Source organism: Capra hircus, chromosome 11 (genome assembly GCF_001704415.2).
Source record: "Capra hircus breed San Clemente chromosome 11, ASM170441v1, whole genome shotgun sequence".
Taxonomy (NCBI): Eukaryota; Metazoa; Chordata; class Mammalia; order Artiodactyla; family Bovidae; genus Capra; species Capra hircus.
In genome coordinates, this window is record NC_030818.1 from 98,232,097 (window position 1) to 98,301,782 (window position 69,686).

At 50.1% G+C, this 69,686-nt stretch overlaps 2 protein-coding genes and 1 non-coding gene across 10 annotated transcripts; 1 reads left to right on the top strand and 2 right to left on the bottom strand.

The window, feature by feature from the left end:
* NAIF1 (nuclear apoptosis inducing factor 1) lies at positions 20,496-25,487 on the bottom strand. Of its 3 annotated transcripts, none has more exons than XR_310402.3 (3): positions 24,740-25,487; positions 22,287-22,812; positions 20,496-21,359 (listed from the first exon to the last, which is right to left on the bottom strand). XR_310402.3 is itself a non-coding variant. In XM_005687180.2 (2 exons), the coding sequence occupies exons 1-2, from the start codon at positions 25,248-25,250 to the stop codon at positions 22,340-22,342; spliced, it is 984 nt and encodes a 327-aa protein (XP_005687237.1). In that variant the 5' UTR covers positions 25,251-25,487; the 3' UTR covers positions 20,496-22,339. The 3 variants fall into 3 exon arrangements, 1 of the variants encoding a protein (XP_005687237.1); XR_310401.3 differs by having other exon boundaries at positions 20,496-21,044; positions 21,129-22,812; XM_005687180.2 differs by having other exon boundaries at positions 20,496-22,812.
* SLC25A25 (solute carrier family 25 member 25) lies at positions 26,353-59,898 on the top strand. 6 transcript variants are annotated; one of them, XM_013967932.2, is made up of 11 exons: positions 26,353-26,702; positions 52,067-52,193; positions 52,284-52,371; positions 53,033-53,068; positions 53,344-53,455; positions 54,731-54,889; positions 56,139-56,291; positions 56,636-56,743; positions 56,843-57,010; positions 57,595-57,745; positions 57,848-59,898. In XM_013967932.2, exons 1-11 carry the CDS (start codon positions 26,448-26,450, stop codon positions 58,030-58,032), a joined length of 1,542 nt encoding a protein of 513 aa, XP_013823386.2. In that variant the 5' UTR covers positions 26,353-26,447; the 3' UTR covers positions 58,033-59,898. The 6 variants fall into 6 exon arrangements, with proteins under 6 accessions (XP_013823386.2, XP_013823387.2, XP_017911330.1 ...); XM_018055841.1 differs by lacking the exon at positions 26,353-26,702 and adding an exon at positions 42,315-42,957; XM_018055844.1 differs by lacking the exon at positions 26,353-26,702 and adding an exon at positions 48,653-49,741.
* Positions 66,313-66,385, bottom strand: TRNAG-CCC. The gene has a single exon. It is a non-coding gene; the product is annotated as a tRNA-Gly (tRNA).

A 69,686-nucleotide genomic window follows, 5' to 3' on the forward strand; every position in this document is an offset into this window, starting at 1 on the left:
TGTCTGGCTTCTGTCACTCAGCATCGTTATTTTGAGATTCATCCATATTGTTGCTATGAATGTCAGTGAGTCACTCTTTTTTTATTTGGCCGAGCAGACTCTTCATTCGTGGGTTCAGTTGCCCCATGGTATGTGGGATCTTAGTTCTCTGACCAGGGAGCCAACTTGTGAGCCCTGCATTGGAAGGAAGATTCTTAACCCCTGGATCACCAGGGAAGTCCCTGATTCACTCCTTTTTATTGCCAAGTATTGTGGTATGGATGACCACACGGTCATTTGAGCCATTTTTGCCTATTGTGAGTAAGGCTGCTGTGAACATCCCGGAAAAGACTTTGCTTGCTAAGTCACTGCGGTCGTGTCCGACTCTTTGAGACCCCATGGTCTGCAGCCTGCCAGGCTCCTCTGCCCATGAGATTCTCCAGGCAAGAATACTGGAGTGGGTTACCATCTCCTTCTCCAGGGGATCTTCTCAACCCAGGGATCAAACCCGGGTCTCTTACGTCTCTTACATCAGCAGGCAGGTTCTTTACCACTAGTGTCACCTGGGAAGCCCAAGACTTTAGGAGGACATGAGTTTGATGCTTTTGAACTGTGGAGTTGGAGAAGACTCTTGAGAGTCCCTTGGACTGCAAGGAAATCCAACCAGTCCATCCTAAAGGAAATCAGTCCTAAATATTCACTGGAAGGACTGATGCTGAAGCTGAAGCTCCAATACTATGGCCACCTGATGTGAAGAACAGACTAACTGGAAAAGACTCTGATTCTGGGAAAGATTGAAGGCGGGAGGAGAAGGGGACGACAGAGGGTGAGATGGTTGGATGGCATCACCGACTCAATGGACATGCTGCTGCTGCTGCTGCTGCTAAGTAAACTCCGGGAGTTGGTGATGGACAGGGAGGCTTGGCATGCTGCAGTCCATAGTGTCACAAAGAGTCGGACACAACTGAGTGACTGAACTGAACTGAAGTTTTCATTCCTTTGGGGTAAATACCTAAGAGTGGATTTGCGGGTTCTGCTGTCTATGGGGTCGCACAGAGTCGGACACGACTGAACCGATTTAGCAGCAGCAGCAGCAGTAAATATAGGTTTAATTTTATAATGGCTGAAAAATTGTTTTCTAAAGTGGTTTTTCCATTTTACAATCTACCAGCAGGATAGGAGAGTTCCAGTCATTCCCTCACCAACCCTTGGGATTATTGGCCTTTTTAAAATTTAGCCATTCCAGTGGGCAGGCAAGGGTATCTCACTGTGATTTTAATTTGTACTTCCCTTACAAACAGGGCTTCCCTGGTGGCTCAGAGGTTAAAGAGTCTGCCTTCAACGCAGGTAAACCTGGGTTCGATCCCTTGGTCGGGAAGATCCCCTGGAGAAGAAAATGGCAACCCACTCCAGTACTCTTGCCTGGAGAATCCCATGGACGGAGGAGCCTGGAGGGCTACAGTCCACGGGGTCACAAAGAGTCGGACTCCACCGAGCGACTTCACTTTCACTTTCCCTTACAAATAATGATGTTGAGTATCTTTTTATATGTTTATTGGCTATGCACGTATCTTCTTTAGTGAAGTAATTTTTCAAATATTTTGCCCACTTTTAAGTTGAGCTGATAGTCTTATTATTGAGTTGTAGACATTGTTTTCGGAGAAGGCAATGGCACCCCACTCCAGCACTCCTGCCTGGGAAATCCCATGGGCGGAGGAGCCTGGTGGGCTGCAGTCCATGGGGTCTCAAAGAGTTGGACACGACTGAGCGACTTCACGTTCACTTTTCTCTTTCATGCATTGGAGAAGGCAATGGCAACCCACTCCAGTGTTCTTACCTGGAGAATCCCAGGGATGGGGGAGCCTGGTGGGCTGCCGTCTATGGGGTCGCACAGAGTCGGACACGACTGAAGGGACTTAGCAGCAGCAGCAGACATTGTTTGTACATTCTGGATACAAGTCCTTTTCAGGGGTTTGTATTACAAACATTTTTATCCTAATCTGTGGCTTGCTTCTTGATTCTCTTAGCGACAACTTTTGAAGGGCAAAGATTTAAACATCTGAGTCTAATTCATCAAGTTTTTCTTATATAATTTGTGCCCTTTGTGTCTTTTCCAAAAAAGAAAAAATAAATCAATGGCTTAGAAAGTTTCTTTAGTTTGGGGAGGGAGATAAATTAGGCTTTTTTCTTCTTCTTCTTCACTGCGCGGCATGTGGGATCTTAGTTCCCCAACCAGGGACAGAACACACCCCCCCTGCACTGGAAGGCAGAATCTTGACCACCAGACTGCGAGGGAAACCCCAGGCGTGTATGGCTAATCCATCTTCTTACCAAGGATGGGTTAGCTCCTTTTCTTCAATGGGAAATTCCCTCCCATCCTGCTCTGCATCCCCTTCCGCCACAAGAGGTCAGACAGGTATGGTGGATGGGGCAAACAGAGTTCCTTTTCACACACGCCTGGCTCCAACCACTCACAGATCTGCAGCCTTGGGCCCCTCTTTCCCAACCGGGGAAGTCAGGGCAACACCTTGACCTCAGGGACAGGGGGCAAGGTCAGACAAGCAGAGGGCTGTCACCAGTCTCGGGGCTCTGCAGGTGAGCCCGTGAGTGGCCCACTGGGCAGCTGGTGGCAGACTTTTGGCCACCTCTGGCCTTTTGTCAGGGGTCAGATGAGGCTCTCACACCCTCACTGCAGTGGGAAGATTGGGGCCAGAAAAGGAAGGGGAGCCAGAATCACACAGCCGGCCCAGGTGGGTAGCGAAGCCGGCTTTGGTTCCTAAGCTCGGTCCACACCCCGAGCTGCCTCTGGGATAGCCACGCTGGTAGAACTGGCCACGGCTTCTCCCTGGGGTGGTGGAAGAGACTGCTCCCCTCCAGGACAGGACACTCCTGAGGCCTTGCTCCTATCTCACCATTCCCACCCCTCCAGCCTGGGACTCCCAGGGCTACGCCTGACTGTGGCTTTATAGCGCCACCTACAGGACACACAGAGAACGACATGCCACAAGCCTCCCAGCCCCGATTCCCGAAACTCTGGGCTGGGAAGGCGCAGGTGGACAGCGCGCCCCCCTGTGGCCTCCTAGAGCTCTGCCCCCTACACGGGTCTCCAGCACTATCAAGTGAAACAGGACACACACACTTCCTTAACACTTAGAAATTTTATTATCTTTATGCTTATTGAACGCACTATTTTAAACAGACATTTTAATCATATACCACTATGTGCACACATAAAAAGGAGACTAGGATCAAAATAATTTCGTGAAGATATTCCTGAAACGTTTGCACATGCAGAATCTATTTTTTTTTTTTTTTGAGTTCATGTTATTTCTTTCTTTTTCTTTGAAGTATGGGCTTCCCAGGTGGCACTAGTGAGAATCCGCCTGCTGATGCAGGACACATGAGACATGGGTTCAATCCCTGGGTCAGAAAGATCCCCTGGAGGAGTATAGTTGATTTAGACTCTGATTCTTGGTTTTTAAAATTTTTTTAAAATATATTTGGCTCTGGTAGGTCTTAGTTGCAGCACGTGGGATCTTTAGTTGCAGTATGTGGGATTTAGTTCCCTGACCAGGGATAGAACCCAGGTGCCCTGCATCAGGAGTGCAAAGTTTTAACCACTGGATCCCTAGGAAAGTCTTGGAATCTGACTTTTCTAGGTCACTTTTTCATTGGGAGCCACTGAAGTCTGTGCTGTCCCAGGAAATATTGTCCTATATCATCAAGAGCTTGGGTAAAGCAGCTTTTCTTCAGAGTATGCCGCTCTTGAGGCTTCTCTGCTGGCTCAGTGGTAAAGAATCCGCCTGCCAATGCAGAAGGCGTGGGTTCAGTCCCTGGGTCAGGTGGATCTCCTGGAGAAGGAAAGGGCATCCCACTCCAATATTCTTGCCTGGGGAATCCCATGGACACAGGAGCCTGGCAGGCTGCAGTCCATTAGGTTGCAAAGAGCCAGACACCACATAGTGGCTAGACAACAACAACACCACTGTTGTCTTGGGGGTGTCCTTCCAAGCTGCAAGTTTTCACACAAACCAGCAGGTACTGGAGAATATGTCACAGCTGCTATCCAGTCACTGCAGTTAAAATATATGTCCTGACTTCAGAGATGTTAAAATGTGAGGTGAAAACACGTCTTAGAATGGATGGCATAGGGTGTTAACACTACTTTTTCAACAAAGCTGCTGGGGTGCTACTCTCTGCCAAGCCTGTGTAAAGGGCAGGAGACACAGTCCCCAACAAGACTGTCTTGTCCCTGCTCTCAGGGAGAGACACCAAACAAGTGGAGACAGACATCAAACAAATAATCACAGATAGCATTGTTTAATGACCACGGCTGTGTGACGACAGGGGTCAGTAGCAGGAGTGGTTGTGCCTGGGATCAGGGCAGGCTGACCCTGAAAAAATGGCATCTGAGCCCTGATGAATGAGTAGGACTGAGCCGGGGAGACAGGCACAGACTTACAAGGTAAGAGCATCTGTAAAGGCCCTGGGCTGGGGCGGAAGCGTGCAGGGGCTACAGAGTAACTGCAGTGTGATGATGAGGAGGGAGAGGCAGGACATGGAGCTGGAGAGGAGGGAAGGGGCAGATCCTGAGGGCCCTGTTCCAAAGCAAACTGAGGAGCCACTGCAGGGTTCTACTTGGAAACAGAGTCGACCTAGAGATGATCATTCCAAGCAAAGGAAGCCAGACAAAGGCAAACACCATAGGGTTTCCCTGATATGCGGGACCTTAAGAAATGTTACAGGTGAACTCATTTCCAAATAGAAGGAGACTCACAGATGCAGGAAACAAACTTATGGAACCAAAGGAGAAGAGGGGAAATTAGGGAGTTTGGAATCAAAATATACACACTGCTATATACAAAATATATGACCAACAAAGACCGACTATATAGCACAGGGAAGTCTACTCAATATCTTGTAATGACCTACATGGGAAAATAATAATAATTATTATAATATATATAGATGTGTGTGTGTGTGTGTGTGTGAATCACTTTGCTATACACCTGAAACACAACACTGTAAATCAACTATATGTCAATAGAAATTTTAAAAAAGAAATTGAGGTACAGAGAGGCTAAATAACATGCCAAGTCACAGAAAGTGGTGGAGACAGATGGAACTCAAGTTTGGAAGATTCCAATACCCATGCTTTCAGTCCTCTCTGGTGGGGCCAGAAGGGGACTGAGTACCTGATCCATGCGTTCACTGCCCAACTCAGGAGACTGGGGCCTCAGTAGGGGAACAGGCTTGGGCCAAGTGACACAGAACAATGGGGGCTGATCTACCGCCCAGGTCTTCAGACTCCCATCTCCCTTCTTCTGCCCGGCTCCAGCAGTGCCGGCTGGCCGTGGCCAAGGCCCCACCTCACTGTATCCCGGGGAAACTACTGGTATTTGGAGCAAAGGGTTGCCCTTCCTTAAGTCCCAGGTAGCTGTGTCAGCCAAGTGTCCCTTGTTCCCGGTTGGAACTGGTGGTGGCTTGTTCGAACCTGGCCAGGCCAGACTCCTGACGCAGTCGGGTGAGACCTGCATAGGACTTTCCTCCAGCCTCCCTGCTGGGGGGCGGTCAAATCAGCCTCACTGACCTACCGGCCCCTCTGAGCCTTTCACTTGGGGCTCTGAGCACACAGCAGAGTACCAAGATCCCAGGTCAGCCAGCCAGGCATGTCTGCAACTCACTCCCGTCAGCACAACCCCAGGACCAAAGATCCCAGGACAGACAACTTACTGCTGCTGCTGCTAAGTCACTTCAGTTGTGTCCGACTCTGTGTGACCCCATAGACAGCAGCCCACCAGGCTCCCCCATCCCTGGGATTCTCCAGGCAAAAACACTGGAATGGGTTGCCATTTCCTTCTCCACTGCATGAAAGTGAAAAGTGAAAGTGAAGTTGCTCAGTCATGTCCGACTATTCGCGACCCTATGGACTGCCTACCAGGCTCCCCCGTCCAAGGGATTTTCCATGGGATTTTGCCATTGCCTTCTCCGAGACAACTTACTGCTATTGCTTATTCCTTTTTCAGGAAAAAAATCCTAGAAGAGAACTTACTGAGTCAAAGGAATCTGCCTTTAAAGATTTTGATGAACGATCAGCAAAATCGTCCTCCTAGGATTTCGCCCCATTTTCCCCTCCATCTAAGAGTATCTGGAATGTCCCCCTGACTCCCCATCACCAATGACACCCGAGGACCCTCTTTTTTATTTTTGCCGGTCAGATGGGCCAGCATTGCTTGCTGCTGTTTGAATTTGCACTGCTGGTCATTAAGGAGAGGTTCGCAGACTCCAAGTGTATGAAAGTCATCCAAGGCATTTGTTACAAAAGTGGAATGGCATGCGCAGACTTGGAGAAAATAATTACAAAAATACAGCTGAGGGCTTCGCTGATGGCTCGGTGGTAAAGAATCTGCCTGCCGATGCAGGAAACACAGGTTTGATCCCTGGTCCAGGAAGATCCCACATGCCTCAGAGCAACTAAACCCATGTACCACAGCTATTGAGCCTGTGCTCCAGGGTCTGGGAACCATAACTACTGAAGCCTGTGCACCCTAGAGAACTGTGCTCTGCAAGAAGAGAAGCCACTGCAATGAGAAGCCCATGCTTGCCACAGCCAGAGATAAAACCACACAGCAACAAAGACTCAGCACAGCCAAAAATAAGTGAATAAATTTATTCTTTAAAAATATAGCTGACAAAGGACTTGTATTTAGATATATGTAGCATTTATTGATGAGAAGACAATTTAAATAGAATAGACACCTCATCAAAGAAAATCTACAGATGACAAATAACCTCACCATTAGTCTTAGGGAAATGCAAATTAAAACCACAGTGAGGTCCTACTTCCCACCTATTAGAATGGTTAAAATGAAAATCCCACCAAATATTGATAAGACTGTGGAGCCACCAGAGATCTCATGCACCGTTGGTGGTCATGTAAAATGGTGCAATCACTTTGAAAAACAGTTTGGCAGGTTCTTAAAATGTTGAGCATACACCAGCCGTATAATCCAGTCGTCCACTCCTAGGTATTTATTGAATGTAAGCTTCCCTGGTAGCTCAGCTGGTAAAGAATCCTCCTGCAATGCAGGAGACCCTGGTTCGACTCCTGGGTCGGGAAGATCCCCTGGAGAAGGGATAGGCTACCCATTCCAGTATTCTTGGGCTTCCCCTGTAGCTCAGATGGTAAGGAATCCACCCTCAGTGAGGGAGACCTGAGTTTGATCCCTGGTTTGGGAAGATCCCCTGGAACAGGGCATTGCAATCCACTCCAATATTATTGCCTGGAGAATCCCCAAGGACAGAGGTGCCTGGCGGGCTACAGTCCACAAGGTCGCAAAGAGTCAGATATGACTGAGCGACAAAGCACAGCACAAACTTTGATAACCACCAAGACTGGGACACCAGGACAACACAAGGTTCACAGCAGCTAGACCTGTCAAAGCTGGATATTGAAACAACAGAAGTATCCATCATCCTGTGATTAAATAAACAGGGACTTCCCTGGTGGTCCAGTGGTTAAGATTCTGCACTTCCAGTGCAGCGGGCTCAGACTCGATCCCTGATCGGGAAACTAAGATCCTGCATGCTGCGCAGCATGGCCGAAAAAGAACAAATAGATAAACAAATTAGAACGTATCCTACTTAGCAATAAAAAGTGAACCCATTGATAAACACATCAACATGGGTGCATCTCAAAATAATTGGGCTGAGTGAAAAAAAAAAAAAAAAAAGCCAGACCAAGGAAGCATACACGCTGTATGATTTCATTCCGATTAAATTCTGGAAAATGCAAACTCATCTGTAGTGAGAAAGAAGAGACCTGTGATTGCCTGGGGAGAGGGAGGGAGGGATGATTATAAAGAGGCACCAAGAAACTAAGTGGAGATTTTCAAGACAATCTTCCCCATCTTAATTGTGGTGATGGTTTCACAGATATCCATGAGTACTCATCAAATTGTTAAATATATGGAGTTATTATAGTTGACTATACATCAATAAAGCTGTAATACAGATAGCTATATAGACAATTGGGCCCCCCGACACCCACCTAATGATCATAGTTTTACCGTGTAGGGTCCAGGAACCTGCATTTTAAACAGATCTCAGGCAATTTCAGGGCTTCCTGGGTACCTCAGCTGGTAAAGAATCTGCCTGCAACGCAGGAGACCGTGGTTTGATTTCTGGGTCTGGAAGTTTCCCTGGAGAAAGGATAGGCTACCCACTCCGATATTCTTGGGCTTCCCTGGTGGCTCAGATGGTAAAGAATGCACCTGGAATGTGGAAGACCTGGGTTTGATCCCTGGGTTGGGCAGGTCTCTTGGAGGAGAGCATGGCAACCAACTCCAGTATTCTTGCCTGGAGGATCCCCAAAGACAGTGGAGCCAGTCCATGGGGTTGCAAAGAGTTGGACACAACTGATTGACTAAGCACAGCACAGGCAATTTCGATGCCCATCAGACTTTGAGAAGCACTGTTGCAGTAAAATCCTTCAGCCCCCGATACCCCATGTCACCAAGACCTCTCCTGATAGGAGTGGTTTAAGCAGGGGCTCCTATCTGAGGACTTGTGGCATACTGGGGAGGGCATCACGAATCGCTGCACTGGCCATTTTACAGATAAGGAGACTGAGACCTTGAGAAATAAATGACATCTTAGATAAAGGCCTCCTGGTTACAAGCAGCAGAAATCACCTAAGTTAGTCATGTCAGAAAGTGGAGGGGCTGTGAAACAACAGGGTTCTATAGGTAGCGGGGAAGGGAAACTGGGCTGGGTTGTCAGGCTGGGAAACTTACGGAAACGTGTTCATTTCCACTGGACTCTCTCAGCCCTGCCTCCTCTCCCGTGTTCCCTCCTTCCTCTTTTGAGCTATCTTTTTTCATTTGCTTGTTTGTTTTTCCTTCAATTTTTATGGCTATACCACGAAGCATGCGGGATCTTACTTCCCTGCCCAGGAATTAAACCCATGGCCCCTGCAACGGAAGCTTGGAGCCCTAACCCCTGGCCAGCCAGGGAAGTCTCTGAACAAACTTTCCTACTTCCTGGAGTGTAAGGTGGAAGAAGGTTCACACAGCCACAAAGACAGAGCAGGTCCCTGGATCCCAATTCCATATTTCAGGGAAAGAGAACCAATGACTCAGTTTGGACCAGGTTTCCCCTCCTGGCAAATCAGCTGTGGCCAGATGGGCAGACTCACGTGGTTGAAATGTACAGGGAGGAGGGTGGGAAGTGGCGAGGGGCAGAGGCCACCAGTGTTCTCTGTCTTGAGCTTTAGTCAGAATCACGTGGGAGCTTGTAGAAAACCCACACCCATAACCCAACATCGCCAGTATCTGTTTCAGTTGCTCTGAGGCAGGGCTCAAAAATGTACATTAACCGCTAAAGCTAAATCTTCTCAGAGTACAGTATGAGAAACAGCTAGTCTAGACCAGCACACTGAAGATGTTTTGACGTGGAATCTGAACAGTAGACCCTTAGGGTTGGTTGGAAACAGTATTTGGACTCTTCCAGCTGCTAATGGAGAAGGCAATGGCACCCCACTCCAGTACTCTTGCCTGGAAAATCCCATGGACGGAGGAGCCTGGTAGGCTGCAGTCCATGGGGTCACTGAGTCAGGCACGACTGAGCGACTTCACTTTCGCTTTTCACTTTCATGCATTGGAGAAGGAAATGGCAACCCACTCCAGTGTTCTTGCCTGGAGAATCCCAGAGACAGTGGGCCCCCGTCTATGGGGTCGCACAGAGTCGGACACGACTGAGTGACTTCACTTTCGCTTTTCTCTTTCATGCATTGGAGAAGGAAATGGCAACCCGCTCCAGTGTTCTTGCCTGGAGAATCCCAGGGACGGGGGAGCCTGGTGGGCTGCCGTCTCTGGGGTCACACAGAGTCGGACACGACTGAAGTGACTTAGCAGCAGCAGCAGCTAATGGAAAAGTGAAAGTGGAAGTATTAGTCGCTCAGTCGTGTCTGACTCTGCGAACCCGTGGACTGTCCATGGGATTCTCCAGGCAAGAATACTTTGAGTGGGTTGCCAGTCCCTTCTCCAGGGGACCTTCCCGACCCAGGGATTGAACCTGGGTCTCCCACCTTGCAGGCAGATTCTTTACCAACTGAGCCACCGGGAAAGTCACACTGATAGCAAGCACCTGCTTAAAATGACAGACGCAGAACTGCAGGTTTGCAGATGTTGCCCCTGGCGCACCCAGGAGGGTGGATCTAGCTTCAGAAATTGCTGGATTTAACTTCCCTGTTGGTTCAGAAGTTAAGAATCTGCTCTGTAAAGCAGGGGATGCAGTTCATTCAATCCCTGCTCAGCCCACCTACCGCAACTAAGACCCGATGCAGCCAAATGAATAAATAAATAGTTTTTAAAAAACCATTCAAAAGAAGGAAATTGCTAGATTCAGGTACTCAAAGTGTTAGTCACCCAGTCGTGTCCAACTCTTTGGGACCCCACGGATTGTAGCCTGCCGGGCTCCTCTGTCCATGGATTCTCCAGGAAAGAAAACTGGAGTGGGTAGCCATTCCCTTCTCCAGGGGATCTTCCCAACCCAGGGATCGAACCCGAGTCTCTTCCACTGCAGGTAGATTCTTTACTGTCTGAGCCACCAGGGGAGTCCAGACCATGGCTGAAATCTTTCTCCACCCTCTGCTTAGACTTTCCTGCATTGGTTTCATTATTAGGAAGACTTAGGTGACCTTCTCAGAGCCTCAGGTAAGTTTTCATCCCTCCAGCTTAGACATATCAATGGCAAGAGCAAAAGTCCTAGGGCAGACTCTCATTGGTCCAGTTGAGTCACATGCTCCCACTTAACCAGTCACTGTGGAGAGAGGAATGTTGCACCTCTCATGGACCAGCCCTGGGCCACATCCTTCCCACTACAGCCAGAATTGGGATCTCTGCCTCAAACTGCAAGGACTGAGAGTGGAGGAGGAATGGTTCCTCAAAGGAAAACCAGAGTGCCACAGCCAAGAGGAGCCCTGGGTGCTGAGCAGACCCTAAAAACAGCCAGAGGTGGGACTTCCCTGGTGATCCAGGGGTTAAGAATCCGCCCTGCTATACAGGGGGTGTGAGTTCGATCCCTGGTTGGGGAACTAAGACCTCACGTGTCATGGAGCAACTAAGTCTGCGTGCAGGAACTACTGATAGCCCACAACTAGATAGCCCACACGCCACAAATAGACAGTCCATGCCCCGCTACCAAAGATGCTGCGTGCTGCAACTGTGGCCCAACGCAGCCAAGTAAATAAATAGCCATCCAGAGGAGATCATGGAGGGCTTTTGGCCCAACTTCCCACCTGGACAGGACTGTGTTGGAGGGTTGCCTGGAAACCGTGGCGTTGCCAGCCTCAGCCCCGGTGGGCATCTGCTTCGGTGGCCAGTCCCTGTTTGTGCTAGGTTCCTAACAGGCAGGGGGCACGTGAGTACCATTTACCACATATGTCCAGACTGACTCATCTTGAAGCCAAACGAAGAGCCCAGCCCAGATCCTCCCAGTGAGTCAGGCCCAGCCTGGGCAAAGGAAGGGTGTCCAGGAGGGGCCCCTTCCTAGGAACCATTCCAGTTAGGCTGGCCAACACCCATCATATGGATGTCGAGACAGAGGCACAAGAGAATGAGGGATCTGGGGCCCAGGCCTCCTACCTACCAACATCTGCCTTCCTCTGGCTCCTCCTGAGGGGTACAGACTGGCCCCCAGAGGGTGACATACAGCTTGCAAGCTGACTTCCATGACTGTAGGCAATGGGTGCGTTTGGTTTGCCTTGCACAGAGTTTACAAATATTTAGTACTCAAAATATTTCAACTAGGAAATTTTTCATAAAAGCCCCAGATTTCTGGCTGCTTTTGTGAAAAAAAGGACTATTGGGCAGGTGGGCCCACATTCCTGCCTTTCAGGATTGCCTGAAGCCTACAGTTAAACCTCTATCTGACCTCCTGCAGATGCAGGCAGGAACTTGTTATCTGACCCAAGGGCTTCTTAGCTGAGTGGCTGTAGACCTCAGCATCAGCAGAATCCTTGGAGAATGTGCTGTCAGGGGGTGGGGGTCTCAGGTGGGCCCCCTCCTCTCTTCATAGCCCTTACCTTTTACAGGCCAGGTCCTGTGCAGAGCCCCGGCGCCCAGACAGCCCTCCCATCACTCACCTACTCTACGTATCTTTCATCAGCTCTCAGCAAGAGGGGTGGCATAGCAGGGGAAACCCTGCAGCCCAGTGGGGAGTGTGACCTGCCCTGAGGTCATAGCACTCAGGTGGGGCAGGGCCACTCCAGGTGGGATTCCTGACACATCTGTCACAGGTCCAGGGTCCAGGCCACAGGTCCAGAAGGTGACTCATGCTCAGCCTCTCATGGGAGGCTGACTCATAAGGAGGAGACTGTGTAGCCAGACACGCCTGAGATGGACTCCAGCTCCGCCACTTACAAACGATGTGCCATCAGGAGAGTCCTGCCGTTAATGCTTTCATCTACTGATGGGGGAGACGCCAAACATCTGACAGGAATGCTGTTGACGGTCAGGCAACCAAGACCGCAATGAAAAGTGGATTAAATAGACAGCCAGGCATTGTGCTATGCTCTGGATAAGGAAGTGTAAGACAGATAGCATTGCTGGAGGTCCGTTGTTCTTCTTTATTTTTATTCTTTGACCACGCCCAGTAGCTTGCGGGATCTTAGTTCCCAGAACAGGGAGTGAACTCGGGCCACAGCAGTGAAAGTGTCAAGTCCTGACTCTTGCAGAAAGGGGAACCCCTTGAGGGCCCAAGAGGGGGCTCTTGTCTAACACTCGAAAATGAATTATCGGAGGAGACACGCATGCTGACAAAGGAGGAGACTGTTGGGAGAGCGCCTGGGCGGAGAGCAGCAGGGTAGGGGACCCAGGAGAACTGCTCTGCCACGTGGCTCAGTCTCGGGTTTCATGGTGATGGGATTAGTTTCTGGGTTGTCTTTGGCCCATCATTCTGACTCAGAGTCCTTCCTAGGGGTGCACACATTGCTCAGCCAAGATGGATGCCAGCGAGAAGGATTCTGGGAGGTGGTCGGACACGCCATGTCTCCTTTTGACCTTTCCTGAATTCTTCAGGTTGGTGGTGGCTTATTAGTTCCATGTTCCTTACTAGGACCTCATGTCATAAAATAACTCACACCAGTGGTTACTATGGTGCGGGGTCAGGTTGGGTGGTTTCAGTCAGTGTGCTTCCCCTAACATGATCACTGGACCACCAGGGAATTCCCAGGACAGTGGTCCTTACCCAGACGTTTTAAGAACACCTCCCGCCCCAGGGGCACTGGTGATATCTGGATACATTTCTGATTGTCACAACTGGAGGCGGATATGCTGCTGGTATCCAGTGTTCAGAGATGAAGATGCTACTAAACATCTTACAGGGCATGGGACAGCCCTCCACAACATGGAAAGATCCAGTCCAAAATGACAATTGTGTTGAGGTTGAGAAACTCTTCTATAGCTGGACCCAAACCTTTATTTATTTTGTTAATTTTTACTGGGGTACAGTTGCTTTACAATGTTGTTAGTTTCTGCTATTCAGCAAAGTGAATCACACACACACATATATATGTATGTCCCCTTTAGATTTCCTTCCCGTGTAGGTCACCACAGAGCATTGAATAGAGGTCCCTGAACTATACCGTAGTTTCTCCTTAGTTGTCTGTTTTTATTTATTTATTTGGCCACAACGGGTCCTAGTTGTGGCATCTGGGATCTAGTTCCCTAACCAGGAAACTAACCCAGGCCCCCTGCATTGGGAACGCAGAGTCTTAGCTACTGGACCACCAGGGAAGTTCCAGTTGTCTATTTCATACATAGTAGAGTACATACTGGAGAAGGCAATGGCACCCCACTCCCGTACCCTTGCCTGGAAAGTCCCATGGACAGGCAAGCCTGGTGGGCTGCAGTCCATGGGGTCACTAAGAGTCGGACATGACTGAGGATCTTTACTTTCACTTTTCACTTTCATGCATTGGAGAAGGAAATGGCAACCCACTCCAGTGTTCTTGCCTGGAGAATCCCAGGGATGGGGGAGCCTGGTGGGCTGCCGTCTATGGGGTTGCACAGAGTCGGACACGACTGAAGCGACTCAGCAGCAGCAGCAGAGTATATATATGGGCTTCCTAGGTGCCTCAGTAGTAAAGAATTCGCCTGCCAATGCAAGAGATGTGGGCTTGACCCCTGGGTTGGGAAGATTCCCTTGGAGGAGGAAATGGCACCCCACTCCAGTATTCTTGCCTGGAAAATTCCATGGAGAGAGGAGCCTGGAGGGCTATAGTCCACGGGGTCACAAAGACTGAGCACACTGTATATACGTCAATCCCAACCTCCTAATTCATCTTACCCTCCTTCCCCACCTCAGGATCCATAAGTTTCTTCTTTACATCTGTGTCTCTATTTCTAGCAGGACCCAAACTATGAAAACTGAAATTTTCATATGAAACTTTCAAATGAAAAATTGAAAAAAAAATTTCTTTTTTCAAAAGAGGGGAGGAATGAATTGGGAGATTAGGACTGACATACAGACCCTACTATGTATAAAGTAGATTACTAATAAGAGCCTATTGTATAACACAGGGAACTCTACTCAGTACTCTGTAATGACCTACATGGGGAAAGAATCTAAAGAAGAGTGGTGGTGGTATAGTCTCTAAATCGTGTCTGACTCCTGCGACCCAATGGACTGTAGCCATTGGGTTACAGACTCGTCTGTCCATAGGATTTTCCAGGCAAGAATACTGGAGTGGGTTGCCATTTCCTTCTCCACAGGATCTTCCCAACCCAGGAATTGAACCCAGGTCTTCTGCACTACAGACAGATTCTTTATCAACTGAGCTACCAGTAATGACCTACCTGGAGAAAGAATCTCAAGACTGGTTATACGTACACGTATAACTGATCCATTTTGTTGTACAGCAGAAACTAACATAACATTGTAAATCAACTATCAGTTCAGTTCAGTTGCTCAGTCATGTCCGACTCTTTGCCACCCCATGAATCACAGCACGCCAGGCCTCCCTGTCCATCACCAGCTCCCGGAGTTCACATCTCATCCTCTGTCGTCCCCTTTTCCTCCTGCCCCCAATCCTTCCCAGCATCAGAGTCTTTTCTAATGAGTCAACTCTTTGCATGAGGTGGCCAAAGTACTGGAGTTTCAGCTTTAGGATCATTCCTTCCAAAGAACACCCAGGACTGATCCTCCTTTAGAATGGACTATACCACAATAAAAATTCATTTTCAAAATAAAATTTTTAAAAAAGTGCAATTATAGCACAGTTTGAGGGAGGAAACACAGGGTGTGATCAAAGAAGGCTCCCTGGAGGGAGTGACACCCAAGCTGAATGTGAAGGATGAGTAGGAACTGGGTAAGGGATGAGCAAGAAAGTTGTTCTGAGCAAAAGGAACAGCGAAGATAAAGGTTTGGAGGGCTGAAAGAGCCTGGCATTTTTAAGGAAGTAAACTTTCTCTCCCTGACCCCTGGTTTTATTGAGATTTAAATGACCAGGAAGTAAACGTTCAGTGTGGCTGGAATGGAGTACAGGGTTGGAACCAGCATCAGCTCAGGTCTGTAGGTTACGTTCAGGAGCTTAAACTTCATTTCAAGAGTTAAGGAAAGTCATTGAAGGGGTGGAACAGGGAGGGGCCTGGCTAGATTTACTGCAAAATACCATCCCTTGACGGGTCTGGAGGCAGGGAGGCCAGTGAAGAGGCTGCTTTGGGTAATCCAGATGAGAGAGAAGGTGGGGTTGGTTGAGAGGAGAGAGAGATGTTGCTGTTCAGTTGCTCAGTCGTGTCGACTCTTTGCGACCCCATGGACTGCAGCACGCCAGGCTTCCCTGTCCATCAACTCCCGGAGCTTGCTCAAACTCATGTCCATCGAGTCAGTGATGCCATCCAACCATCTCACCCTCTGTCGTCCCCTTCTCCTCCTGCCTTCAATCTTTCCCAGCATCAGGGTCTTTTCTAAGGAGTCAGTTCTTCCATCAGGTGGTCAAAGTATTGGAGTTTCAGCTTCAGCATCAGTCCTTCCAATGAATATTCAAGGTTGATTTCCTTTAAGATGGACTGGTTGGATCTCTTTGCAGTCCAAGGGACTCTCAAGAGTCTTCTCTATCACCACAGTTCAAAAGCATCAATTCTTTGGTGCTCAGCTTTCTTGACAGTCCAACTCTCACATCCATACATGACTACTGGAAAAACCATAGCTTTAACTAGATGGACCTTTGTCAGCAAAGTACTGTCTCTGCTTTTTAGTATGCTGTCTAGGTTGGTCATAGTTTTTCTTCCAATGAGCAAGTGTCTTTTAATTTCATGGCTGCAATCACCATCTGCAGTGCTTTGGGAGCCCAAGAAAATAAAGTCTGTCACTGTTTCTATTGTTTCCCCATCTATTTGCCATGAAGTAATGGGACCAGATGCCATGATCTTAGTTTTCTGAACACGGAATTTTAAGCCAATTTTTCCACTCTCCTCCTTCACTTTCATCAAGAGACTCTTTAGTCCTTCACTTTCTGCCATAAGGGTGGTATCATCTGTGCACCTGAGGTTATTGATATTTCTCCCAGCATCTTGATTCCAGCTTGTGCTTCATCCAGCCTGGCATTTTGCATGATGTACTCTGCATATAAGTTAAATATGAGCATTAGCTTGTTAACTTTTGATACCAATCTCATTAGAGAAAGATTTTTTTTTTTAATTTGGCTGCACCATGAGGCATGTGGGATCTTTTAATTTGATAGCTTACATTTATTAATTTGATATAACATAATTAATACCCAAATATACATATACCTTTATATAATTGCCATTGATACAAAATTTCATTCCACAGATCCAAATACACAAGAATGAGAACTTTTTTCTAAGTTTTTGGAAACTCAGTTTTTTTTCTTTTACCTGGGAACTTTTTAATTTTTTTATTAGAGTATAATTGCTTTACAATGTTGTGTTAGTTTCTGCTGTACAACAAAGTGAATCAGCTATATGTATACATATATCCCCACCCTCTTGAACCTCCCTGCCACCCCCAGTGTGTGGGATCTTAGTTCCCCACCCAGGGATGGAACCCTGAGCCCCTGCATTGGAAGCATGGAGTCCTAACCACTCTATCACCAGGGAAGTCCCGAGGATTTTTAGATGAGGAAGCCAAGGCTTGGAGAAAGTAAATGATCTCATGCCAGGGCACACAGCCAGTAAGAGGCAGGCTGACTCCAAAGACCTGAGACAAACTTATGAGGAGTCCAGCTCCTGGCCACAAACCAATGTGTGATCTTCCAGGCACAACTATAGGCCATTTTGAAAGCTTTATATGGCAGGCCTTACATGCTCTTAGGCAAAGTTGCATTCCTAGCATAGGTGCTTCCATTCGGAGGCCTCAGACGCTTCTGCCAAGACTCTCCTTCTTATCAGGAGGAGTGGGGAGACCTTTTGCTCTGACTCAGCACTTTCGCACTCCTGGCCTTCCTGCTCTCGTTCCCCCAACACACACACGAGTCCATGAAGCAGGGGCTTCTCTCAACAGTGAAATGATTCCCACCTGAAACTCATCTGACCCTGCCCAGCCCTGTGCTTTGGCAAAAATGTGACGCTGGAAGAGCTGTCACTTTCCCTTCTTGCTTACATCATCACGGCCAGTGATCAAAGCCTTGTCTGTTCCTCCCATTTGGGCGGGTTGTCTACAGTGACTCATGGCATTTTAGCTCTTTTTTGTGTGTGTTTTGGGTTTGTGGTTTTTTTTTTGGCTGCACTGTATGGCTTGTGGGATCTTAGTTCTCCAACCAGGGATTGAACCTGGGTCCTTGGCTATGAAAGCACAGAGTCCCAACCAATAGACCGCCAGGGGATTCCCACATCTCGGCACTTGACCGTGCGCAGATCTTCCCCATCCTGGCCTTGGTTCCCATCCCCCACTCTCCCTTCAATCCTTCCTACTCTTCGCTCCTTGTACATCTTTTCTGATCTTACTCAAGCCACTTTTTTAACTTTTTTGATGTAGATAATTTTTTATTCATGTTTACTGAATATGTTACAGTATTGCGTTTAGGTTTTGGTGTTTTGGCTGTGAAGCACATGGGATCTTAGCTCCCCAACCAGACCTCAGTTCAGTTGCTAAGTCATCTCAGACTCTTTGCAATCCCATGGACTGCAGCATGCCAGGCTTCCCTGTCCTTCACCATCTCCCAGAGCTTGCTCAAACTCAGGTCCATTGAGTCAGTGATACCGTTCAACCATCTCATCCTCTGTTGCCTGCTCTCCTACCTTCAGTCTTTCCGAGCATCAGGGTCTGTTGAAGGTGCAGTCTTGATCACTGGACCGTCTGGGAAGTCCTTGAGTTGTGCTCAGTTACTCAGTAGTGTCTGACTCTTTGTGACCCTATGGACTGTAGCTCACCAGGCTCCTCTGTCCATGGGATTTTACAGGCAAGAATACTGGAGTGGGGTGCCATGCCCTCCTCTAGGGGATCTTCCTGACCCAGAGATGGAACCCACATCTCCTGCATTGGCAGGTGGACTCTTTACCACTGAGCCACCTGGGAAGGCCCAGAAGTCCATCAAGCCATCAAGCTCCCATTTTGATCTCAAGAAAAGATGCGCGAGTTAGCTTTCTGGAATATCAGACTTGTAATACTGACAATGGCAGCAGCCAGTGTTTACTGGCACATGCTACGTCCGTCCCAGGCACACGCCAGGTGTTTTACATACATGGTCTCATGAAATGAGTTAATACGCACAGGGCTTAGAACAGGGTCTAGATATGGTCAGTGTTCAATAAATGTACAATATTTGGTAACACCCTGGTCAAGTAGGGATTATTATTCATCATAATCATTTTAGAACTGAGAAGACTGACGCTCAGAAAACTTCAGAGACCCAGTGAATAAGGGGTGGAGTTGATCTCAACCCCAGACCTGCCTAGTCCCAGGGACTTTACACGTGGAAGCACTGCCTCTCCGGATCTGGTGTGCAATTTCTGTTGAACAGGAAACATCTGGGTAAAATATAGCTCACAAAGAGAATCTTTATGAGAAACTTCTATCAGAATGATTTAAAATGTAAAAGGTTTTGGGACTTCCTTGTGCTTCAGTGGTTAAGACTTCCAGCTTGCATGGCAGGGAGTGTGGGTTCAATCCCTGGTTGGGGAACTAAGATCCGGCATGTGGCAGGGTCAAAACAAAAGTTAAAAGTTTCAATACTTGAAGTAGTAAGCTTCAGTAGCTCGGAAGATGTCACTTTCACAAAACTCCACATTTCAGGGAAGGTTTCCAAATGAATCACCCTCATATACGTGACCATTCTTCACCAGCACCATCAAGGTGCATTGGGTTTATTTTTTTTATTTCATTTTTAGGCCACGCCATGTAACATGCAGGATCTTAGTTCCCCAGCCAGGGAGCAAACCCGGGCCCCCTGCACTGGGAGCGTGGAGTCTTAAACGACTGGACCACCAGGGGCGTCCCAAGGTGCAGTGGATTTAATTCTGTTAAAAGCACCCTTTTTCCTATTATAAGTTCAAAGCCTACAAAGAATAGAAGTCACTGTGTCCCCTCTCAAGTGCCAGGAAGAACAACATAAGTTGCCTCCTGGGCCTCTCACCTGACCTAAAAACTCAAGATCAGGCTCAAATCATTTCTAAGTGATTTCACATCTCACCAACCGCCAGATCAGAGCAGTAAAGGTTAAAGAACAGCAGTTAGAGATTATAGGCTACCCCAGTGTATAAGGCAGCTGTGTGGCTTTAGGCAAATTGTTTAACCTCTCTGATACTCAGTGGCCTCATCTGTAAACTGAAAACAGCATTACTACCTAGGTCATGGGGCTGTTGCAAGAAGTCTATAAAGTAATGCTTACAAGACGTGGGCTCAATAACTTATCAGTTTTTATTCTCCCTAAATACTGGAGAGACTGTTAACTATGCTCCGAAAGGCTGGGCTCCCTCCAGAATGAGGGCCACTCTCAAGTGAGGACTGCTTAGCAGGACTTCTCAACTGTTCAGCAGAAACTCCTGAGAACCAGTCCTTCCTGGGACATTATCTTGATTCCAGCTGAATTTAGAATTCATAGACTGAATTCTTCCAGTCTATGTATGAGCCACAGTTCTTCAGAAAAGATGAGGATACCCAAAGAACTTATTTATAATGCATATTCTTAGAGCTCTCCCTCCAGGAGTCTCATCTAGGTTTGACGTGGGGCCAGGGATTGGTTATATTTAACAAACACTCCCAAGTAATTCTCATCCAGAGTCTGAGACACTGCTGTAAACCAGGCAGGCTTTTCTGGAAAGAGCGAGAGAGTAAATATCTTTGGCTTGTGGGCCAGATATCTGTCACAACCACTCAACTCTGCTGTTGTAGCAGCGAAACAGCCAGACATTAAGGAAATGAAGGGATGTGGCTGTGTTCCAGTAAAACCTGATTTACAAAGGCACGTGGGGGACCAGATTTGACCCGTGAGGCCCTGCTCTCTGCCAGCCCCTATCTCCTCTACATATAACCAATGAAGACACAGATATGTCTTTTTTTTTTAAGTGATATTTCTTTAATTTAAAATTATGACCTGGAAAGACCCAGGCACTCAAAGCGATCCAAACCTCCTCTTTATACCCAATTGGAACAGACACAATATTGGCTCAGATTGCCAACCCCAGAGAAAAAACAAACCAAGCTGCAAACCCCTCAGGAATTTCCCGAACTTCCTAAGTTCAGGGGCCATCAGGCTCCATGAACGGAGGACGCCCAAGTGGCCGGAGGCTGCTGCTTTCCAGTCACTGAGAAGAGTTTTCCTTTGCTCTGTAGCTGGCACCGCCCTCGTCCCCCATAATAAGGATGATGCTAAAAGAGTCACTTCCTAACCGTCCTCGGAGCATCTTCCCGTAACTGCCACAGTGGAGCTGGGCGATTCTAGACGTACGCCAGAAGGGCAGCACCTTCTTTGTTTAGCTGAAAGCTGGAGCCTTGAGTTGTAACCAGCGGTCAACGTGTGGCCAAGACCTCCTCGGCAGCAAAATGGCAAACTTGGGAGAGAACGGGGGAAGCTGCAAGGGTCTCAGTAACTGTTGGCGATTCTGTAAATGAAACAAGACAGATGCCAGCTGGGTAAAGTCCTTACAAATGGGGAGAAAGCGTCAAAACAGAACAGGGAATACCACCTCCTCCAGCACTCCGAGGTTGGTTGGCTCTCCTTCGAGCACAGATGTCCGAAGTCCCACTTCTTGGGTCAGTTTCAGTTCTCCCACCGCAGACGTTCAGGGACAATTAGGCCTTCGGATTCACCCAACCAGTCAGTGAGGCTCTTGCGAGAACACGTGGTGTCGAGAACTGTGAGAAGGCAGTCCAGGGCATGATGCGATGGAGGCTGTTTTCTGCACCGAGTTTTGGAACTGCGCGATCAGTAGAGGGGAAAGGAGGAAGGGCGTGGCCAGAGCTGCCCTCGGAGGCCCCGGAGGCCTTCCCAGAGGGGTTCGTGTACCATAAATACCACTGGCTCGCAGCAAAGCCTTCTGGAAGAAGCCGTGGCCTCAGAGCCACTGCAAGTGGGGGCAACGAGTAACACGTACAGCACCCAAAGCCTGATGCTTGACCTGAGTCAAAAGCTGTTGGGACAAACCACCAAAGGGCTGCCCGGGGAACGCAGTGGAAGACCAGATGGAAGTCAGGCTGGTCCCCACCACACACAGCATTCCTGAGCCTGGCCGGTTGCAGCCTGGGTATACTGCAGGGGCAGTCCAGAGCACTAACACGGTGTGCCCGGGTGCGGTGGGGGTAGGGGGTAAGTGCACGGCCCTAACTAGAGTCCCCTGAGAACTGAGACACAGTGAGAAGAAGAAAAGGGCGGGGCTTCCTCCTCAAGCCCACCGGGTCACTCCGCCTCCCAAGGGAGGAAGAAGACATTATTGTGCTCCTGCCAGCACCGCTGCCTTTATTTTACTCCAAAGGGTGGCACCTGGGTGGGGGGCGGGTATTTCAGCGCCGCCCCCAGCTGTGAAATGCACCCCCCACCCCACCGCAGTGAGAGCCCTCCTTATGGTGGTCCTAGTCCGAGTGTGGGTCATGTCACAAGCCCTGGCTCATGACAACATGGGTCCCGTCACCAGCGCCTGACCCCCACCCATCCAGTCTTCAGGTTCTTAGCAGGACAGCTCAAGGGGTGGGGTGGGTAACAAGAGTTTTGGGTCCCAGGAACCCAACAAATTATTTTTCCCAGTCTCCTTCACCTCCCAGAAACAGTGGACCCCTAAATGTATGTCAAACTGGGAGCTGTTCACGTGGCCGGGCCTAGCCTAAGGCCAACCACACAAGCCACTTACAAGACCTCCGCGGTGTCATCCATTCACAGCAGAAGGCTGGCCTGCCCCTGCTCTCATTGGATGATGCTGTCTGGCTGCCCGTTCTGGGCCACCTGTCCAGGCTCTGAGGCGGTGGCGGAGTTGGGCATGTTGCTCTGAAGGTAGCGGCGGAAATCTTTGATCATGGGCCGGAGGACCTGGATGAGGACACTCAGGGCCGCCTGGGTGCCCTCCATGGCCTGAGCCTGGCGCTCCTGGGCGCAGGCCTGCACCTCCTGGGAGCGACGGATCATCTGTAGCAGGTCGTTCTGCTGCTCCAGGTGCTGGGCGATCTCCTTGACGTGCAGGTTGGTGACCCGCTGCTCCTGGATTAGCTTGGCTGAGTTGAGGGCTATGCGGCTCTTGAGCGCCTGCGGCTTGACCGAGGTATCAGCATGCTGGGCCATCATCTCCACGGGCGCCTCGGCCGGCAGGGGTGGGGGCGCCTCAGCTGTGCAGTACTCTACCACTCCCTCCTCCAGCGTGTGGTAGGTGGTCTCTGTGGGGACTGTGGGGAAGAAAGAGCAAATCAGTGGCAGGTCACTTTCTAGAAAGAGCGAGGCTGGCCGTATGGGGTAGAGGGGAGGCCATTAAGCCTTGTTCTGGAGAATTCAGCCTCCCTGGCTTTATAGCCTTTTATTTATAAATCTGGGGCTTCCCAGGTGGCGCTAGTGGTAAAGAACCTGCCCACCAATGCAGGAGGTGTAAGAGACGCGGGCTCGATCCCTGGGTCAGGAAGATCCCTGGAGAAGGGCAAGCAACCCACTGCAGTATTCTTGCCTGGAGAATCCCATGGACAGAGAAGCCTGGTGGGCTACAGTCTATGGGTTGCACAGAGTCAGCCATGACTGAAGCAACTTAGCACACATGTATAAATCTAGACTGTAAAGGATTTAGAATCTTAATTTACTTAATAACCAAAGGGTCACCCCTGATCAGGCAAAAGCAAAGATGCTAATAGTTAAGACCAGCACCTACTATGTGCTAGGCACGGATGGTGCTAACCCTTTGCCCTCCTTAGCTCCATGAACCCTCATAATGACACCAAGAGGCAGATACTGTCACTTTCATTTTCAGAGATGATAAGACAGATTCAGACACCATGGTATGACTTGCCTAAGGTCACACAGCTTATTCAGCAGATATAGGAAGCCAGGTCTCCCCCAAAACTAGTGTCCAAGGTGTTCACAGTCACCCCACTAGGTTGCTTCTGGCCAATAAAAGCAGGGCTACATGCTCCTGGAAGTACCAGCACACAGCAGGCATCCTGGGTGAGGGTTTGCTACCCCACTGGTCCTGTCTCCTTCAGTGCTTTCTTGATTTCCATGTCTTTCATGGCCAAGCAGAAAAGGAGGCAGGAGTGGGAAGGCAGCAGTTAAAGTCCCCAGTAAGCCTCCCTGTCTCCTTGATCACCTTAATCAATGGAATGCCTAAAGGTCCTTCCTCTTACAGAACAGCAGCTGATTTAGATCAGTGTTTCCCACCTCCATATCCTTGAGAAATATGACACTGCTGGGGTATGGCACTCACACACACACACACCCAATTCTCTGAAGCCCAGTTGAGAAACCACTGATCGATTCAGTTCCCAGCCCATCACAAAGACCACTTAACAGTCATTGGTGCAAACCTTATCTGAACTAAAAATCCAAGCAACTAGTTTCATTGTCATTCCTAGCTTGAGAACCTTTGAAGGCACTCTGGTGGGGCTGTTTGGGCGTCCAAGCATGTCGGAAAGATCAGTTCTTCCCCACCCTTTAATGCCCAAATCAACTGTGTGTTCCACCCCTGCCCGAAGTCCCCTTTCTCTTCTGAGTCCTTAAGTGATCCCGACTGACAGTGGAGTTATTCATATATGTGTCCCTCTATCTGTCCTTGGAGAATATAACTGGCCTATCTCTTAAGACACCTTGGGAATCCCAGCGCCGAGCCCAGGGTTTGGCACAGAATTGCACTAATGGTTGATGAGTGAATGGAGGGGTAGATTAACACCAGAAACTGGGAGGTTCCTCAGCAGTGCCTGATGATGTTCACACTGAAAACCACAATGTCTTCGTCCAGAGTCAATGTCCATCTGCCTATTCATTCAATAAATAGCTCCTGACTGCCTACTGGGCGCCAGGCTCTGGGATAAGTCCTGTGGGAATATAAACATGGTCTCTGTCTTCAAGGACCAAACAGTTCAGTCACGGACGCAAATGGTGGCAAAACAGTGGAGGGCAAGCCAGCCTCTCAGAAGTCCAGACTGCGTGCTGAGGAAGTCTCAGAGAGAAAACAAGATCACTTCTGTCTGGGGAGCCCTTGGAAGGCCTCCTGGTTGTCCAAGACTCCCATCTGACCTTTGACCCTTGGCAGCCAACCTTCCCTGGGCTGCCCTAGCTCTTGCTGGCCCTTCCCATTTAGGAACGCCGGACTGGGTGGGAGAGGTCACTCACTCTGTGTCAGGGTGACCGTGGCGGCGGCTGCAGTGGCTGTGGGTCCAAGGGCCACGGGGTGGATCTCTGCGGTACTGGGCAAGCTGATAATGGTGGCCTCGCCCAGCAGGTTGCAGATGCGCTGTTGCATGGGGGTGAGCAGTACAGGGGCTACAGCGGGGCCACCAGCGCCACTGCCACCGCCTGTCCCGGGCCCACCTGTTCCATCTTCCTCAGTGGGCCCTGGGGCCTCGCCACCCTCCACAGCCGCCCGGACCTGGGCAACCTTGCGACGGACCTCGGTCTTGAGGTCGGACCACTTCTTCTTGACCTCGGGCAGCTCCCGGCGGCAGGTGGCCACGGCATTGACCCTTCTCAGAATGCCGTGCCACGCCGCACTCTTGGCAGCCAGAGGGACGCCGGCGTTGAAGTGGTTCACCAGCAGGTGCTTCTTCAGTTCCAGCTCCTCCACGATGATCTCCACCTCACGCTCAGAGAAGTTCATCTTCCTTTTCTTGGCGGGAACGGCCATGGCCTCTCCCAATCCGGCTTTTTAAAGAAACTATAATCCCCTAAACTGCCCCAATTCGCCTTCTGTCTTCCTTAGCCTCGCTACTCACCCACTCCCCCTACAGGGGATAGGCTGGGCTGGTCCAAGGCCAAGTACCAGGCCTTTGGTAACCCCTCTCGCTACGCAAAGTGCGTAGGGCCCAGCCCCGACCTGCCCAGCCGCTGCCAGCCAGCTGCGTAATGGCTTCCTGAATCTGCCTCTTCCGCCGGGGTGTGCGGAGATCCGCCCACTTCCCCTCTTCCCGCCTCCCAGAGCTTCTCTAGGGAGACCCGCCCTCCCGGTTGGTCGCGGTTCAGACATCACATCGATCACTGGTTCTTTTGACCTGTCGCTCAGCTAAAGGGCACGCCTACTTACTGGAATTCCCCTGATCATTGGTCTAAAGGTGTGTCTGTCGCTACAGAGCGCCCCACCCAATCTAGTCTTTACTCACCCCCATTGGAAAGTCGTCCTGTCGTTCAATCACATGACTACTACTTTTACGCCGTTAAATTCAGCTATTTTATTGGTGGTTTAGGGAGTTAGATTACCAAAACCCGGAGGTTTCCTTGAGGATCCCTAGTGCTTTCGGCCTTGAGCCGTTGACCAGTTAACTTTTTTTTTAATTCTACCCAGGGCGAAAACTTTGCCTTGGCAACCGCAGATCACAATCGCTCCTCAAGCAAATCCTATTTCCCATTGGAGCTGACGATCTCTCCGTACACGACGGCTCCTCGCGTCTTTAGGATTCCGCTGGATAAACAGCGTTGCTAAATGGAAGTAGGACACGGGGCTTTCCGCCTGCCAATCACAGGACTCCTGCCTATCGCAGCGTGATTTCTTCTCGCCGGCCCGACTCAGCCAATCCCCGCCTCCCTCCGTTTGAATCGGCCCCAGGTTGAGCCGGGATTGCCCCTCCCTCTCCATTGATCCGGGTAGCCTAGGGCTGCGTGGGCAGTCCTCGGGGTGGCTCCGCCCCCGGTGGCCGTTCTCGCCTTTGATTGGCCTGCATCGTACCCGGGGGCGTGGCCATCCAGGCGGCGCGCAGCGAGGCGTGGCTCCCGGAAGCTGCCCATCCCGCCTGCTTGCCGGCATCGCAGAGCCCGCGCTAGTCGACCGAGAACTTCGGCGTGTCGTCCGCGCTCTCCCCGCCGGCCCGTCGCCCCAGCCTCGCGCCCGATGGTGAGCAGTGTGTTGTGCCGCTGCGTGGCTTCCCCGCCGCCAGACCCCGCCGCCTCCGCCTCGTCGTCCGCCTCATCGCCGGCGTCCGTGGACCCGTGCGGCGGCGCCGTCTGCGGGGGGCCGGACCACCGGCTGCGCCTCTGGAGCCTTTTCCAGACTCTTGACGTCAACCGCGACGGCGGGCTCTGTGTCAACGACCTGGCCGTGGGACTTCGGCGCCTGGGACTACACCGCACTGAGGGCGAGCTCCGGGTAGGCAACGCGGACCGCTCCGCGCGGGCGGGGAAAGGACCCCCCTTCGCGCCCCAGCACCTCCGGGAGGTTCAGGTGACAGGTCTGGTCTGTGCGACCGGCTTCTCTGGCAGCCCTTTAGAGCTTGGCAGGCTTGGTGGAGGCCTCTCGGGCTGGCTGAGACCCCTGGATGACAGACTTGGACACCCCCATTGATGCCCTAGTGGGAGTAGAGCTCCTTCTTGGCCTCTGTGGGCGCTTGGGCTGGGGACGAGGGTGCGGGGATAGGCTCTCGCTGGGTACAGGTGGGTACCCTTTGGATATTCTGATGGCCGAAAATCCCCTTTCTGCCGGGGCTTCCCCCAAAGTAGAAAGCTAGGTCTCTAGAGTCTGCTGTATGTCACCTTCTGACCTCAAGACTTAAGCTTTGATGCTCCCCTCTACCAATCATTAATGGTTTCATCCATCCTCTTCCAGTGGCCCCACGTTTCCATGCCAGCGGTGGGCCCTGATCGGGTTCCTCTCAGAAACATGTGGGAGTTGGAAAAAATGGAAACTAGAGTTTCAGGCAGATCGTGCCATGTGGGTGGTAAGAACTGACAGTTCTTCTGGGTGATGCTCAATTCCCTTTGACATGGTTATCCAGAAAATGGGATCAAGATCTCTTACAAGCTTGCAGATTAGAGTGAAAGAATCCAGGGGAAATTTTTTCCTAAAAGTGAAAGCCTGGCCCTCCTAGGAGGAGACTTTGCTACTCTTGTTCTGGAGTGGCCTCCTGGCCAAGGGGGAAGGAGGGACAGAGATGTGCTGTCCTTTCTGTATGAAACCCTCAAGCAGAGGCTTTTCTTCCTCTTCTGTCTCTTGTGGTATGTTTTCCTATCTGACTTTGTAGCTGTAGCTGCCCTTTTCCAAGTATTTTGTTTATTGTGGCTTAGCCTGATGTATAACCTGGAAGAAGACTACTTTGCCTAGCAACCTGTTTCTCTTGTAAGTTAGTTCCTTTGGTCCATTTGTATATACCGCAATTAGAGAATCTCATAGCTAAGTGTGAAAAAAGTTATTGGTAAAATGCCAGTGAACTTAAGCAATTTATTATTCAGGTAGGTGTACCTTAAGTTTTAAGCTCATGTTCAGAGTGTCTTGGCTCAACATCCAAGCTATTTCACCTACTTAGGATCAGCCTAGGGAGACCAAGGGTAACACTATGCAAGGTAGAATCATTGGGTTAAGTCCAACAGGCTTAGAAGCAAGATTTTTTTTTTAAGTCTTTTCAAGTGAGTGTTACACAGAACTGAGCTGAATATTTTCTAGTCCGTAACTGATGAATAAATCACTTGGAAAGATGAAATGGCTGAACTCAGAGGGTCTGTGACTTATGGGCTCAGGGAGGTGTGGGCCGAGGTGAGCCTTTCTGCTTCTGTGAACCTAGCCACCAGGTTACATGGAGGGCCTTGGGCTGCAGGAGTGTATTCAATGTTTATACCTCCACTGGAGTAAGTGTTTTTATGATTCATGGCACATCTGCCGTGGATCCAAATCTTTTTTTTTTTTTTTTTGTAGTAGTAAATGTAAATTTTAAGGGCAAATAAGGTGAAAGTGATCATTTTCTTTCCAGTGTTGAAACTTTTTTGATTAACCAAAAGGAGCGTAGCCCATTGGAGTCACACTGGCTCCACGATTTCTAACTCAGGGAGTAAGTTTCCTTTCAGTGTGTGGTTTTCGTACGGACTCTGCCTACTTCTACCAACTCTTTTCAGCTGATGAATGTGAAATTATACAGCTTTGCGAGATTGGGAATGATTCATTTTATTCGTTTATTACCTGTGGAGGAATACAGGCTAGTCCTGCAAGCGCATAGTTTTAAGTATGAGAGAGAGAACCTGCCTTCTTGTGAATAGCTGGGCCACAGGAAGACACCCTGCCTCACGAATCCCCTTACCACTTCCTGCTGCAATAGTTATCAGTATTAGCTACACACAGAAAAACTAGTGCTGCAGTTTTGCAGAAGTAGCAAAGGCAAGAGAGAATTGGTGCTGGCGGTGGTGGGGGGTGCCCTTCAGTTCAAAATGGGTTACCTGCCACGGGAATAGGCACTGAAAAACACAACGTCCAACTCTGGCAGCTGCCCCATATAACCCATAGGACCAGTCTGAGGTGCTCTGGTTTGCAAAGGAATCAGCCGTGAGGGTTTATCAGTGGGCGGCCGGTAAACCCTGGCCTTGTGACTACACAGAGCCTCCCACTAGCTTACCACCACTGGATTGAGCTTTCTTTAGAAATGAGCCAGCAGTTTTTGGCATCTCCCTTGGTTTCAGAAGAAATTGGAACAGTCGAGGAAAATTTACTTAAAATGGCAATGGGCCAGAGACACCAATGACAGCCAGCCAGAGAAATTTTCTTTGTAAAGGGCATGTGAGCAGGAAGCCTGTCCCGGGACAAAAGAAGGGAAGAGTTTATTAAAGACAGAAAGAAGATGACGACCACAGTAGCAGCTTTGGGAGATGAGACTCCAGCGAGAGCTAATTATAGCATTGCCTATTTAAGGCATTTTCATGTGACCAAACAAAATCTCTGTCTGAAAACAAATTTAAAACATAGGCTGGAACTCAGGCAGCCAATTAAGGAAAGAACCCAAGCTGGGTGACGTGTCAGCTGAGGCTTGAGAGACTCTCCTCAGTGGCTGGTGTTTGATACAAGTGAGGATTCTAGATGATGGTACTGTCAAGTTTGCTGACTCAAGATACTTGCGTTTGCTCCATCTAGTTTGAGCCTCACAAGCTGGGCTTTGGGGAGAACGTGAAGAATGATTCTTTTATTTGGCTTACGGGATCTTTATTTGGCATGTGGGATCTTAGTTCCCCGACCAGGAATCGAACCCTCATCCCCTGCATTGCAAGGCATATTCTTAACCACTGGATCACCAGGGAAGTCCCCATCTGTTTAGAACCACATCTTTTATTCCCAAAATAGATTTCAGGATTATTCAGAGATTATCCTATCAAACATGAGAGCCTGCCCTCTCCTAACTCTTTCCTTGACCTGAGCAGTGTATAGGAAGCAATCTCTGTTGACCTGGAACAATGTCAAGTTGGCATTGCTGGATCATATGCTACTGCTGGACTGTATACCTTTTCAGTGTCTGGCCATTTGTGGGACAGGTATTTGCCTAAATAGTCACACTTAGGTAAGAGACTCTACAGAACAAAGACCCTTTTCCCTGGAAAGGGCGGAGACATAACTCGTTATAATAGAATGGCACAATAGAAATGGAAAAATGCCATTCGCAGGCTAGATTGACTTTACATAATTAACTGATTATGTTATGTTGTAAAATTGGTTCCTGGGTTGGAGGAATTATCATCAACTCGGCTAGAAGATGTTTGTTTTTAATTAGTTGATATCTGGAAAGGTGGAGCCCGGTACCCTGATCCTTAGACCAAGTATTAAATAAGAACATACCAGAGTGGGCCTGACCTGGAGCTTCAGTGGGTGAATTCCTTTGATGTTCAAAGAGCCATCAATTGTTGAAGCCTCACAGAAACCACAGGGGAATGAGGGAAACAAATATTTTGCTAGTATTCATTTCTAGTCCAGCTGAGTACATAGCCGCGGGATGAATTCAGTGAATAAAACTGCACTCCAAGGGGACTAGTCTCATTAAATCTGAGCTGACTTTTCATTTTTAACCGTTTCTTCTTTCACTGATGTGAATTTGGCAGAGCCAAAGAATTTAGTCTTGGACGGTCACTGGTCATCGTAGGCCAGCCTCCCACCCAGCATTCCTCCAGTGATATCCTCCTTTGCAGAGGACCATCCAGCCCTTTCCTTTGTGGACTGAGTTGGGGTCCGTCTGAGTTCTTTCTCAGATCAGACTGAAGTCTGTCTTCTTGCGTCTGTTACCCATTTGCCCCAGGTATACCTTCAGGAACAACCTAGAAACGGGATCTAAGGGTGCTTGGAAACAGCTGTCTTACCGGAAGGCAGCTGTCTTCCTGTAATCCCTGCTGCTGCTCACTAGTTTTGCCCTTCTCACGTGTCCACACTTCCCTGCACCCTTCTCTGAGGCAGTGTGCCCTGGAGTTAAGACTACAGATTTTCCTTGCAAGTCCAAAACAGGGAAAGCAGTGGAGACGGAAAATAGACTAGTGGTTGCCTGGGCCAGGGAGTGGAAGGCAATGGAGAGCTAGGACGGTGATAGCTAATAATAAGTCTGGAGTTTCTTTTGAGGGGTGGGTTGGTGAGGGTTCTTTGTGAGGTGATGAAAGTGGCCTAAAACTGATGATGATTGCAATTATCCCTGAATATACTAAAAGCCACTGAATTAGACACTCAAATGGGTGATTTCCTTGGTTTACAAATTATATCTCAATCAAACTTTTGAATAATAACCCAGCACAGGTTTTGCAGTATAAACCTGGGTTTGGGTATTGTCCTAGCTGCTTGCGAGCTCTGTGACCTTGAGCAAGTTACTCAACCTCTCCAGGCTGTGTAGGAGGTTCAGTCTCCTTATCCTGGTGGGAGGAATACCTAGTTCAGTGGGCTTGTTGTGGGGCTGAATTAAAAGAAGTTCATAAAGAACCTGCGACAGGGTTCAAGCCAAAATGACCTTTTCCCAGGGAGTCTTTGAAAATAAGATGCCCAGAGTTGGGGGTAATCAGCTACATTTTTTTCTTAGGTTACTGAGGTGAAAAGTGGACTCGAAAGAAGGGATGTGGTTGTAAAGGGTGTGTCGGTAATAAAGGGTGTGCATCACAGTCTCCTGCCAGCTGATGGGGCTGCGGAAAACCTGGGCCCTACAGCCTTTAGAAAGATCAAAACAGAAGAAAGAGAGAAAGAAACCCTGTTGGCAGGAGATTTCCAAAAAGCGGTTGTGTTACTCTACACACGATGATGTCTTTGGCCCAGATGTTTCCCAGGGTGGACCTGGGCCCCCGTGAGCACCGCTCTTGTCAGCCTGTTGTGCTTTCACGAGCCACGGGTGATCTGAAAGCTTCAAGTAGAGCTTAACACCTTTGGAGATGGTCTCACTAACCTCATTAGTTTGTAGAAGTGGGACTGAGGTTCCGAGGTCTGGTTGGTTGAAGGCAGAGTCAGTGGCAGAACCCAGGATATGTGTTCTTGGCCCAATTTAGCTCAGCTTATGCGGCCTCTGTCCTTCCATGGCTGGCGGTACTTAAGTAGCCCTTAACACTTTGCAGCCTTTATTTTCACAGTTTGTGACAGGCGCGTATCTGTGGCTTGACATCAGCTGAGTGTTTTAAGACCTCCCCCCATGGTGTTCAGGAAGCAATAGGTCCATTCTAGACTCTGAAAGACTCAACACAGCATCTAAAAAAAGAAGGGGTTCACTTAAGATGCACCTTCCTTTAAAGTAAATGAATAACAAAGGTAGGACGGAAGGCTGCTTCTTATCTGCTTTAAACTCCTGGCCGGGAAGCTTGAAAAGAAGGTGACTCATGGCTTATGTTCTCAGAGTCGGGGGGGCGGGGGGGAGGGGGTGGGGGGGGGGAGTGGCGGGGGGAGGGGGGGAGGCCAGTTGCCGCCTGGCTCTCTCTGTTCCTGCTGCTGGTCTGTGAAGCTTCCCACATTCCAGCCACCCCTGGCCTCCTGCCTTCTTTCTTGCAGCCCTCCCTCCTCCTGGGCTGGAGTCTTCTTACCAAACACAAGGAAAAACCACCTCCATTGTGTGTGAAAACTTGCAAAAAAAGAAAAGAATTTCGAAATGCCAATGGGAAAATAAAGAGCGGGGGATGGTTTGGATCACCCAGAATGAGCACAGAGTGTTGCCTCCTTGTCTTTGGTCTGATGCAGTTGAAGAGTCCTGCTGGTTAAACCCAGCCCACTACCATGCCCGCCTTCACCATCCTCACCTGGCCTTTTTACCATCCCTCCTGTTGCTTCTAGTTGATGGCCTTGGATTGGGTTTGAACCCCTGGGATGTTAGAAATGGAAAGGCCTTTGAGGTTTGTCCAGGTCAGAGACGTTAAATAACTTGTCCAGGGTCTTACTGAAACATCTTATGCGGTCACGTAGGGCCTCTTCTATGGGAGAGATTACATCCCCATAGAAGCCTTTAGTGATACATTAATGGACATGGTTAACTTTTTTCCTTTCTTCCTTTACATCTTGGGTGGTTTTTTTCTTTGGCTAGAGGCTTTTCTTTGAGCCTATATAAGCAATATAAAATAGGATTTGGTAAATGGTTCTGTAGCTAAAAACTTCCTTTTCTGAATTGTTTCTAAAGTGCTGACTTGATATAAACCAGTCATTCTTACATGGAGGTCTCCCATCTGCTTTTCACACCCTGAGAAGCTCTGATGTGTATTTGCTGAAGAAAGCAGCCATCCATCTGGTGGGTTTCACACCCCTTGTGTGATCTCCTCTCTCTGAGGTCCTCCCCTAGGACAGAGGAGGAGACTGGTGACAGCTATATTCACACTCAGGGCTTCCCAGGTGGCGCTAATGGTGAAGAACCCACCTGCCAGTGCAGGAGACGTAAGAGATGCCGGCTCGATCCCTGTGTCGGGAAGATCCCCTGGAGGAGGGCATGGCAACCCACTCCAGTATTCTTGGCTGGAGAATCCCATGGACAGAGGAGCCTGGTGGGCTCCAAAGAGTCCAAAGGGTCGCAAATAGTTGGATACAACTGAAGCGATTTAGCACAAATGCACGTGTATTCACACTCATTCAGATGATCTTGGTTTTAGAGGGCAATTCTGAAATCAGCTTTAAGAAACTGCAAACATCTACTGTTGCTTTAATAATCTGCTGGCTTGCCATTTCACGTGGGAATGAAGAAGGACTAGGAAAGTGTGGCTTCCACGAGTAAGCTGAACATGTGCCCGTGGTTTGGCTCCCGCTGGTCAATTTGGGTTGGTTGAGAAATTTCTGATCACTTTAGGTGACTTAGGGTGTTTATATGGCCAGGCTTAATACCATATTCTCCCCACCACCACCACCCCATCCCTCCCCCACTTTATACTTGACATCTATGGAATCTGAAAGGAGAATCAGGCTCCTATAAGAGCAGAAAAAGACGAAAAATTATGCTGTGTTTCTATTCTGTCTGTTTCTCCAGCTCTTTAATTTACATTCTATATCTCAAAACCCTACTCTTAAAATCAGGTTAGTTTTGCACACCCCTGACTTTCTTTTAGAGAAAAGAAAAAGACATCTTTGTTCACAGGCATTGACCTTGAACTTGGGACCTCAGTGGAGACTGGCTTTTCACCAGGAGTAAATAAGCGTCCAAAAAACTATTTCCTCTGTGGGGCACTTCTCTTTCCCATAGTCACAGGAGTCCCCTTCAGGGAGTTTCGGCCAAAGCTAGATTTTCTGGTTTTACTTCCTAAAATGGAAATAGATTAGGGGATTTCACCTTTTTCATTACTATAGTTTTGTCGTCTTCAGTGCCAAAGGAGGCCAGTGCCTGGCTCCTCTTCGTCATCTAATTGGGGGCTGAGTCGAGGGTAGGAAGCTGTTTAACAGTCCTGCCTGACGTCCTAAGACCCCCTCTGCCATGGGACGGCATGGACAACACCTGCGATCTAAGCATTTAAAGTCTCCAGTTAACTCATTTCAGAGAAGGGTAAGTCACCTGCCACAGTGGTGCCTTTGAAACAGCAAATCAATACTACTAGCGTATAAAGAGATCCTTCAGTCTTGTTCCTGCACCATTCAAAAGGATATATAAAAAAATATGTACCCCATTGCATATTAAGTTGGCATCTAAAAATTTTTGTCCTAGGTTTGGTAGCTGTAGAGGATATAATTTCTGGCGTACTGTATATCTGGTTTCAGTGTTTTAGTTTGTGGGTTTCAGTTTTGGTCAAAACCTTAGAGTTTTTTGCAGATTCGACCCATTCATGTGTTACCCTCCACATAACTCATTAGCCAAGGCAGTTCTCATTTTCAAATCAAATCATTTTGGCTTTCAGTCAAATAAAATCTGGCTTCATTTTTTTTGGTTAAAAATGTTAGCAGTCATCCCTTTGACTACATCTCTTCCTAATGCTAATCATAATTCTAAGATAGATGGTTTGTAGGTAGCGAAACTGGTAAACAGCAGACGAGGGGCATTACCCTGGAGTCAGTCATGGGAGAGCGCTCTGCCCTGTTATAAGACTCCCTCAGGAACCTCCAATTGTCCTTCTCTGTGGTGTCCCAGGGGCCTCTATACCCAGGACAATTCATCAGGATACTTTAGAGTAGGTTCCCATTGGGAATCCATTCCATTAGAATTTGTTGTTTTCTCTGAAAAGTATAGGAGATCCTGAGACACACTTTTATCCCTAAGTCTGTTTTCTAGATTCTTGGAAGAGTGGGTTCCTTCTGCAGGTGATTACCCTCAGCTTAACCAGGCTCTGTTGATGTTTATAAATCTACAGTTGCAGGAGGGTTATACTCTCCAGTCCTGTCTCTGGATATCAGGGGTCCCCCAAGAAAGTTAAGTGAGGTGGAGTTGTGTTATAGTGACTGAAAGAAACTAATGATCGACCAGATATTGGTGATGCTGTCGTAGAAGGAGAGAGAGGAACTGCTTTAACCCACAAGGAAATCAAAGGTACTAGAAAGGTTGCTTTAAAGTCAAAATATTGGCAAAGAATGCAAATTGAATATGTTTTCATTGATTGCTGTCTCAGGTGCTGGTCAAAGGAAATTTCAGGATAAATAGGCCTGGTCTCTTCCTTGCCTCGTTATTATTTCTTTTCTTTTGCTGACTTTGGGGTAATTTGTTTTTTTCTGGTAAGCAGAAACAGCTCATGGATTTAAGACCTCTCTTTTTGGGATGTAGGCATTCTCTTCTGAGTCCTGCTCTGGCTACATCCCACAAGTTTTGCTGTGTGGTGGTTTCATACCATTCAAAATACTTTTTCATTTCTCCTTTGGTTTCTTCTTTGGCACATACGATTATTTCATTTCTGAAACACATAAGTTGCATTTCATTTCTGTTTCCCTGGTGGCTCTGTGGTAAAGAATCCACCTGCCAAAGCAGGAAACACAGGCTCAATCCCCGGGTCAGGAAGATCCCCTGGAGAAGGAAAGGGCAACCAACTCCAGTATTCTTGCCTGGGAAATCCCATGGACAGAGGAGCCTGGTGGGCTACAGTCCATGGGGTCACAAGAGTCAGACATGGCGACTAAACAACAACAAATTTCATTTCTAAATATTTAAATATTTCCCAGTTATCTTTCTATCATTGATTTCTAACTTAATTCCACTGTGGTCAAAAATACATTTTGTACAGGTTGAATCCACTTGTGTTTAATTTAATGAGTCTTGTTTTATGAACCAGCGTATGTTCTGTGTGTACTTGAGAAGAATGTGCATTCTAGTCTTGTCCACTGGAGCGTTTTATGAAGGCCAGTTAGGTCAGGTCGGTAGATAAGCTGTGGTGGTGTTCAGGTCTTCTGAGTGCTCACTGATTTTCTGTCTACTTGCTCCACCGTTTACTGAGACAAGGGTGTTAAGACCTGACTGTAATCGTGGATTTGACTCTCTTTTCCTTGCAGTTCTGTTGGGTTTTTACTTTCTGTCTTTTGAAGCTCTGTAATGTGGTCCTAAAACATTTAGGACTGTTATGTCTATTCTTTTACTTTTAACCTATGTGTATCTTTATACTTAAAGTGTGTTTCTTATAGGCAACATCCAGCTAGATCTGGCTCTTTTGACCAGCCTGACAATCTCTGCCTTGGCACCGAGATGTTTAAACCGTTTACGTCTACTATTGTTACTGATACGGTTGAGTATAAATCGGCCATCTCGCTGTTTGTTTTCTATTTGCACCACGTGTTCTATGTTCCTTTCTCTTTCTGCCTTCTTTTGGGTCGAAGAGTATTTATAATTTCACTTTATCTCTTTTGTTAGCTTACTAGTTATAACTTTCTGTCTCTCTCCCCCTCCCCCACCTCTCTCTCTTCAGTGGTAGCTTTTGGAATTATAGTATACATCTTTAACTTATCACAGCCTACCTCAACTGATATTATACCCCTTCATAAGCAGTTTAAGATTCTCTTTTACATTTTATTTATTTGTTTGGCTGTCTTGGATCTTTGTTACTGGGCGCGGGCTTCCTCTGGTTGAGGTCCGCTGGGGGCTGCCCTCTAGCGGTGCACGGGCCTCTCGCCGCCGCGGCTTCTCGTTGCCGAGCACAGGCTCTAGGAGCGCGGGCTTGGGTGGCTGCAGTGTGGGCTCAGCCGTTGCGGCGCTCTGGCTCTAGGGCACAGGCTCAGTCGTTGCAGCAGCACCCGGGCTTAGTTGCTCCTCTGCACGTGAGGCTTCCCGCCTAGCTCGGTCGGTAAAGAATCCGCCTGCAACGCTGGAGACGTGGGTTCGATTCCTGGGTCAGGAAGATCCCCTGGAGAAGGAAATGGCAACCCACTCCAGTATTCTTGCTTGGAAAATCCCATGGACAGAGGAGCCTGGCGGGCTACAGTCCATAGGTCGCAAGAGTTGGACACGACTTAGCGCTATCTTTGTTTCTTTCAGCATGTGGAATCTTCCCAGACCAGGGAGCAAACCTGTGTCCCCTGCATTGGCAGGAGGATTCTTATCCACTGTACCACCACCAGGGAAGTCCTAGTTTAAGAATATTAAACATAGGCTTTCGTTTCTTTCTTCCCAGCCTTTGTGCAATGGTTCTCATACATTTTTACTTCTACGTATGTTATAAGCCACGCAGGCTGCCTCTGTGGCTTGTCTTTTTACGGGCTTCCCAGGTGATGCTAGTGGTAAAGAACCTGCCTACCAGTTGGGGAGACACAGGGACGTGGATTTGATCCCTGGGTCTGAAAGGTCCCCTGAAGGAGGGCATGGCAACCCGCTCCAGTATTCATGCCTGGAGAATCCCATGGACAGAGGAGCCTGGTGGGCTACAGTCCAAAGAGTCACAAATAGTTGGACACGACTAAAATGAAGGATGTGTGTTATATACCCACAATACATTGTTTTATTTTTGCTTTAAATTGTCACTTATATTTGAAAGAGATTTAAACAATAAGAAGAATTTCTTTCTACCCACACAATTACCATTTCTAGTCCTTTTCATTCTTTTCATTCCATCCTTCATCTGGTATCGTTTTCCTTCTATCTGAAGGACTTCTTTAACATTTCTTGTAATACAGTTCTGCTGTCAGTAAATTCTTCAAGTTTTCGTATGTCTGGGAAAGTGTTTTGCCTTCCTTTTGGATGGTATTTTTCTAGGTATAAAATTCTGGGTTAATAGTTTCTGATGGAAATCCCTTGTCATTCTTGTTTTTGTTCTGTAAGTAATGGGTGTTTTTCTCAAGGTGCTTTTTAGATTTTCCTCTTTATCACTGGTTTTCAGAAATAATTGTGATGTGCCTGACTAATTTTGTTTTGTTTTGACGTTCCTTATGCTTGAGGTTTATTGAGCTCTTGGGTCTGTAGGTTTTAATAAATTTGGATAAAACCCGGCCATTATTTATTTAAATATCTTTTCTATTCCCACCTCCATGAATTTCAGATGGGTGGATATTAGTCTATTAGCAGTTCTCCCACAGGTCACTAATGCATTTCTCTCTCTCTCTCTTTATTTATGGCTTTATTTTTTCTATGTGTGTTTCCTTTTGGAAAGTTTCTACTGCTGTGTCTTCAAGTTCCTTAATCTTTTCTTCTGCATTGGCCCATCTGCTGTTAAAACCATCCAGGTGTGTTTTTCATCTCAGACATTGTAATTTTCATCTAGAGCATCTGTAGTGTCTCTGTTTAACGTGCTGTATCTTTCTTGAGCATGTGGAATACAGTTATGACTTGTAATATCCTTCTGTCTTTATTCTATCATACCTGTCCCTTCCGGGTCAGTTTCAATGGATTGATTTCTCATTGTGGGACATCTTCTCTTGCTTCTTTGCATTGCCGTTAATTTTTTTAATGGGATTTTTATCTTGGATATTTTTGTATTCCTGTTAATATTCTTAAGCTTTATTCCGGGGTGCAGTTATTTAGAAACAGTTCGACTCTCTTGGGCCAGCTTTTTATAGCTTTGTTAGATCAACAAGAACAGCATTTAGTCTAGGGCCAGTTTTGCCCCTGCTATGGAGGCAAACCCTTCTGAGTACCCTTCCTGAACTTACCTATGCTGTGAGGTTTTCCACTCCAGCTGGTGGGAACAGGAACTATTCCTAGCTCTGTGATGCCTGTGGCCAGTTCTTTCCCCACTCACAGGCAGTTTCCTCATACTCACATGCTCTGACTCTCAGGGGCCCTCAGCAGAGCTCCAGACCTCACTCTGTCTGCAGCTCTGTCTTCTCTGGTTCTCTGCGCTGCAAACTCCAGCTGTCCTGGCCTCCCAGCTCCTGCTCTTCAGTGTGGGGAGACTGCTGGGCTCTGCTGGGTGTCCACTCTCTGCACGATAGCCTGGAAACTCTAGGCAGGAAACCTGGGCAATTGCAGGTCTCATTTGTTTAGAAATCTAAGGCATCCTGTCCTTTGTTGCCCAATGTCTTGAAAACCATCGTCTCACATTTTGTCTGTACGTTTAGTTGTTATAGTCGGGAATGTGAATTGGTTCCTATTACTCCATTTTGGCTAGAACCTGCCCTGAGTTCATAGCTTAGTTCTGTGGTACAGAGGAGTCCATTAAAGGAAAAACCAGTTACTTACTCAATAAGGGATTTCTCTTTTATTTGTAGATGAGGGCCCAAAAGATCACTGGCTGCCCCAATTCACCAGATTTTCAGTGCCTTAAAAAAAAAAAAAAGGATTAATTTTTAGTAGTGGATCTTTATTTAGGGATTTTTACCCTAGACTGGCCCTTCTTTTGTAGTAAAACTATTGTAGTAAAACTATTCTATGAACTCAAAGTCATTTTCTAGATTAAAATAGCTAATTATATACTGTTCTAAGAGCTTTCATGTATTATTTAATTTAGTCTTCAACCAACTCCATGAAGTACAGTCCTGTTACTGTCCCCATTTTGCTCATGAGGCTGTTAAAACACAGAGGGGTAAAGTAACTTGACCCAGATCACATAGCCAATAAGTGATAGCCAGGATTGAACCTGGGGTCTGGCTCCAAAGACTAGACATTTAATCAACACACAAAACTCCTTCTAGGTAAAACTGTTCTGTGTATCCAGCGAGAGGGCAACTGGGCTCCTTAGCTCTCAAACAAGCATGGCAGTCTTGCTTTCGCGTCTCGTGTTTTCTTTTTAAATAACGGCTGTGTGTATGCACACATGCGTGCCTGGTCATACATGCTCATGATCTGCTTTCACAAGATATAAGAGGATACTCAGTGAAAATAAATCTCCCGTCTACCTTTCTCCCCTCAAACTCCCAAGTCCCCTCCCTCCCCACCCCAGACCATCTCTTTGGTTTTAGTATGTCCTTCCAGGGAGATTCCTCATGTATACAAGCATAGAAGCAAACAGCGGCGTACTGTCCCCTTCCTTCTGCACGTTGCTTTTTTCATCTAACAAGATATTTTCAAGTCGTCCCATAATCGTAGATGTAGTACTGCCTTACTCTTTTTTTTTTTTTTTTGGTTTGATGTAGACCATTTTTAAAGTCTTTATTGAATCTGTTACAATATTGCTTCTGTTTTATGTTTTGGCTGTGAGGCCTGTGAGATCCTAGCCCAGGGATCGAACTCACACCCTCTGCACTGGAAGGTGACGTCCTAACCACTGGACCACCAGGGAAGTCCCTGCCGTACTCTTTTTGACAGCTGCCTAGGGCTCCATTGTGTGGAGGTGCATTAATTTAGACCTGCTCCCCTTTTAAAGAACTTTAAAATGTTTCCATTTGTGCTCAGTCATTCAGTTGTGTAGGACTCTTTGTGACCCCATGGACCATAGGCTGCCGGGCTCCTCTGTCCATGGCATTATCCAGGCAAGAATACTGGAGTGGATTGCCATTTCCTTCTCCAGGGGACCTTTCCGACCCAGGGATTGAACCTGCATTCTCCTGTGTCTAACCTGTGCTATTGTAAATCAGGTTGCAAAAAATATCCTTATATTTTATCACATGTATGCATCCCATATATGTTAACATATGTATATGTGATTTCCCACATGTGCAAACATATCTGCAGGTTAATTCACTGAAAGTAGAGTTGCTGTCAGAGCGTTTGTGCTTTTGATATGCTGGTGAAGCGAAGTCGCTCAGTCGTGTCCGACTCTTTACGACCCCATGGACTGTAGCCCGCCAGGCTCTTCTGTCCATGGGATTTTCTAGGCAATAGTACTGGAGTGGATTGCCATTTCCTTCTCCAGGGGATCTTCCCAACCCAGGGATCGAACCCAGGTCTCCCACATTGTAGACAGACGCTTAACCGTCTGAGCCACCAGGGAAGTTTGATATGCTGGTCAGTCAGTTAGTTCAGTCGCTCAGTTGTGTCCAACTCTTTGTGACCCCATGACTCGCAGCACGCCAGGCCTCCCTGTCCATCACCAACTCCCGGAGTTCACTCAGACTCACGTCCATTGAGTCAGTAATGCCATCCAGCCATCTCATCCTCTGTCGTCCCCTTCTCCTCCTGCCCCCAATCCCTCCCAGCATCAGAGTCTTTTCCAAAGAGTCAACTCTTCACATGAGGTGGCCAAAGTATTGGAGTTTCAGCTTTAGCATCAGTCCTTCCAATGAATATTCAGGATTGATTTCCTTTAGGATTGACTAGTTGGATTCCCTGCAGTCCAAGGGACTCTCAAGAGTCTTCTCCAATGCCACAGTTCAAAAACATCAATTCTTCGGCGCTCAGCCTTCACAGTCCAACTCTTACATCCATACATGACCACTGGAAAAACCATAGCCTTGACTAGACGGACCTTAGTCGGCAAAGTAATGTCTCTGCTTTTGAATATGCTGTCTAGGTTGGTCATAACTTTTCTTCCAAGGAGTAAGCGTCTTTTAATTTCATGGCTGCAGTCACCATCTGCAGTGACTAAATTGTCCTCCAGTGAGACTGCACTGGTTCACACTCTTATAACAGCACATCAGGATATATGTTTTCCCAACACAGTCTTTTAAACTTTTTCCATGCTGTGTTTATTTTTAAAATAATGGTTATGAACACCCTATCAGAGAGTTGCCTTTTCAAGAGATGGCGTGACACTGCAGTTTGTCTTAGTAAATGAAGAAACAAATGACGAAAGATTAATTCCCTTTTATTCATGATCGTTTACTCAGTTGAGTCCACAGCCTTCACCTATGCCTGGTCCTGGGTACGAGGGCTAGAAAGATCTGTGACTTGATCCCTGTAGAGGGAGCCGCAGAGGAGAAACAACCGTGATAGGGGGCGCGCCGTTTGTGTTCCGCACAATTGCAGAGAATGGGATAACTGAACAGGGGAAGGGTTGCCGGATGTCTTAGGAAGCGTTGCCAGGATCTCTTGATCGTGTTAAACCTGAGGGGGAGTGTCATCCCGGAAGCAGCCAGTTGGAGAGGAGGAAGCCGGGCTCCTCCATGTGGATTCCGGGACGCTGGAAGCCCCTCTGGAGGTTGCCGCGGGCACCTCCCTGCAGAACTGCCGGCCGCATGCGGGAAATCGGCGGGCTGTGATTGGAGGGACGTTGCTGGTGGGGATAATGAACCCGGTAGTGTCGGCAGAGGCGATTGGCCGCGCCCTGCTGCAGTGAGAATGCAGGCTTGGATGCTCGGGTGCTCACCGCCGGTGTGATGCTGCTCTTTAGTTCAGAGAGGACAAGCTGAATGATCCGGAGCTAGAAGAAGTTGGTTTCTGCCTTGGGAGAGGTCTGTCGGGCCATCCGCCTTTTCTTTCTTTCTTTCTTTTTTTGCCAAAAAACCAAACCTTTGATCACAATCCACCTGCAAAAGTGAATTTTTATTGGAAGAAGCTCCAGCGGCTCTCTCGTAGCCAGCAACCCCCCGACGGGGCTCTCAGAGTGAGCTGCTTCGCAGGCAAGGCACGACAGCAGTGAGAAGGCAGGAAGCAGCCACGGCAGGCAGAGCTGCCAGCCCTCCCAACTTATCAGGCTAGTCATCCAAGTAGCTGTGTAGCCAGAGACCTTCGGTGTTGTGGTCACAGCCCTCAAAAGTGAGCGGTCACTGGCGGCAACGTGGGGAGCAAGCCGGAATGTTTCAGATGCTGTGGCATTTTCTGTCTAGCTTTTTCCCCAGGGCCGGGTGCCAAGGCTCCAGAGAGGGCAGCGGGAATGAAGCCAGAGGCTCCCCGGCCCCGGCTCGGAGAGACCAGATGCCAAGCTTTTTGGGGAAGCAGGACGGAAGGGCTGAGGCCACGGAAAAGAGACCCACCATCTTGCTGGTGGTCGGACCTGCAGAGCAATTTCCTAAGGTAATGGCAATGTCGAGAGGACCTCCTAGGTGAGGGGCTGGCCTGGAGAAAGCTGGAAAGTGGGGGAGGAAGAGAAAACTTATGAATGGATTCATTTGGTACCAGGGGCCTGGGGAGAAGTGTTAGGCAATAAAGAAGCCCAACTTTAGTCCAGTTTCCCTGTGGCTGCTGCACCGGCTTGATTACCTTACGTGACCACTTCAGAGGCCATTTGAAGAAGGAAGGTGGAATGCAATGGGAGATATACCCTAGGATGTGTCACTGTGGCCCCAGAAAGCCATTTGAAAGGAAGGGACAGTTACAGTGTGTCTTAGGTATTAGCATTTTAAACAGCTCAGGGAGGATGAACCTCAAGCGGGCCACAGAGCAAACGTTTGAAGGTGAACCCAGGTGCTGGGAACTAGGGAGGACCAGCCTGTCCTGCATCCCGAAGGTCAGACCCTCTGCCTTGGTGGGCAGAGGACCCGTCTTACTTTTCCATTGGGGAGGAGGGGAGCAGGGGGGCAGAATTGAGGCTGGAGGCTCAAGGCACAGAGGCCGGTAGTCCTCTGGAGTCCTAAGGTCTGCTGAGTGCGGGGGTCTTCCATCCATCTCATGCCGTGAGTATGGGTTATGTCATCTGATCCCCTCAAAAGCCAGAGTAAGTGGTAGCATCCCCATTTCACAGATGAGGAAACTGAGGTGGAGAAAGGTTAAGTAACTTGCCCAGGATTAAACAATAAAGGAAGGGCAGAGGTGAGATTTCACTCTAGTCTACCTGGAACTTTGCCCTCTACTGCCTTGCCTTCCCTTAAGAAAGCCACGGGGACTACTCCTGTTCTGTTCAGGATTAGAACCAAAAGGCTGCTTGGCTGTGATTTCTCCCGCCTGAGGTAGCAATGCCGGGTCCACCTCCTGAGCCTTGAATTTTTTCTCCTTTCTCAAGGTAAAAATCAACTGGAGAAAGGAAGGAGAGTCTGCCCTATGCGTGGCACACTGTAGAGTCCAGAAAAGGTTCTGCCGGGTTGAATTGCTGCATTTATGAAACAGATGTTCACGTTTTCTTTGCTCAGTGGGAGGGACCTTTTTTTTTTTTTTTTTAAATTTATTTCTTTGCCTGCCCTGGAGCTTAGTTGCGGCATGGAGGATCTTCAGTTGAGGTATGTGGGGTCTAGTTCCCTGACCAGGGATCGAACCCAGGCCTCCCACATTGGGAATGCGAAGTCTTAGCCACTGGACCACCAGGGAAGTCCTGGGAGGGACTTTTGATGACGCGACTTTTGCCGTAGTTGCAGGTTAAGCAATGAGAAAAATCTTTAGTCTGTGCTCAACCACTGGCAGCAGGGGTCTGAGTGTCTGGACTGTGCCTGAGGCATGACAGGTGTCGCTCTCTACCTTTCAGTCATTTTAGAGGCACTTGGAAATGGCTGCAGGGTTATCTGTTGGAAGGAACTTTTATCTCCAGACCTGCTTGCCTACAGTCAAGGGATTATGGGATTGGCCGGCTCCCTTTTAAATTCACCCACTTTTTACTTTAATAATTAACTGCTCCATTTCCCAGACTCATACTGACTGGCACCCCTTGCCAGCCCTCCCCCCTCCGCCTGGGCTGGCTGGCATTAGAACTCTGTTCTGAACAGCTTCTTTCCTGACCTACAGAATTGGGAGCAAGGCGGGCTGGAATGTAAGACCCATCCCTCTCACTAGCACTTCTCCCCAAAAGGGACATGAATCAGCTGGCTGGGGCTCGGGGGAGCCCCAAGAGGGAGGTGGATCAGCCGGTTTGGTTTGAAGCAAGCAGGAAAGCACACCTGGGCAGTGTGGACCCTTTAAAGGCAGATAACTAAGAACTGGAGTAGCGGTTCAGCAGTGTGTCCTTTTCCAGCGCAGCTGCTCTTGAAGGTAGAGGGTTGAGGGTTGTGATCTTTGGCCGATGGGGCCTAGCTCGCTGTTTCTCTGTCATTCTCTCAGCCAGAGGCTGCTGCAACTACATGGAAACTGGTGGAGACATTCACTTTGGTTCTCAGGCTTCTCAGTTTCCCAGCATTGCTACTCTGTTTAATTCTCACTTCCCTCTTTTAAATATGTCTGCTAGTGAGTCAGGTTCCTGCAAGTTTTTATTCTAGGAACTGTTCTAGTTTCCACCGTTTATCTTTGTCTTCCAGTTGATCTGCAGTTGGAGAAGAAAGCCTTTAGTCTGGAGTGGGAGGTACCCCAAGCTGCATTCAAGCTTTCAGATCCTGAGGGGCCGTCTCCTCAGAAGCTCAGAGAATTTTTGCTCATTGTGTGTCTAATTGCTAAGTGCAGACAGGTTTCATTGGAAACCAGCTCCATGGGCTGTCATGGCAACCCGATCGTCAAACGACACTGCAACCGCAGCAGCAAATGAGGCTCTGAGAGCCTTACGGGTGGGCGGGGCTAGAGTAGCCGGATACTGGCAAGGCTCCTTCGCATATTAATATTTGGGGCTTGGTCTGAGTCATCAGAGGGGGGCGGCGGAAATGCTTTATGAGCTAATGCCACACTCCCAAAGGTACTCTACTTGCCCTGTTCTTACTCATGGTATTACAGCTCTTGTGGGAAGCACCTGTTTCTCTGGTATGAAACAGTAGTAGAACAAGGAAAGCCTGTGGGGTCGGCGCATTGGCAGGTCTGAAGGTGAGAAGATGCTCGTGAGAGGAAGTGCAGATTAAGGGAAATGAAATAGCACTGAATTCTCAGGGGGCGGGAGTGACTGTTGTCATTTCCCAGGACCAGTTGTTAGAGGAATGGACTTTGGAAGAAAGGAGACAAACATGGATCTGGGTCACAAAATTAGAGCAGGTAAAGAGAGCATAGAAGGCAGGAGGGGGAGAGTGCATTACACTCAGGGGTTCAGAAATGCCTGGGGCTGGTGTCAAACATCCTACTTTATGAACCCCTTTTTTTGGCCAGGCCACCTGACATGTGGGTTTCCATGGTGGCTCAGATGGTAAAGAATCTGCCTGAAATGCGGGAGACCTGTGTTCAATCCCTGGGCTGGGAAGATTCCCCTGGAGAACTGAATGGCAACCCACTCCAGGGTTCTTGCCTGGAGAATCCCAGGGACAAAGGACAAAACTGCAGGCTGCAGTCCATGGGGTTACAAAGAATCGGACACAACTGAGCGACTACACTTTCACTCTCACGTGATGTGTGGGATCTTAGCACCCCAACCCGGGATTGAACCCGTGCCCCCCGCAGTGGAAGCAGAGTCCTAACCACCAAACCGCCAGGCAGATCCCGAGCCCTGCTTTATTCTTCTTCCTTATTTGTATTTCCCACGTGTGTGTTTAGCACTGTAACAGGTAGAGTTTCTTGTGGCTTTTTTTTTCTTAGCTAAGGCTAAAATTGCTCCCCCATACCTGCCACCTCCCGTGTGAGGTCCTGCTCATTGTAATGCTCAGGGTCAGGCTGAGGAAGTGTTCTTTCGAAACTGAATTCTAAAATCTCTTAATGGCAGTGTCAGGCTTGGGTGCTGATTTACGTGGCTGTTGTAACAAGAGCCGGGCCCCGGGTGAGCCTCAGCCCCGCTGCCAGCTGGCTCTGGGGCCTGAGCAAACCAGGTGGCCTCTCCTGGTCTGATTCTTCTTCTCAGAGATTAAGAGGTCACCCCAGGGCCCCTCTGGGGCCCAGTGTCTGTCATTCCAGGGAAAGAACATTTGCCTTGGAACTCCAGGTGCCTGGAGGTCTCAACTAGGAAGGTGCCATTTCTGTGTGACAGAAGAACTCTGCATGACCTGTGCAACTCGGGGGGTGGATGGTTTAAATAAATAAGCAAACGCCAGTGTACGTTTGTCCAGTGAAGACATTCTGTTGGACATGAACACGGTTGCAAAACAGAAATACGTTGGAGCTCTTTTTGAAGAATAACATTGGAATAGAATTAATAAAAGCGTTGTTAAGATCCCATCTTGACAAGCACAGGTAGAACTTTTCAGAGAACATTTCTGACCCAGGTGGTACCATTGGTCTGTAGAATGATGAGCCCTGTTATGATCAGGAAGATTCCATCCTGTTTATTGTAGAAGATAGTTGCCCTTGTTTGATAATGCTTTTTAAATTTATTTTTTAAATTATGAAAATATGATAACGCATTTATAGGAGATTTGGAAAATATACAACAAGTTACATATAGATCATTTCTTTTATGTTAAATATTGATTTCATTTTCATATGACTTTGTTTTCAAATCTCTTTTCAGGTGTGTAAATATGTCATAAAACTCAGTGGTAACAAAAAAAAAAGAAAAAAAAAACGCCCTCGATGGTACAGTTATGTTTACCACCATTATTTGAAAAACATAGTTTAGTAGAAAATGAACATCTCCAATTTAACAACTTATTCATTCAGTCAAAATATTTGCCATTTTGTATTGGAAGAATTATAGTCATCATTGAAATGAAACACTTCAACAGATCTGTGTAATTTGTTTTCATTTCAGAAGCACACATGAATAGTTTTAAAAAGGAAGATCAGCAGTTAAAGTTCAGCTCTTTTTTTTATAAATGTGAACTTCCTTTAACATAAAAGTAATAATACAGTATCTTGTTGAGGTAGACAAAATGCCCTGAGGACTCTTTATTTGCAGACACTTGGGAAACCAAACCTAAGGTCTTCATTGAGAATGGTCATGTTTGTTCCTTGGGGTCTTAGAGCCCTGCCAAGTATGATTCATTCATTCAGAAACTGCTTCTATCAGGCACCTTCCGTGATCAAGGCAAGGGCTCATTCCAGACAAGGAGGTATAATAGCCCTGCCTTCGGGGACCCCAACAGTAGAGATAAAATGTATGTTAAAATAGCTCTAAGGCAGAACATTCTGGGTTGGGTGGGTTAACAGACAACTGAGTGACTTGGATTTAGGTGGAGGCTGAGGCGGCATTTGCCCAAATAATCCTGAGCTGCCTCTGAGTACATCATTGGATCCACCCAAGTGAATGGATAAAACAGCCCAAGGCCTGTTTTTACAGATTTACCCTGAGATCTCTTTAGAAGGGCTGAAACATGGGGTCAGCCAAAAAGTTCTTTCGGGTTTTTCTGTAGCCTCTCACGGGAAAGCCAAATGAACTTCTTGGCCAATCCCGTAATATAAGTTACTAAAATCTGTTTTATACTGATGTACATAAGCATCAGCATCTTGTTTTCAGAACCTTTTTCAAGTTCTTAACAAAAAGATTTTTAGTGAATTTAAGAAGTTCCTTTCACTTCTGTGGATCAACAAATGATAAAAATCCATTTTTAACCCATCCTGGTAGTGAGGGTTTGTCTGTATTAGGAAGTAGCACGCTGTAGATGGAACAAGGCGAGACGGATTCCTTTTTCATCTCTGTGACGTGGGCTCTTCCTCTGCAGCGCGAATCTGACAACTTCAGTGCGAAGGGATGAGGTGGAGGTGGTGGGGTGGCCCTTAAATAAAAATCAGATCTTGACTCTCCAGGACCTGAGATTTTTTTTTTTTCCCTCATCCTCACCTCATTGTTCTAGGGCAGTGTTGTTCAGAAGAACTTTCTGTGGTGATGGAAATGTTCGGTGAATCCATGTGACTGTCAAGCCATGCGACCCATGCAGAAGGAAGTGAATTTTTCATTTCATTTTGATTTATTTAAAATTGAGGATTTCCTTGGTGGTCCAGTGGTTAAGACTCCCTGCATTGGAGACAAGGGTTCCATCCCTGATTGGGGAACTTAAGATCCCCACATGTTGTGGTGCAACCAGAAATAAATTAGTGAAAATAAAATTGAAAAACTTCTGTGTTGAGCAGCACGGTTCTAAGCTGAAAAGCTCCAATCCACTGAACTTTGGAGTGTTCTGAGTGAACGTGGACTCTGAAGACTACTTCCATGGGTCCTGAGTGAGGCTCAGGCTGACCCTAGATTGGTGCTGCTAAGGAGTCCCCCCCAGCACAATGACCTTAGCCCAGGGTGTCCTCTTCCTGCCCCCCTCACCACGTCAGCCTCTCCACACTTGGCGGGGTCTCCAGGCAAAACCCGCAGAAGGGGTGCTCATGTGCAAGGTGGCCTGGGAAAGAAAGGTCCCTGGAGCCAGCCAGGTCAGGAGCAGCTCCGGGACAGATGAATGAGCCCCCCTACAATCCCATGGGACCCCTCCCAGCATCTCCCCACCACCCCTGACTTTCTGCCCTCACAGCTAAACTGGACCCATTCAGTGAGCCCTGATTTGATCTCTGCCTCCACTAATTTTTCTGCTGGAAATGATTTACTAAAGGGAGAAACTACGGTATTGTGTGACGCGTTTGGGGACCTTGTGGAAAAAAACAGGCCAAAGGCAGTTTGTTTGTTTGGAGGGGTTGGCAGCTGGTGGGTGAAGGTTTGTTTGGGGGGCAGGGCCGAATGCGCTGCCTGACTCGGAAGGGTTAATCAGGGAGCTGGTGACGTCAGTCCTGATCTTTATCCCCTGGCACTGGGGCAGTGCCCGCCTCCTCACGGGGCTGTGTGCTCATTGGCTGTTGGCTGGAAGTACAGTGAGCAGACTTTTTTTTTTCAATTAAGCCAAAGGGCAGGGCTGAGGCAGCCAATGACAGCTGCGCCCCAGCATATCTTGTGCAAGTGTGCCGGGGCCAGGCAGCATTCCCGGCGTCCACGCTGCCTGAAGCAGCTCCCGCCAGCATGCTCTGCCTGTGCTTGTATGTGCCCCTCATCGGGGAGGCCCAGACCGAGTTCCAGTACTTCGAGTCCAAGGGGCTTCCCGCCGAGCTGAAGTCCATCTTCAAACTCAGCGTCTTTATCCCCTCCCAGGAGTTCTCCACCTACCGCCAGTGGAAGCAGGTCTGTACCGGGACGCAGAAGGCAGGCAGGCGGGCACTTCATCACCGTTGACTCAGTGAAGGCCCGAGCTGGTAGAGGGTCCCATGCCTCCAGCTCGCTTGATTTCCAGCCATGCCAGTTTTTCCCCAGCAGGCGCATGGCTGTAGCCGGCTACAGGGCTGCGTCACGGGAGAGACTGGCTCTCATGTGACTTCCAAGGGAGGCTGGAATTATAGGGGAGGCACTTGTGGATGAGGGAAAGGAATTTTCTTGCGGAGAGTGGGTGCGGGGCAGTGCAGGGCCAGAAAGTGGGGGCGTGGTCTGGCTGCTGCGGGGGTCTTTCTCTGAGCTGGGGGGAGGGGAGAGGTCCCTCATTGGAGGCACAGGAGTTGGAACTGTGGCTGCAGAGGCTAGAGGTGACCGGACTGTGCTCTGGGTGAAACAGACCAATGGGCAGGGGTGAGGGGACCTTCCTAGGGGGTCTCTTTGGAGCCAGAGGCAGCAGAGATCATTACCATTTTAAATACGGGGAAACAGGTACAGCGTCTGAGAGGGTCGCCTCCTCCTACAGGGACACCCCAGCTTCGCCAGTCAGCAGACCCCTCGCTGTCCCCTGGTTCTCGAGGTGGCAGTGGCGGTCAGAGTGTGCGCAGGGGGTGATGATGTGCTTATCCTAGGAAGGAGAGCGGACTAGGGTAGAAGCGAGGGTTTAGACTGTTTTGGAACCACCCGCATGAGCATGTTCTTGGGTTGTCTGTACCCCGGCACCCACCCCAACAAGTCACATGGATCACACTGGTGCCAGAGCAACGCAGATCCCAGCGAGCTTCGTTCCTCGTGTTCGCCTCCTCCCTAAATGACTTGCAGGTTCTACTTCCACTCCTCTCATAAAGCTAGGATGATTACCTGTATGTCATCTGTGTCATTCTTGGTGGAGAGCAGAAATGCCTGCAGGAAGTTAACCCGAGTCCACAGAGTTGATAGAACATGTACCAGCGTCTGTCTCACATTCCAGTCACACCCCCGAGCTGGTCTTTGGATCCTGTTAAGTGACACAGTATCTGGAGAGGACCAGCTAGCCAATGATCCATCAATTTCCAAATCCACCGGCTCAGAAGACTTGGAAACCCACAATGGTTTGTGGATAGAGGATGTTATTTCTCGCTGAGAGAATTGGGCAACGCAAGGAGACTCTACCCATTTTCTTTAGATTTTTCGGTCCTAGTTTTGGGGTGTTGCTGGGTTGGAGTGACTCATGTATATTCCCCACCTTCTTGAGATTAACCTTTACAATGGCAGCAGGCTCTCTCAATAGGGAGGTGACTGGAATCCAACAGGCCTGGCTTGAATGCCGCCTACCACTTCCCTACCTGCATGACCTTGGATAAATTACTTAGCCTCTCAGAACTTCTGTTTCAGACTCTGAAAAGTGAGGGAAATGCCAGCCCCCCACCTCTTAGAGATATTTGCAAGGATTCATCGGGTTACTCAAGGTAAAGCATTTAGCAGGACCTGGGGTACAAGCCAAGTGCTTGTGCTTTTGTGGAAAACTTCCAGTTGCTGAGCATCCAAAACGGGCTACAGCTGCTTGAACCAAGCTCATCTCTAAGCACAGGTGCAGATCTCTGGACCCTCACTGCCAAGGAAAGGGTCTCTTAAAGCCCCCTTGGGTTACCGAACTATTCCTGAGTCAAGCTGCCCTGCTTTCCAGGGCCTGGTTAATAAGGAAGCTGAGGTTGGTTACAGCATCTGGCTCCCCCGAGATCTGAGACAGTCAGCGCCTTCAAGCACAGGCCCAAAAATAGTTCCTGTGGGTCGTAGCACTTCCCCAGCCTCCAGAGTTCTCTCTGACGGTGTCTCCACCAAGCAGGCCTTGGCAGGGGCCAGCTCTGCCCTGTACCTTTACCTGGGCCACCCCCGACTGTTCTTTGGCCAGTGCCACTGTTAAGAATAAAATCGCAAGGTGCAGAGTTTCTGCTGAAATCTGGAGCTCCGGGGCCACCCCGCATGTGGGCAGAGGGCACGTGGGGCTGAGGCCTGGCTCCAGGGACAGTGAAACCAGAAAGGCTCAAGCCCACCATTGTCAGCCTCTGTCTGAAGGGCTTCTCTCAGGGACTGATTTTTTCCCTTGTCAATCGCGAGGGAAGCACAGCGGGCTCTCGGCTGGGTTTTGGCTGGCCCTTGGGCATCCAGGCGGTGACCCTGGGAGTGGAGGAGGGGAAGTGTCTCGGGTCACCGGGCCACCTCATGGATGAGCAGTTGTTTTCCCGAGGACGGGGCACCACAGGCGGGAGAAGCTGGTGTTTGAGCCCAGGGGCGAAACCTTTCTTTTCTTTTCTTTTCTAGAAAATCGTACAAGCTGGCGACAAAGACCTCGATGGGCAGCTAGACTTCGAAGAGTTCGTCCACTATCTCCAAGATCACGAGAAGAAACTGAGGCTGGTGTTCAAGAGTTTGGACAAAAAGAATGATGGTGAGCATTGTCCCCAGGGCCAGCAGCTGCCCGGCAGTCCTGGGCCTCTGCGCCAGGCTGGCCCCAGCTTCACGGCCTTTGTTGTTCCAGGGCGGATCGATGCCCAGGAGATCATGCAGTCCCTGCGGGACCTGGGGGTCAAGATATCTGAGCAGCAGGCAGAAAAAATCCTCAAGAGGTAAGTGCATGCGTAACCAGCCCCTGGGTTTGCTTTAACAAAAGTATGACGAAAGAAAGATTCTTGGACTCGCTCCACAGTGCCATTCATTGTATTAACCCTGTTTCCATGAACTTTGGCTCCTGGTGGTTGGAAGGGATGAATAAGTAACCCCTCCCAGAGACCAGCCGCTCCCCAGGGTCCAGGTCAGCTCCCAGTGGAAGAATCGCAAATCCCCTGGCAGGGTACCCAATGCCAGCCACTCTCAAAGACTAGTGGGGAGATTTCAGTAGGTGAAAGGCGAGCAAGGAACACTCTTCTCTGGCTGGTCGTGCAGGGAGGGGCAGGGCTCACAGAGCCGCCCTCCAGTGAGGGGAACCTCCTCTTAACTTCACACTCAGATGCACTGCCCCAGGCAAATGGCGATCCTAGGCGCTGGGAACTCCCACCGGAGCAGCCCTGCAGTCGCCTCCTGTCCTCCCCAGCCTCCTTAAGTCCCAGGGGGTCCAAAGCCGGCTGGCAGGCTGGTAGGGATGCAGCCCCTGGCCCTCGCTCCCCTCACCTGCAGAGCGCGTCCTCACGCCATGCTGTGCCGTGTGCTCACCTCACTAACCTCCTCTCAGAGCACTTACTTGTGTGTTTCTCCTCTCTCCTCTGCATCCTCCTTTTGTCTGTCTGTCAGAATACGAACGGGCCACTTCTGGGGCCCTGTCACCTAGTAAGTATCCGTGTCACCCTGGGGACCTCTTCCTGCCTCCTTAACTTCTGTGCCTGATTAGATCGGGGTGCTCGTGGGCCATTACATCCCTGTGTCTGTGCCAGGTGGGGTGGGGAGCCACCTGGCCCCTTCTCCTCCGGGGCAGGGGCACCTTCCGTGGTTTCCCGGTGGCCACGCGCCTGCCCTCGGCTCCCCTGGAGGTCGGGGCGGGGTGAGGGTTGCAGCTGACAGGTGGGGCCTGCGTCCACGTGGGTGACCGTGCGTGTGTCTCGCAGCATGGACAAAAACGGCACGATGACCATCGACTGGAACGAGTGGCGGGACTACCACCTCCTGCACCCCGTGGAGAACATCCCCGAGATCATCCTCTACTGGAAGCACTCCACGGTGAGCCCCGCCTCCCAGGGCCGGAAGGCGGTCTCTTCTTCCCCCGTCCAGAGGGTCCCGTCCGCCCAGCATCAGCCCCCATCCTGCTGGGGGTTCCCGGCCTGCCCCCTCTTCCGCAGCAGGGCTGTTCACTCCTCTGCCAGCCCTCCAGGTGCTCCCTCCGTCTCCCACGTGCCAGCCAACCTAAACGGCCCCGCCCATTCCCCAAACACGGATTCCCTCTGCCAGAAAGGGTACCCTCCTGTCGCCCCCGTTGCTGCCCAGTCTTCAGGGTCCACCCCTCTTGCTGAGCCCTCTGGTTTTCTCAAAGCCTCCTGGGGGGCCGTGGGAGCTACCCGGTAAAGAGCAAATAGCCAAGCTGTTAAGTGTCTTCCCCCTCCCCCACCCCAGTTTTTGTGTCATTTCCCTCTGTGGCAAAAGAATGCCTCCCCACTGCCACACACATACAGCTCTTTCACCTTTGATCAGAGGCACACAGCACCCTCATTGGTGGTGGCCCTGTTGACCCCCCTGCCTGCGTGCCCCCTCCGTGCACAAGCATCCCTTTCTGCTCCTCCTTGCTGAGTGCCCCCTGGTCGCAGTCCTAGCACCATCCCATGCCACCAGCTCTAAGAGGGGAGGCCACAGGCGCCCCTTCTCCTCCGTCTCCCTCAGTGCCCTCAGGGGACGCCTGGCATCTTTGTAGGGTGAAATTAAGTGGGCACGCCATAGGTAGGAGCCGGCTGCCCCCCAGGCTGGGCCTGTGCCCCCCCGGGCTTGGAGCAGAGCTGGCTCTGCCAGCCGCCCCAGGAGAGAGGGCGCCTCTCGGGCAGCACAGCCCTCTCGTGTTTGCAGAAGCCTTGCATAACGCTCTGCCGGCGCGATCCGGTTACTCTTCGGGTTTCAGAAGAATTTTTACCCCAGTTACACATCGTGTTTCAGAAGAATTTTTACCCCCGACTTGATCCTTTGAGCACAGCCAGCCTGGCAATCCTCAGCTGAAATGCCTTTGTAAGCTGTTCTTGCAGGAGCCCCTGGTGGCATCTGGACGGGCTGTCCTCCTGGTTTTGTACCCGCATTTTTCCAGCTCTGCTTTCAGACCCTAACCTCGGCCTCTCTCTCCAAGGCCACAGACCGCCCAGAGCTTTGCCACCTCCACAGGGTGGGGGTGGGGGTGTGCAGAATGGTGGTGGTTCCATTTTAGACAGCGGAAGGCAGTAGACCTAGCTGGCGGCGGTCATTCAGCCAGAAGCTTTGGGAGCCCGCTTGATTTATTGGTGTTGGCGTTCCTCACAGATCTTTGATGTGGGTGAGAATCTGACAGTCCCCGATGAGTTCACGGTGGAGGAGAGGCAGACGGGGATGTGGTGGAGGCACCTGGTGGCCGGCGGTGGGGCGGGGGCCGTATCGAGAACCTGCACGGCCCCCCTGGACAGACTCAAGGTGCTCATGCAGGTATGTACGCAGGAAGATGGGCCCTGAGCCGCCTGTTTCCTCCTTGGGGTTCTTTGGTCGGTTGGCTTCCCTGCCCTTGTCTGGGGCCCTGCTCTGGGCCCATACCTTTCTTAAATCAGATTGGAGTTATTGCTCCGACCAGGGTGACATTAGATCCTGGCCCAGGTGACCTTTTGCGCATTGCTGATCTAATTTTATCTGAGGCTCTTAAGCCAAGAGTCACATTACAGGGCTGTAATGTGGGCAGCTGACCCCAGTGAGAACTGGGGTGTGGCAGGAACCTGTCACCTTATGTACATCTTATGTAGACCACTGCATGGGGGGCTGTGCAAGCTGATCCTCACCTGGCCCAGATACTAGTTCCCTGGCTGAGTGCCCGATTCCAAGTCCACAGGGCAGAGATAAGCTGAACGCACGTCAGGGGCAGGGTTGTGAAATCGACCTGCCTGAGGACACACCACTGGACTTCAGTGTCATCTGAACAGTGGGCCAGTCACCCTCTTGTTCCCTGGCTGGTGTTCTGGCATTTTTTAATGCCAGGAACCCTGCTCAGAAAAGGTGTCAGCCTCTCCCTGCCTCCTTTCTCTGCCTCGGTTCAAGGTCTATGGACAGAAGAAGGTGCCAAGTTAGGGAGATGGAGTGGTTTGGGCAGAGGAGCTCTGGGCCTGGGACCTGATCTGGGGTCCCTCCCTCCCATCTGGGTGACCGTGAGCACTTCCCTTCACTCCCAGGACTTCTATTCCTCTGGAAACTAAGAGGCTCAAACCAATTGCCTCGTCAGTTTGTTTTTCTTCCCCAAATCCCCGGGAATGCTGTAGAGATGAAAAGCTGTCCTTGGGTGAAATGACTAGGCTGGGAATACATTCAGTTAATGGGAGTAGGAGAGGGGTCGTGGGTAGGGGGCACATGGATTGGCTGGTCTGATGATGGTTGAACCTTATTATGGGTTCATGGAAGCTCCTCTGTACTTTTATATATGCTTGAAAGTTTTTCCATAATAAAAAGTTCAATTTTTTTTAAGTAGTCCTCATGGAGGTGTAAGAGGTGTTTAGCACGGTGTTGGGATATAAACATTGGGTGCACAGCAAAAAGTCTGGTTGGACCCACAGCCACGTTAGACTCTCAGGTGCTGAGTTGGTCTCAGGCACAAGAGGGCAGAGCCTTGCCTGCCGACCTCCCATCTTAGTTCTTGGTCAGACGACGGTGGCGCCCTGTGGCTCCTCCTGACCTCTTGTCCTTCCCTCCCCAGGTCCACGCCTCCCGCAGCAACAACATGTGCATCGTGGGTGGGTTCACCCAGATGATACGAGAAGGAGGAGCCCGATCACTCTGGCGGGGCAACGGCATCAACGTCCTCAAAATCGCCCCTGAGTCAGCCATCAAATTCATGGCCTATGAGCAGGTGAGGACCCGGCTCTCCAGGGAGAGTCGCCCATTAGCACCTGCATCCTGAACGCCCCCTGGGACAAGGTCCCTGCCCTGCTGATCCCTGGAACCCGGAGCCAGGCCTTGAACCTGAGGGACAGCCGGGCCAGGTGGGGGATGGAGGGGCCTGGGTCTGAGCCCCGCCTGCCCCACTAGCCTGTTCCACTGGGGGCCAGTGCCTGCCTTCTCTGGGCTGCTTTGAAAGCCCAGGGGACACCAGGTCTCAGTTAAACCTGATCAGCTCCGGGAGGACGGGCGGGGCAGCAACAGGTGTGCTGGTTTCCAGCAGAGGGGTTTCAGTTTGTTGGCTCCTTATTTCAGATCAAACGTCTCATTGGGAGTGACCAGGAGACTCTGAGGATTCACGAGAGGCTTGTGGCAGGGTCCTTGGCAGGGGCCATCGCCCAGAGTAGTATCTACCCGATGGAGGTGAGGGCCACGTCAGTGCTGGGGCGGGCAGCCCGTGTGGAGGTGGGCGGGCGGACTGGGCCCTACTCAGGCTTCCATCACCCGCCCTGGGATCTGCAGGTCCTAAAGACTCGGATGGCCCTGCGCAAGACAGGCCAGTACTCGGGCATGCTGGACTGTGCCAGGAAGATCCTGGCCCGAGAGGGCATGGCTGCCTTCTACAAAGGCTACGTCCCCAACATGCTGGGCATCATCCCTTACGCTGGCATAGACCTGGCCGTCTATGAGGTGAGGCCCCCTGGAGGATTCAGGCCCCTTGAGCAGCAGGAGAGATTCAGAACCCCCCTCCTGGCCATGTGTCATCCCTCCCCAGTACCCCCTCCCCGCGTTGTCTCCTTCCAAATTCCTTTGTCCCTTGCAAGGGGTTTCCTGCCACACTGCCTGCCCATGGCAGCCCCCAGGGTCTGTACCCCAGGGGCTTGGCTGACAGATCTGGAGAGCGCGGTGCCCTGAGGGCTCCCTGGCCCCCTGCAGGCTCCAGAGCACAGGGGTCCAGCCCTCCGAGGAGAAGAAGGGGTTGCTGCCCCTGCTTCCTCCCCACCTACCATCCTATCTGGGAATCCCCAGTGACAGCAGAAATAAAGGGCAGGCCAGTCAGGAGCTCAGCCAGCCCCGAGGGCCAGCCCAGGCCAAGCGAGTTGGGTTACTGTGGCCTTGCGGATCCCATCCATGTGACTGGGCAGCGCCTCCTATGTGGATCCAATATCTACCCCCAACCCCCAACCCCCCTAGTCTCTCCCTGCCTCTCAGGCTTTTCCCTCCTGGGGCCTGCAGGCACTTCAGCTCATCCCCGCCCCGCTGTACCCTTGCAGACACTCAAGAATGCCTGGCTACAGCGCTATGCAGTGAACAGTGCAGACCCTGGTGTATTTGTGCTCCTGGCCTGTGGCACCATGTCCAGCACCTGTGGCCAGCTGGCCAGCTACCCACTGGCCCTGGTCAGGACCCGGATGCAGGCCCAAGGTAAGGCTAGTCGGCCCCCAGGGCCCCATCTCCCCTGGGGCAGGTTGGGATGTAGGGAGGAGCCACCGAAAGACCCCTGACGGGTGGCCTCTCTCACTACAGCCTCCATGGAGGGCGCTCCCGAGGTGACCATGAGCAGCCTCTTCAAACAGATTCTGCGGACCGAGGGGGCCTTTGGCCTGTACCGGGGGCTGGCCCCCAACTTCATGAAGGTGATCCCAGCCGTGAGCATCAGCTATGTGGTGTATGAGAACCTGAAGATCACCCTGGGCGTGCAGTCGCGGTGACAGGCGTGGGGCCAGCTGCCTGCGCAGACTCGCTGATCCCGGGCTCCCAGCCCTGGGATGTGTAGCCATCTCATTCTGTGAATGTACCAACACTACGCTGACTGAAGCCAAGCTGTGAAAACCCTGGGGTGCACCCGCAAGTTGGGGGGGACAGAGCTGGCAGGCCCACCGGGTGCGTCCTGCTGACCCCGGCCCACCCGCGTGTCCATTCCAGGGAGGACCTGTGAGTGTTCCTCAGGGCCCAGGGCTCAGCAGGACATGGGCCCAAGCGTGTGGGGGCTGAACGCTGCCCAGGGTTGCCTGCAGAAGAGCAGGGCTGGGAGGCTGGCTTCATCCTCCCGTCGCATCCTCGCAGCCGGGCCATTGGCGCGGGCCGTCTTCTGGCCTGCTGAGCGTCTTCCCCAGGGGGCCCACTTCGCTTCCTTCCTCGCTGCTGTTGTCACTGGTAGGAAGAGGGCCCCCTGCCCTCTCCCCACGCTGCTCCTCTCCCCTCAGTCCATGGGGAAGGGTAGTTGTACCTGAAACCTGAGCCCAGCTTCCCAACCAGCCACTCTGCCGCTGGCTGGCTGGTGCAGGGAAGAGGGCTTCCAAGCTGCCCAGCAGGTGGACACCTGGATGCACGTGTGCATGACGGGGGGCCAGGCTGCCTGGCATCCTGGCGCATGGCTTCACAGGTCCTGGAACCCAGAGGGCCTCTGCTCCCTGCCACTGAGGGGGCTCATGAGGCTCTGAGCTGGGCCCGGACTCTGTCAGGACTGGCACCAGCTCAGAACCAAGTCCCTCTGCCCCGCTGGCATGAGGGCAGTGGGCATCGTGTCAGAGCAGGAAGGGCCATGTCTGCCCTGCGTCTGCATGCTCTGGCAAGAGAAGGAAGAGGTGTTCAAGGCCTTAATAATTACGTATCGTTGGAAGAAGGGTTTTGTTCAGAAAGAGAAGCTGAACAAACATGCAGGTTCTGGTCTTCCAGAAGGAAGACAGAGAGCCAACAGCTTGGCTGACCGCATTTAAGTCTGTTTCTGACGCCCCTGGGGACTTGCATCTGATCCCCACGGGGGCCAAGTGGGACCACTTCACATTCCGCTGATGCAATGTGTCACACTGCTTGGAGCCTATTTATTTTGTATTTATTTGAACAGAGTTATGTCCTAACTATTTTTATAGACTCGTTTAATTAATAGCCTGTCATTTTCAAGTTCATTTTTTATTCATATTTATGTTCCTGGTGGATTGTACCTTCCCGGCCCCCATGAGGTGAGGTGGGGAGAGGAAGCAGGGGGCCGTGGGCGTGACCCTTGTGCCTGTCCAGAGAAAGGCAAAGAAGGCAGAAGGGCCCTGACCACAGAGAGACAGGCCCTTGGCAGGTTAGGGGGCGAGGGGGCCAGCACCCAGGAAGCCTTAGGAGCTGAAGGTTTGATCAGGGGGCGGGAAGAGGGAGGGAAGCTCCCACTCCGGTGAAGATGGAAGTCCAAATCATTTCTTGGACTGGGGAGGGATTTCTTTATTTTCCCCCCTTTTTGAAGGATAGGGCAGTGAGGTACCTATCACTGTGAGTTTGGGGGTGAGGGCCGGAGGAGAAGGCCACTAGCTCCCCCCACCATCCCCTGTGAAGCGGGCTCCCTCTGTCCCGGCCACCACCCCCCCAGCCCACTCCCCCCCTGCTCAATAATGCTGGTCTCCGTGCAGGTGCACGGCCACACTCACCGGAATGGCCCGATGAGGACAATTCAAATATGATGCAAAGATCAATGCAAAAATTACTGTTATATATAAATAGAGTTGTAACTGGAATTGGTGACAAAGCAAATTAAGAAAGAATTGGGAGTTGTCATCGAAAACAGCCTTCTAATAAAGTTGTTTAAGAGCTGATGACAGAGTCATGGTTTTGCTGACCTGGGCTTGGGTGGCACGGGGCTGTTTCCTCGTTAGAATGTTGTGTCACTCAAGTCCCTTCAGTCGTGTCCGACTCTCTGTGACCCCCTGGGCTGTAGCCCACCAGGCTCCTTTGTCCATGGGATTCTCCAGGCAAGACTACTGGAATGGGTTGGCATTTCCTTCAGGGGATCTTCCTGGACCGGGGATCAAACCCGCATCTCCTGCCCTGGCAGGCGGATTCTTTACCGCTGAGCCACCAGGGAAGCCCACGTGTTAAGAGTACAAATCCATTTGTCTCTTCAGAGGACATGAGAAAACTTCACCCTCCCCTCACTCAGAGCAGCTCCCCTTTCCAGGCTTCTCAAGGCACCCTCTCCTTAGAATGGGTGTTTGTTGGCTTTGGGGTGCTCCGACCGGTCGCCAGTGCCCCGGGAGTTCCTGCATCCGGGGGTCCTTCCTCGGCCCTCACCTGGTCCAGCCTATCCAGGGCAGAGCTGATCCCTCAATGCTGCTAGAAGCCCCTCCTGACTCCTCTTCCTCTCAAACTTGCAGGCTGGCCCTCTCCAGCTGCAGAGTTGGCCCCTCTCCGTCCCTCTGGAGGGCCCCCCAACACTCTTTTTTGCTTTGTGGAAATGGAATGTTGGCAGCCGTACCTCCAGCATCTAAGACCGTGCCTAGTGCAAAGAAGTGTTCATTAAATAACTCCACACCCCAGTCCCCCAACAAGCCCTGGGTGCCGCTGGTAGGGGTGGGGTGGGGCAGTGTACTATGAAGCAGCTTAGGGAACGTGCCAGGGGGCTCTGGCTTTCAGAGGCCGTAAGGGGACACAAGAGTGTGTGAAATGTGTATGCCACTTGTGCTGGGTTCAACAGGGACCACTCCACACCCCCCAAATTTATGTCCTTTGGGAACTTCAGATGTCGCTTAATTTGGAGACAGGGTTTTTGCAGAAGTGGTCAAGTCATGATGAGGTCGTCCTGGGCGAGGGTGGGCCCTAAGTCCAAGGACTGAAGAAGAGGGAAATCGACACGGAAGAGAGCGCCACGTGAGTGAATGGCGTGATGAATGCACACTCAGACCCCAAGGGTTGCGGGCAGCTGCCTGAGGCGAGGGGAGAGGCAGCCACGCTTTCCGCCTCAGACCCTCCGGAAGGAGCCAAACCTGCCGCCGGGGGTTTCTGGCTTCTGGCCTCCTGCACTGAGAGAATTCCATTCCATTGTTTTCCGCCATCCAAGCTCTGGGTGGTTTGTTACAGCTAGGAAAGTAACACGCCACTTGCGGTACCTTGTTACCAGGGCAACGGGCATAAACTGTTTCCCAACCACTGGGCCCCCCCACCTGGCCGCCCCATCCAGGCTTCTCCTTGGGATGGTGGCCGGGTCCCACGTTCCCAGGTGCTCCGTCCCACTCATTGGGAGAGCGGCTCCTCCAGCACAGAAGTTCGTTTCGGGAGGCGGGTGACAATGTTGGTCACCAAGCCAACCTTCCTGAGGTTGCCTCCTTGTTCCTTCCTCCCTCCTTCCAATCTTAATTATTTAGTTGGCTGCCCCAGGTCTTAGTTGCGGCATGTGAGAGCTAGTTCCCTGACCAGGAATCGAACCCAGTGCCCTTGCTTTGAGAGAACAGTCTCAGCCCCTGGACCAAGGGAGTCTCCTCCATCCAGTCTTTAATCACATGTCACCTTCTTACAGAGGCTTTCCTTGGCCACCTTACAGGGGCAGCCCTGTTCCCTCCACAGCACAGTTCATTCCCCTCCCCATTTGTTTCTCTCCCTCATACTTCTCACCACCAACTAGAGGATCAACTTTCTCATATGCTGGTCCCAGTAGGTGCCCAGCACCCACTACAGGCCTAACAAGTAGTTCGTCATTGGATAAAAATCCATGCACATGTCCTGTAGTGTGGGAGGCAGAATTACATCCCCTCCCAAAGACATGCACGTCCTAATCCCCAGAACCAGTGCATTAGGTGGCAAGGCAAACAAAGGCTAATTAAGGTAACAGATGGAATTAGGTTTGCCAATCAGCTGACTTTCAAACAGGGAGAGAGAGTAGCCTGGATTATCCAAGTGGACCAGAGATCACAAGATGCTTCCTTGTGGGAGGGGAAGGCAGGGAGAGAGCCAGGGAGATTGGACAAAGGACTCAGCCCGGGGCTGCTTGCTTTGAAGATGGAGGAAGGAGCCCTGAGTCAAAGATTCCTGTGGCCTCTAGAAACTGGAAAAGGCAAGGTCAAGCCTCCCAAAAAACCTCCAGAAGGAACGCTGCCTTGAGGATGACCTTGACTTTAGCCCAGAGAGACACACTCCAGAACTCCGACCTCCAGACACGCCTTGGGAGGACTGTTGGGACGTTGAAACGAGACAGGAAACGGAAATGGCCGGTCCTTAAACACTTGCAGTGCCCCAGCCCTATCCTGGATTCCAAACACGGAGTAATTTCCCCTAAATGCTTTTTCATTCCACTCCTCCCCTGCCTCCCCCCCACCACCCCCACCCCGGCCCCCGCTGAGGAGGTCTGGGATCTCTGGCTTTGGGGGCTGGGGTGGGAGGGTGGGGGGACCTGGCCCATGTTCTGGGCACTTCCTTCCTGGAGCGAGACCCTTTCATCTCAGTCCCGGGAGTGCCATAGCTGAGTTGCAGCTCTGTGCGCACAGGGGACAAGGGCTGCTGCCACCATGTCCCCATTTTACAAAGGTGGAAACTAAGACCCTGGAAGGGGCAGGGGCTTGCCCAGGGCCTCCCTGGGAACAGGTGACAAGACCTTGAAGCAGATCAGAGTGACCCACTCTGGCTGTGTGCTTTGGGGTGAAGATACAGCTGGCCCTGCCCCCACACAAGGCCTGGCAGCCTTGGACCCACTCCACGACACACCTGCGGGGAGCTTCACTGAGGGGCAGGGGCTCCTTGCCTGACCTCAGGTAGGTGACACCTGGTCCCTGGCCACTCTCCCGGCCAGGAGGCCCCAGAGAGCTGGGGGAAAGTGAGGCAGGGCTGTGCTTGAATCCTGGTACCTGGCAGTGTGATCTCAGGCAAGTTTCATGCCTCTCTGAGCCTCAGTTTCCTCATGAGGAAGATGGGCACGGTATTTGCCTCACAGCTCAGGGCCAGGTGGAACGCCAGATTCATCCAAAGGGCAAATGTTGGGAATTCCCTGGAGGTCCAGGGGTTAGGGCCCTGCACTCTCAATGTGGAGGGCCCAGGGTTCAATCCCTGGTCGGGAAACAAAGATCCTGCAAACCACGACTCAGCTAAAACATACATATATTCTTTTTCTTTTTAAAGGGCATAGGTTGAACCAAGATTCAAAACAGCTTTGCTGACTGAAGCCCCAAGCCTGGTTCTCCTCCTTGGTTCACGGCCAGGCTGCCCCCAGGCCCCATCTCACCAGTCCCAGTGGACTGGAATGTAGGGGAAGGGTGAGAGGAGGGGCAGCCTGCACGCCGGGCCCCACTGCCCAAGCATGGACCTTGGTCTCTGCCGCCCAGGGCCAGCGAGGAAGCAGGAGCAGACCAGCGAGGCCCGGCCAGAGGGGCTGGAGAGGCGGCCAGTGCTGGGTGGGAAGAAGGCCAGTGGGAGGGCAGTGATGCAGGAGGGCAGGGAGGAACCAGGAATGAGGAGACTGAGGCCAGAGGTGGGCCAGAGGGCTGCCCTAGGCCCCCAGGCCTCTCCAACTCTCAGTTTCCATAACACAGAGGTTGGCACTGGAGAAGGGGGAAGGGAGGTGCCAAGGAATGGTCTCTCTGGGCCTTTTGCCATCACCACTAAGCATGGTCACAGTAGCTGTGAAGGCCCTGAGCTGGCTCCACCCACACCCGCCAGCTTGGTGGGGGCCCCTGACTGCACCAAAGAGCCCAGCCCCTACCCTGCATTTCTTTTTTTTTTAATGTGTGTCCATTTATTGATTGCTGGGAACACAGCTCATTGAGAATACACTGACACAGAGCCAGGGACTTGCCTCTGGCACTTGGCCCCCTGTAACCAGTTCTCTCCCCTGACTGCACTGCAGTAAGGGTTAGTCTTCCCTGACTGTACTGTTCGTATTAGTGTCCTAATGACAGATTTTATTTTCCTAGGCTCCGAAATCACTGCAAACAGTGAGTGCAACCAGGAAATTAATAAGACACCTCCTCCTTGGAAGAAAAGCTAGTCAAATCTAGACAGCGTATTCAAAAGCAGAGACATCACTTTGCTGACAAAAGTCCAAATAGTCAATACTATGGTTTTTCCAGAAGTCGTGTACCAGTGTGGGAGTTAGACCTTAAAGAAGGCTGAATGTCAAAAAATTAATACTTTCCAATTGTGGTGCTGGAGAAGACTCTTGAGAGTCCCCTGGACTGCAAGGAGATCAAACCACTCAATCCTAGTGGGAATCAACCCTGAATATTTACTGGAAGGACTGATGCTGAGGCTCCAATATTTGGGCCACCTGATGCAAACAGCCAACTCACTGGAAAAGACCCTGATGCTGGGAAAGACTGAAGGCAAAAGGAGAAGGGGGAGGCAGAGGATGAGATGGTTAGATGGCATCACCAACTCAGTGGATGTGAATTTAAGCAAACTCTGGAAGATATTAAAGGACAGAGGAGCTTGGTGTGCTGCAGTCTGTAGGGTGCAGAGTGTTGGACACAGCAACTGAGCAACAAAAGGCGGCTGTTACAGATCGCCATAAACGTGGCGCCCCAAGACAACACATATTCATTCCCGATAGATCTAGAGGCCGGAAGTCCAAAATCAACCTCAATGGGCTGAAATCTAGGTGTCCCACAGGGCTGCTTCCTTCCGGAGGCTCTCAAGGAGAATTCATTTCTTGCCTCTTCCGGCCTCTGGAGACCGGCTGCTCTCCTTGGCTTGTGACCTCTTCCTGGCATCATTCCAGCCTCTCACTTCTGTTCTCACATCTCTTTAGTCAAAGCTCCCTCTGCCTCCATCTTATAAGCAGACTGTGATTACATTTAGGGCCCAGCTGGATAATCCAGGAAAATCTTTCCATCTCAAAATCATTAATTTAATCACATCAACAGAGTCTCTTTGCCACATAAGGTAATGCTCCCAGCTTTCAGGGATTAGGTCCTGGATATATTTGGGGGTCATTATTTAGCCCACCGCACCATCCCCACCCCCCGCCTGACTATCAGCCCTGTTCTCTGTTAGATGCTTCTGTCCGTCCAAATCCTTCCCATCCAACTGGTTAAATAAGTTAGGCAGCAGTGGCATACAGTGGAGCCGTCATTAGAAACAGTGAGGGAGAACAGTTGCTGATCTGGAATACATTGTGATCTGAATTTTTATTAAAAAAAAAATTTCTAGAGAGAGGAATATTATAATATACTGATTAAGGTCACTGTTTCTGGGCCCAGGAAATCTAGGTTCAAATCCTTCCTGTGCTATTTACTGTGTGACACTAAGCAATTCACTTAAAATGATGCCTCAGTTTCTTTATCTCTAAAATGGGAATACTTGTACTTACCTCAGAGACATATCGAAAGGCTGTGTAAAGTGCTTAAAACAGTGCTTCACACAGTTGTGGGGCCCACAAAATAGGCCCCATTTAACTGTTGGAGGGTTTTCCCTTGTAGCTCAGTCAGTAAAGAAATCCTGCAAGGCAGGAGACCCAGGTTTGATTCCTGGGTTGGGAAGATCCCCTGGAGAAGGAAATGGCAACCCACTCCAGTATTCTTGCCTGGAGAATCCCATGGACAGAGGAGCCTGGCGGGCTGCAGTCTATGGGGTCACAAGAGTCAGACACGACTGAGCAACCAAACCACCACTAACTGTGGGGTACATCTGTTGTTGTTCAGTTGCTCAGTTGTGTCCAATCTGCGACCCTATTGATTGACTGCAACATGCCAGGCTTTCCTGTCCTTCACCATCTCCCGGAGCTTATGCACTCATGTCTATCGAGTTGATGATGCCATCCAACCATCTCATCCTCTATCGTCCCCTTCTCTTCCTGACTTCAATCTTTCCCAGCATCAGGGTATTTTCTAATGAGTTGACCCTACACATCATGTGGTCAAAATATTGGAGCTTCAGCGTCAGCATCAGTCCTTCCAATGAATATACAGGCTTGATTTCCTTTAGGATTGACTGGTTTGATCTCCTTGCAGTCAAAGGGATTCTCAAGAATCTTCTCCAACATTTACATATAAATACTTATGTGTAAAATATAAATTATATGTAAAAATGTAAGATATTTTATATCTCTATATATACACATAGTAAATGCAGCCTACAAAAATATAACTAGAAGGCTATTCTCCAAAAAAAATGTTTTTAAGTTTTTCTTATTGTATTTATTTTTAAAATATTTATTTATTTGGCTTTGCTGTATCTTAGTTACAGCACACAGGATCTTCACTGTGGCATGCAGGATCTTTGAACTCTTAGTTGCAGCATGTGGGATCTAGTTCCCTGACCAGGGATTGAACCTGGGCCTCCCTAATTGGGAGTGAGGAATCTTAGCCACTGGACCACCAAGGAAGCCCCCAGAATTTTTTAAATTGTTTTTTAAAATTTTAAATCTCAGTGATGGGTCTATAAATAATTGGTATCATATTTTTGCTTCTCTGCAAGATCTGTTTATGCACAATACACAGTTATTTGTATAATAAAAATGAAATTTTAAAATTTAACAATCTAACAAAAAAAGCAACCCAGAATCCTAATGTTTAAAGCCTCTGCTGTGGCTCTCTCTCCCTGGGGAGCCCTCCTGATCTGCACAGTCTCACGACTCTCCCCTTCTTATTTCCTGGAGCTCTTGTCTGGAAACAGTAGCTCTCAGCTGTGAACTGCAGCCCAGATGGAAACATAGCTGGAGTGTGCTCTGAGAAGAAACAGCAAACCTCACCGGCTGCAGAAAAACATCCCTCACCCATCAACAGGGCACATCAACTTTGTGCAACCTTCCCATCCACGATTACAACAACCTCATGAAGGGTAATTGACCTCCAAGGGCTTGCCCAAGGCCACAGAGTTCCCACCTCAAACCTGCTGCTGCCACCACCGCCACAGGGCACTCACCATGACCTGAGCTTGACTAAAATGGGGCAAGGGTTCCTGGCTTGCAGTTCTTACCCCTGAGACGCGTGACTCTCCCTACCCATTCATCTTCAGACCCTTGCATATTAACCCCACTTTTGTTGCGTTGTGTTAGTCACTCAGTCCTGTCCGACTCTTTGTGACCCCGTGGACCGCAGGCCACCAGGCTCCTCTGTCCATGGAATTCTCCCAGCATGAATACTGGAGTGAGTTGCCATGCCCTTCTCCAGGGAATCTTCCCTACCCAGGGGTCAAACCCAGGTCTCCTGCATTGCAGGCAGATTCTTTACGGTCTGAGCTACCCAGGAAGCCCGTTTTACAGATGGGCAAGTAAGAGTCCTTGCAGAAGGAAGATGGCCCAGAGATGCAACCCCAGAATTGGCCACAAGGTGGCAGCACCAGGCCTTGTGACCTGCTCCTCTAGACTTTGCATCCTCTTACGGCCCTCTGGTGATTATGGGAAAAGGTGACTGAGGCAAGGTTGTCACCTCTGGGGGGAATACTCTGACAGAAGCAGGACTCGGGGCCTCTTGCATTGGTGGCCTTGCGTTGACTGGCCATTATCCAGCCCCCGTCACAGCGAAGTCCCGGTTACAGGGAAGTCCCTGTCACAGGGAACTTCTAACCAGTGGTTCTTTTCATCAAGGTGACCATTTAGTGGAGGTGGGTGAGGGTAGGAGGGTATGGACAGGCTCTCTGCCTGCAGCAACCTCAGGGATGAACCCCAGTGAGGAGTCAGGCCCCTATCCGAAGGATGGCTGCTTTGTCGTTAACCGTATCTTCCTCTGAGAAACGCAAGGTCAGAAGAAAACATCTCTGTGAACATGAGGAGAGGGGTGGCAATGAGCAGCGGGGGTCTGGCCTGCACCACAGGGTCTCCTTAACTAGGCCAGGCCTCCCGAGGAAGCCAAGGCTGGGAGACTCAATCACTGGATACAGAAGGAGGAGCAGAAAAGGTAGGGAGCACAGGGTGGGGCTGTGAGATGTGAGACCCTCCTCGGGCCACAGCATCATGGACTGAAGGTGGCCGCCTTATCCCAAGCAGGTCACATCCAACGCTCCCTTTGGTGATTCTGGGATTGAGACAGAGAAAGGCCAGCCAGCCTCCTTGAACAGCTGGGAAAGTACCAAGTAACTCCGGGCGGGTGACGTGGAAAAGGCCATCTGTGAAGAGAAGGACTCTTTTGTTGACCATGATGGCTACTCCATTTCTTCTGAGGGATTCCTGCCCGCAGTAGTAGATGTAATGGTCATCTGAGTTAAATTCACCCATTCCAGTCCATTTTAGTTCGCTGATTCCTAGAATGTCGACGTTCACCCTTGCCATCTCTTGTTTGACCACTTCCAGTTTGCCTTGATTCATGGACCTGACATTCCAGGTTCCTATGCAATATTGCTCTTTATAGCATCAGATCTTTCTTCTATCACCAGTCACATCCACATCTGGGTATTGTTTTTGCTTTGGTTCCATCCCTTCATTCTTTCTGGAGTTATTTCTCCACTGACCTCCAGTAGCATATTGGGCACCTAATGACCTGGGGAGTTCCTCTTTTGGTATCCTATCATTTTGCCTTTTCATACTGCTCATGGGGTTCTCAAGGCAAGAATACTGAAGTGGCTTGCCATTCCCTTCTCCAGTGGACCGTATTCTGTCAGACCTCTCCACCATGACCAACATTCAGAAAACAAAGATCATGGCATCTGGCCCCATCACTTCATGGGGAACAGATGGGGAAACAGTAGAGACAGTGTCAGACTTTATTTCTGGGGGCTCCAAAATCACTGCAGATGGTGACTGCAGCCATGAAATTGAAAGACGCTTACTCCTTGGAAGAAAAGTTATGACCAGCCTAGATAGTATATTCAAAAGCAGAGACATTACTTTGCCGACTAAGGTCCGTCTAGTCAAGGCTATGGTTTTTCCTGTGGTCATATATGGATGTGAGAATTGGACTGTGAAGAAGGCTGAGCACCAAAGAATTGATGCTTTTGAACTGTGGTGTTGGAGAAGACTCTTGAGAGTCCCTTGGACTGCAAGGAGATCCAACCAGTCCATTCTGAAGGAGATCAACCCTGGGATTTCTTTGGAAGAAATGATGCTAAAGCTGAAGCTCCAGTACTTTGGCCACCTCATGCGAAGAGTTGACTCATTGGAAAAGACTCTGATGCTTGGAGGGATTGGGGCAGGAGGAGAAGGGGATGACCGAGGATGAGAGGGCTGGATGGCATCACGGTCTCGATGGACGTGAGTCTGAATGAACTCCGGGAGATGGTGATGGACATGGAGGCCTGGCGTGCTGCAATTCATGGGGTCGCAAAGAGTTGGACACGACTGAGCAACTGAACTGAACTGAAGAGATGGAAAGCGGGGAGGGGAAGGGATATAGGAAGGCCTCCCCCAGCGCGTCATGGCGCCCCTGGCCTAGTTCCTGCCCTGCTGCGGGAGGCTCTAGGGCCATCACTGGCCCCTTGGGGACTTAAAAGCTGATCAGTGACGGGGGAGCAGCATCCCGGCCAGCGGTGACTCTGGATACCCGAACAGCTGCTGGCCCCTCAGAGGCGGCTCCTGTGGCTCCTCATCCCTCAGGGGTGTGACCTCAGGCCTCAGCTTCCCTCCTTCCTCCCACAGGAGCACTCTGCAGACGCGAAGACCCAGCCAGTGTTACAAGGGCAGATGCTCACAACGGGAACCAAACCAAGCAGGTAGCAGGCAGCGCTGCAGAAGCTGGGGCTGCCACCTCCC

What these genes read in the sequence shown, in the direction of transcription:
- NAIF1 (XM_005687180.2), bottom strand. Translation starts at nt 25,250, where the DNA reads ATGGCCGTTCCCGCCAAGAAAAGGAAGATGAACTTCTCTGAGCGTGAG. An exon ending in CACGGTCACCCTGACACAGA is followed by an intron (nt 22,813 to 24,739) that starts GTGAGTGACCTC and finishes TCTTCCCCACAG; the next exon opens with TCCCCACAGAGACCACCTAC.
- SLC25A25 (XM_013967932.2), top strand. Translation starts at nt 26,448, where the DNA reads ATGGTGAGCAGTGTGTTGTGCCGCTGCGTGGCTTCCCCGCCGCCAGAC. An exon ending in AATTCATGGCCTATGAGCAG is followed by an intron (nt 56,292 to 56,635) that starts GTGAGGACCCGG and finishes TCCTTATTTCAG; the next exon opens with ATCAAACGTCTCATTGGGAG. An exon ending in GTAGTATCTACCCGATGGAG is followed by an intron (nt 56,744 to 56,842) that starts GTGAGGGCCACG and finishes TGGGATCTGCAG; the next exon opens with GTCCTAAAGACTCGGATGGC.